This window comes from Scyliorhinus canicula, chromosome 16 (genome assembly GCF_902713615.1).
Source record: "Scyliorhinus canicula chromosome 16, sScyCan1.1, whole genome shotgun sequence".
Classification (NCBI taxonomy): Eukaryota; Metazoa; Chordata; class Chondrichthyes; order Carcharhiniformes; family Scyliorhinidae; genus Scyliorhinus; species Scyliorhinus canicula.
In genome coordinates this window covers 143858753-143930841 of record NC_052161.1, presented here as the reverse complement: position 1 = coordinate 143930841, position 72089 = coordinate 143858753, and positions in this window count along the sequence as shown.

Here is a 72089-nt window from a genome sequence, read left to right as displayed (position 1 = left end):
GCTACTATTGTTCTTTTAGGTCAGAAGGATCCCGGAACAAATGACAGAATTGGCCTCCTCAAGATGCACTCCCACTGCCTTGATAGGTCCTGTGGGACCCTTCACCACAGTCACTAGAGGGTCTCCCACACCCAATGGTGGCGTGCTGTGCCCACAGAATCTGGCTGAGCAGCAGGGCGATGACTTTACTGATGAAGACCTGGAGGAATGCCATGTTTACTTGGATTAGCAGAAAGTCCTGGAGGGAGTAGATAGGAAGAGGCCGATGATGAGGCAGAGGATGGGGGCCAGGTGGCGGTATGAATTTGCATGGGCAGGAATTACGCACACCCTAATTGCTTCCTGCTTCATGCAGCAGGACCAGTATGTTCACCGACAGCTCAACAAGCCAAACCCCACCCTCAGTCTGTCCTCACTCCTCCTCGACCAGGGATGAAGGTGGCAGTCATCAGGGTGCTGGGGCTGGGGAGTGCTGTCAGCCTGCTTACCACTCAACGCAGGAGGGTGGGAGTGACTCTTATTTTCCATGCAATTGATCATTTCCTCCGCTTTAAACTAAAGACAGAAAATAACACAAATCCAGGTGAATGAGAGAGATATAAGAAGCAGTAAAAGATGGGCAGCACGGTAGCATAGTGGTTAGCACTGTTGCTTCACAGCTCCAGGGTCCCAGGTTCGATTCCCTGCTTGGGTCGCTGTCTGTGCGGAGATTGCACGTTCTCCCCGTGTCTGCGTGGGTTTCCTCCGGGTGCTCCGGTTTCCACCCACGGTCCAAAGATGTGCAGGTTAGGTGGATTGGCTTTGCTAAATTGCCCTTAGTGTCCAAAAAAGGTTAGGTGGGGTTACGGGGATAGGGTAGAGGTATGGGGATAGGGTGGAGGTATAGACTTAGGTAGGGTGCTCTTTCCAAGGACCGGTGCTGGCTCAATGGGCCGAATGGCCTCCTTCTGCACTCTGTAAATTCTATGACAAAGCAAATGTAAGAGCTACAAACAGGGATTGTGAAAAGACAATTGCAAAAAATATATACAAGGAACCAACAGAAAATGCTTTACAATTATGCTTGGTACTCACAATCTCACTCCAATCAGGTTCACAGGAGGATAGGGCAATGTACATATCAGGTGCAGACTTCCTTTGAGCCGTCTTCATCTTTGTGAAAATGGAAAATCCAACCTTGCACGTTTAATCCACCAGAAAGGGCAAAGCAACAAAATGCTTGTTTTACTCAGCACTGGATACACCTGGGAGATGCCACTCCAGAATGCTGACAGCCTCATGGGCTTTTGAATGTTTTTAATGTGCTGTCATTGGTCAGGTACAGCAGTGAAGTCTTTTAATTTGGAGTTAGCTGCAAGTTAATAACTGACTCTGGGTTCTCAACCACAAAAATAATTTTTCATTCACCACTTCTCTTTCAAAATGTGAATCTTCTCTCATTTGCCAGTACTTCCCTACATATAACACACATGTGCTTTGCATCCTTATATGCATTGGCATAATTGCCAAAACCATAACTCAAGAAATTATCTTCCTGCTTTGTTTCCGAGTTAACTTTCTTCTTTGTAGGCTGCTAACCAGAAGCCTGGAGCTCTGTCCAGAGCTAACACCAGCACTGCTCTGTCTTTCCATGGACTCTCTTGAGCAGCTGTCTCCAGCAGATCCTGGTCAGTAGCTACACTGCCCCTCTGGCCGTCTCTTACTTGTAAGAAAATTATTCATCTTCATAGTCCTCTTGCTTTGCTTGCTTGCCAGCCGCTAGAAATTGGAAGAAGCTCTCCTGCATGATTTGGTGCCAAAGCACCTACGTACAGGTTGCGTGACGCAGGTGTACGTACAGGCCGCGTGACCTGCTCTCTGCTGCCGCTTCTGGCTGGATGACTTCACACAGCTTCATTTCCTTCTTATTTAAAAGGCCGCAGCAGCCGCCATTCTCAATAAAAATGGCAGTAATGGCCAGTGGGTGTTACTCCCACGATTGGGACCATCCTGAGAACATTGCGTCTGATCGCTCCACGACCCTCCCACCACCGTCGTGACCCACAATTTGAGAAAGTCTATTCTAGACGGTTACTAGGGGGGAGGCTTCATGCTTTACCGACACCCACACCTGGAGTTACTGGGAGCAGCTCTGGGCACCGCATCTTAGGAAGGAGATAGTGACCTTGGAGGAAGTGCGTTGTAGATTTACCAGAATGATATCTGGATTCCAAGAGGTAAATTACAAATATCTATCCAACTAGAGCTCTGTTCTCCGAAATTTAATAGGTTAAGGTTGATTTGATCAAAGCTTGCAAGATATTAAGGAGAGCAGATAGGCGAGACAGAGAATAGACTCCCTACAGCGCAGAAGGAGGCCATTCCGCCCTTCGAGTCTGCACCTATCCTCTGACAGAGCACCTCAACCAAGCCCTCTTCCCCGCCCTATCCCAATAACCCCTTAACCTAATCTGCATGTCCATGGACACTAAGGGGCAATTTATCATGGCCAATCCACCTCACCTGCACATTTTTGGACTGTGGGAGGAAATCGGAGCACCCGGAGGAAACCCACGCAGACATGGGGAGAAAGTGCAGACTCCACACAGACAGTGACCTGAGGTCAGAACTGAACTCGGGTCCCTGGCGCTGTGAGGCAGCAGTGCTAACCACCGTGCCGCATCTATGGAAATTATTTCACTGGGTGCGGAGAAGAGGATTCAGGGGCCTGGGACTAACCATTAGAACAACCGTCTTCGGGAGTGAAATTAGGAAAGACTTTTACAGACAAAGAATGGTGGAAGTTTCAAACTCTCTTCAGCAAATATCAATTGCTGGGAGATTACTGGTCAATTCGCAATCTGAGATTGAACGTATTGGGTGATATGACAGAAAAATAGAGTTAAGTCAAAGATCAACGATGATTTCTGAATGGTGAAATAGATTTGTGGGGGTAAATTGCTTACTTCTGTTGCAATAAGATGGGAGGTTGGCCAGGCAAACATTGGAATAACTGAGTCTAGACTAAGAAAAGCACGTGTCTCACAGCAGGTGAGCTGAGGTAGGGGAGGAGATGAGAAATATTACAGAGGTGGAGGGTACAATAAAGCAAAACAAAAATTATGCATTAGTCAAAGTAATTTTTTTTAAAATCACAATTCTCTACGATCTATAAAGTCTGCTTCAGGATTTTTAAATTGATTTTCGGGATCAAGTTACCCACATTCTATCTTAGTTTGACCCAGGAACAATATTGTGGGAATTTGTCACAGTAAATGATGCATTAAAGGTGTGGAATTGTGCCGCTTCGAGCAGAGGAATCATCGGGATCCTTTTCCACATCTTTATCATCTGTACTTTGTGGTCTAAAAGACAAGTGGCGTATAAGGTCAGTTAATTCATAGAATTTACAGTGCAGAAGGAGGCCATTCGGCCCATCGAGTCTGCACCGGCTCCTGGAAAGAGCATCCTACCCAAGGTCAACACCTCCACCTGATCCCCATAACCCAGTAACCACACCCAACACTAAGGGCAATTTTGGACACTAAGGGCAATTTATCACAGCCAATCCACCTAACCTGCACATCTTTGGACTGTGGGAGGAAACCAGAGCACCCGGAGGAAACCCACGCACACACGGGGAGGATGTGCAGACTCCGCACAGTGACCCAAGCCAGAATCGAACCTGGAACCCTGGAGCTGTGAAGCAATTGTGCTAACCACAATGCTACCGTGCTTCTCAGCTTCTCCAAATGGGTAAAGACAGCAAACACCCTGGTGCTGACCACATGCATCAGACCTTCGTCACTTGAGCGATTTTGGTGATCTCTCTCACAGAAATAGTGGCGAAATCTCCAATTGGCTGTCAAAGCTGAGATTGAGACAGAGGAAACATAACAGTCATCGCTCCCATGAATTAGTGACGCTCAGAAAGAGCATTTATATGAATGACATTTGGGGAGGGGAGGAGGCTTTTTATGTCTCAGAATAAATATTGTCAAGGCTCACAATTTGAAGAATTGTCACATAGGAAGGAGCAGATTGCTGTCAGTGTAAGAAAAGGAGAAGGGTGACAAAATGAAGTAGAAAAGAAACCATTTGTCTTGGCATCATTGACAAAAGTGATACAAATTAGCTCGATACAAAATGAAATGCTGCTGATTATGTTAAGCTGCAGTTTCCTAGTTTGTGGAACCTTGTGGAACCCAATATCCACTAATCTGCCAGAATATTTACAGGGAAAATGTTTGTATGATATGAGGAGGTGGTGATAGGGTGAGAACAGATAGGCTGGGAGGCTCAGGCGGAACATAACCAATGGCACATTGAGCTGAATAGCCTATTTCTGCTGTAAATTCAGTGTAACTAACACTGAACTAACCCCTGTGAGAAACATAAATTCACCACAAAATATGAATTCTATTTACAATATTTATATTACGCTTATCTCAATTTCCTTGACTGGCAAACATGTAAGACCAAAATTTTGGAATTATTGATTACCTATCATTTGACATTTTGTCAGTCAGAAAATTAGGTCCATATATCTTGCTGCATGTTAACGATGGAAAAGCTGTAATATGTGTGTCAATCCTTTAGAACTGATCCAATTGATTCTAGCAAATAGACAGTGAAATTCAAATGAATGCTGTGTGCAAAAAGTTACTAACTTAGTCTGTAGCTAATAGATAGCGTGCATTCAGAAGACTCTGATAGAGGAATGATGAATCACTCATTGGCAGTGAGATGGGGAAACGAAAGCTGTCAAAGAGAATTGATTAATGAGAATTAATAACACTTCAGTGAAGAAACTATCTGAGCACATAAAACGGTTACTGTTCTGCTTCATTATCTTCTATATACATAGCTTTGTTCTTTATGTGGATAAGCCTCATTTGTGAAACAGTTTAATATCCCTCTAAGTGCCGCAGACAAGCATCAGATTGAAATGCATGATGAAGATGTAGTTCTAATGATATTCATAAGTTGGCAAACTTTTTAACATTTCCACACACTGGGTTTTGGATAATGCACAAGATTATAAACATCCACTGCAACAACACAATGCCTACAAAACCTATTGCCATGAATGCACGTGGGAGCTGTGGCTGGGCTGATACCAATCTTGCCCCTGAGTTACCAGATTCTGGGTCAAGTCATTTTCCAGTGTTTGAGGAGAGAAATCAAGGCTGACATGCCAGGAGAGTGCTGTACAGTCAGACGTAGATTATTTCGGATTAAACCCCAGCTGTCTGCTCGGTGAAGGTGAAAGATCCAACAGCAATATTTTGAAGGAAACAGGGGCGTTAACGCTGGTGAATAATTATCTCTCAATCAACAGCCCTAAAAACTAATTCTTTGATCATGAACACAATGCTGTTTGCGGGAATTTACTGCAAACAAATTGGCTACCGTTTTCCCTACAACATAACAGTGAACACACTTCAAAGATTGGGCAGCACAGTGGCTAGCACTGTGGCTTCACAGCACCAGGGTCCCAGGTTAAATTCCCGGCTGGGTCATTGTCTGTGCGGAGTCTGCACATTCTCCCCGTGTGTGTGTGGGTTTTGTTCGGATGCTCCGGTTTCCTCCCACAGTCCAAAGATGTGCAGGTTAGGTGGATTGGCCATAATAAATTGCCCTTAGTGACCAAAAAGGTTAGGAGGGGTTATTGGGTTACAGGGATAGGGTGGAAGTGAGGGTTTAAGTGGGTCGGTGCAGACTCGATGGGCCGAATGGCCTCCTTCTGCACTGTATGTTCTATGTTCATTACTTAATTGGCGATCATGAATAGCACCAATAAAGTACCAATCCTCCTTTCTGTCACACTGCTTCACACACCTGATCAGGATACAAGCTTACACTCAGACAGATAATCAAAGCTTCTTCCATTGCACCTTTCTGTGTCCTTCTCTACCTGATCTCTACAGTGAATCAGAGAATCATACAGTACAGAAGAAGCCCTTCGGCCATCAAACCTGCACCAACAAAAAATGACTATTCTAATCTACACTAATCCCACTTCTGAATTCGGCCCGTGGCCTTGAACATTATAATATTTTAAGCGCTCATCCAGGTAGTTTTTAAAGATTGTGAGGTTTCCTGCCTCAACCCCCCTCCTAGGCCGTGCATCCCAGATTCCCACCACCCTCTGGGTGAAAAAACCTTTCCTCAAATCCCCACCAACCCTCCTGCCTTTCAACATAAAATTATGTCCCATAGTTATTGACCCTTCAACTAAGGGGAACAGCTGCTTTCAATCCACCCTATCCATGCCCCTTAATTTTATACTCTCCAATCAAGTCCCCTCTCAGCCTTCTCTGCTCCAAAAGAAACTACCCGAGCTTATCCAGCCTCTCTTCACAGTCAAAATGCTCCATCCCCAGCAACATCCTGGTGAATCTCCTCTGCACCCTCTCCACATCCATCAATCACATCATAAAGAAATCCCTCCCTACCCGGGATCTTCCCAGTGAACATTCTCTGAACTGCCTCCATTACTGGCATATCTTTTCTTAGATAAGGGGATCAAAACTGTTCCTAGTATTTCAGGTGTGTCTAACTCATACTTTATATCATTTTAACAAGACTTCCCTATCTTTATACTCCAGTCCCTTTGCTTTCTTGCTAATTTTTTGTGATTTATGCCCAAATCCCTCTGAGCTGCAGCTTTCTCCATTTAAGTAATATTCAACTTTTTATCCTTCCTCCCAAAGTGCCTAACCCTTTTCCTACTCTATATTCCATATTTTGCCACTTGAGCCAATTTTTTTCCCATCATTTAGCCTGTATTCATCCCTCCATAGACTCTCTGTGTCACCCTCACCACTTACCTTTCCATCTAGGTTTGTGGCATCAACAACCTTGCCATTGTTACATTCACTTTCCTTGTCCAAGTTATTCATATATATTGTACATAATTGTGGCCCTCTAGCTGATCCCTGTGCCACTCCACTAGTTACAGGTTGTCACCTGAAACTGCTCCTCTTATCCCAACTCTCTGTCCGCTAACCAATCCTCTATTGATGCTAATATACTCCCCCCAACATCATGGGCTTTTACCTTATTAAGTAGCCTTTTGTGTCAGACCTTATTGAACGAATTTTCAAAATCCAAGTATAGAACATAGAACATAGAACAGTACAGCACAGAACAGGCCCTTCGGCCCTCGATGTTGTGCCGAGCAATGATCACCCTACTCAAACCCACGTATCCACCCGATACCCGTAACCCAACAGCCCCCCCCCCCCCCTTAACCTTACTTTTTAGGACACTACGGGCAATTTAGCATGGCCAATCCACCTAACCCGCACATCTTTGGACTGTGGGAGGAAACCGGAGCACCCGGAGGAAATATTATATTTACTGGTTCCCTTTCATCTATCCTGCCTGTTACCACCTCAAAGAATTCTAATAAATTTGTCAGGCATGATTTTCCCTTCATGAAGCCATGCTGACTTTGCTTGATCATATTATGTATTTCTGAATGCTCTGTTATTATCTTGTTTATAATGGTGACGCAATGACATAGTGGTATTGTCAATGGACCAGCAATCCAGAGGCGTAGGCACAGGGTGTTGGGGGGACTTGGGTTCGAATCCCACCAAGGGATAATTGTTGATTATTGTGAAAACCCATCCGGTTCACTAATGTCCTTTAGGGAAGGAAATCTGCCGCCCTTACCCGGTCTGGCCTACAAGTGACTCCAGATCCTCAGCAATGTGCTTCACTCTAAACTGCCTCCAAAATGGCCTCGCAAACCACTCATTACAAGGGCAATTCGGGATTGGCAACAAATGCTGGCTCAACCAGCGGCTGCCACATGCCAAGAATGAATTAAAAAACAGAAAATATGCTCTAACATTTTCCCAATGACAAATGTTCCGCTGACTGGCGTATAGTTACTGTGTTTTGTCTCCCTCACTTTTTGAATAAAAGTGTTACATTGGTAACTTTCTAATCCTCTGGGAATTTTCCAGAGTTTAAAGATTCTTGGAAGATTACTACCAGTGCATCCACTGTCTCTGTAGCTACTTTTTTAATATCCTGGGATGTAATCTCTGAGATCCAGGAGGCCTATCAGCCTTTAGCTCCACTCATTTCCATGGTGCTTTTTCTCCAGTGATTGTTATTGTATATATTTCCTCTCCCACTTTTGCCCTTTTGATTATTTAGTATTTTTGGAATGTGATTAGTACCTACTGCAATGAAATTGGATGCAATGTATTTATTTAACTCCTCTACCGTTGCTGCCTCTTTATTTTCTTTTGGTAACATTTTGTTGGTTTTTAAAACTTTCCCAATCCACTAATTGGCACAGGCTACAAAAATGAGACAGGTGAATAAGACTGGTGTGGAAGAAGAGGGTTTAAGTTTGCGGGTGACTAACATCAGTACTGGAGAAAGTGGGTGCTGCACCGTGCTGGGGTCAGTGTTCTTGCAGACCGTACAACTAGAGAAGGAGAGAGGGATTTAAACTAAATAGAGGAGGGGTTGGTTCTGTAGATGGGATATGTGAACTTGCAAAGCAAAAGGATATGACAGTATTGAAGGCAGCTCTTTAGGTGATGACGCCAGAGTGTGACATGAGGGGATAGAGTTTACAAATATTTTTTAAAAAGCAACAAATAGGATCAAAAGGGAAAAAAATGGTAACAAGACAAAATTAATGGATCTTTACTTAGATGCACTTTGGTAGGAAAAATAAAGGAGCTGAATATTATTTAAATGGAGAAAGATTGCAGAAAGCAGCAGCACAGAGAGATTTAGGGGCCCTCATGCATAAAGCACGAAAAGCTAGCAACAAGTTCAGCAGATAATTGGGAAAGTAAATGGAATGATGACCTTCATTTTAAAGGAATGGAGTATAACATTAAGAAAGTCCTGCTAAAACTATACACGGCTCTAGTTAGACCGCACATGGAACATTGTGAACAGTTTTGGTCCCCTTATCTAAGGGAAGTTATATTAGCATTGCAGGCAGTCCAGAGAAACCTCACTAAGTTGATCCTGGTGTGGAGCGATATTCTTACGAGGAGAGGTTAAGGAGGTTGGGCCTTTACTTGTTGGAGTTTAGAAGAATGAGAGGCGACCTTATTGAGACATATCGGATTCTCAGGGGGTTTGACAGGGTCGATGCTGAGAGGATGTTTCCCCTTGTGGGAGAGTCTAGGGCCAGAGGGCAGAATCTCAGCATGAGGGGGTCACCCATTTCAGACCGAGATGAGGAGGGATTGCTCCTCAGAGGGGAGTGAATCTGTGGAATTCTTTACCACAGAGAGCCGTAGAGGCCGGGTCGTTAAGTATGTTCAAGGCTGAGACAGACAGATTTTCCATCAGTAAGGGAATAATAATAATAATCTTTATTATTGTTACAAGTAGGCTTACATTAACACTGCAATGAAGTTGCTGTGAAAAGCCCCCAGCCGCCACACTCCGGCGCCTGTTCGGGTACACAGAGGGAGAATTCAGAATGTCCAATTCACCTAACAGCACGTCTTTTAGAACTTGTGGGAGGAAACCCACGCGGACACTGGGAGAACGTTCAGACTCTGCCAGGAATCGAACCTGGGACCCTGGCGCTGTAAAGCAGTGCAAACCATTATGCTACCGTGCCGCCCCATAAAACAGTGTCAAAGGCATTGTCCAAGAGAGTTATGGGGATAAGATGGGAAAGTGGTGTTGAGAATTTTTACATCAGATCAGTCATGACCTCATTGAATGGTGGAGCAGACTCGATGGGCCAAATGGCCTACTTCTGCTTCTCTGACTTCTGGGGCGGAATTCTCCAACCCCCCTCAGGGTCGGGGAATCGCCCGGGGCTGGCATAAATCCCGCCCCCGGCATGGCCGGAATTCTATGCCACTTGGGAATCGGCGGGAGCGGGAATCACGCCCCGCCGATTGGCATGCCCCCCGTGCCGATCGGCGTGCCCCCTGCGGCGATTCTCCAGCCTGTGATGGGCAGAAGTCCCGCCGCTGACAGGCCTCTCCCGCCGGTGGGAATTGGAGCACCTCTGGGGCCGGCGGGATTGGCGGCGCGAGCGGGCCCCCGGGGTCCTGGGGGGGGGGAGGGGCGAGGGGGTCGGGGCGATCGGACCCCCCCTGGGGGGGGGGGGGTGCCCACATGGTGGCCTGGAACGCGATCAGGGCCCATGGCGGAGGCGGAAGAGACCCCCCTCCCGTGCATGCGCCTGTGGTGACGTCAGCGGCAGCTGACGCACCGACACATGCGTGAACCGGCGAAGGCCTTTCGGCCAGCCCCGACGCCGGGCGGTGGGTGTCAAAGGCCACTGGCGCCGGTTTTGGCGCCGGCGGGGCGGGGGGTCCCAGTGTCGAGGAGTGTGGCCAACCACTCCGGCACGGTTCGATTCCGCACCTTTGGGGAGGCCCGACGCCGGAGTGGTTGGCCACACTCCGCTACACCAGGACCCCCCGCCCCGCCGGGTAGGGGAGAATCCCGGCCCTGGTCTTAACCACATTGCCGTTGTTTTGGACACCAGACCGGGTAAAGATGGCACCTTTCCTTTCCAAAAGGGGCATTGGTGAGCCAGATGAGGTTTTACAAAATGAATGTTAGTTTCATGGTCACCGTGACTGAGACCAGCTTTCAATTCCAGATTAATGAATTGAATTTAAATTTCACCAGCTGCTGGGGTGGGATTAGTGCATTATCATAGAATCATAGAATCATAGAATTCCTACTGTGCATAAGGAGGCCATTCAGCCCATTGAGTGTGAATCAATCCTCTAAAAGAGCACACTACCTAGGCCCAAATCCTGCCCATTAGCCTGGGCCTCTGGATTACTAGTCCATTGACATCACTCCTGGGCCACCCTCTGATAATATAAGTTAGAAAATGGAGGGTAATTGAAAGTAACAATCTTAGAACTGAGAGGGGTTAGGTCATTTCTAAACTCAGAAAGTTATGTAAATCTATCTCTTAAATGTAATAATTTCTCCAGGCAGGACACTCCGACTTGTACCACAGGTGGCGAATTGGACCAAGTCTTATTTTATTAGCTTCAGGTTTTCCTGGTCAGCTGAACATGCTGAAGATGGTTTAATACTCTCCATGTCACTAAAAACAAAATGACTTGCTTCTCTCCACCAGGTTCAAGATCTCATTAATAGAAATTAAAGCTGTGATTGATGCACGATTACAGCCTCAACCCCCAATGCCATTTAACATCTGGACACAGAGCTGATTGGAATTTCTAGCTTACTGGCTTTTGACAGTAAAATATTAATTGGTGTAATTAATTAGTGTCAACGTGCAAAGCTGATGAAGTCAGTCGGTAGCAGATCCGCATTTCTCACCCACAATTGCTGCTCTTTTGGGGAGTCCAGGCAGCAGCAGCTCACTATGGACTTATTTGAGTTCTAGTTTTCAGTGATTATCAGAAGGCTGAACCCTGCTTTCTACCATTCTGTAATGTACATGTACAGACAAACAAACAAAGAACAAAGAAAAGTACAGCACAGGAACAGGCCCTTCGGCCCTCCAAGCCTGTGCCGACCATGCGGCCCGCCTAAACTACAATCTTCTTCACTTCTTGGGTCCGTATCCCTCTATTCCCATCCTATTCATGTATTTGTCAAGATGCCCCTTAAATGTCACTATCGTCCCTGCTTCCACCACCTCCTCCGGCAGCGAGTTCCAGGCACCCACTACCCTCTGTGTAAAAAACGTGCCTCGTACATCTACACTAAACCTTGCCCCTCGCATCTTAAACCTATGCCCCCTAGTAATTGACCCCTCTACCCTGGGGAAAAGCCTCTGACGATCCACTCTGTCTATGCCCCTCATAATATTGTAGACCTCTATCAGGTCGCCCCTTAACCTGCGTTGTTCCAGTGAGAACAAACCGAGTTTATTCAACTGCTCCTCATAGCTAATGCCCTCCATACCAGGCAACGTCCTGGTAAATCTCTTCTGCACCCTCTCTAAAGCCTCCACATCCTTCTGGTAGTGTGGCGACCAGAATTGAACACTATACTCCAAGTGTGGCCTAACTAAGGTTCTATACAGCTGCAACATGACTTGCCAATTCTTATACAAGCATGCCGTATGCCTTCTTGACTACCTTCTCCACCTGTGTTGCCCCTATCCGTGACTTGTGGACCTGTACACCTAGATCTCTCTGACTGTCAATACTCTTGAGGGTTCTACCATTCACTGTATATTCCCTAGCTGCACTAGACCTTCCAAAATGGATTACCTCACATTTGTCCGGATTAAACTCCATCTGCCATCTCGCTGCCCAAGTCTCCAAACGATCTAAATCCTGCTGTATCCCCTGATATTCCTCATCGCTATCTGCAATTCCACCAACCTTTGTGTCATCTGCAAACTTACTAATCAGACCAATTACATCTTCCTCCAAATCATTTATATATACTATGAACAGCAAAGGTCCCAGCACTGATCCCTGCGGAACACCACTAGTCACAGCCCTCCAATTAGAAAAGCACCCTTCCATTGCTACTCTCTGCCTTCTATGACCTAGCCAGTTCTGTATCCACCATGCCTGCTCACCCCTGATCTCATGTGACTTCACCTTTTGTACCAGTCTACCATGAGGGACCTTGTCAAAGGCCTTACTGAAGTCCATATAGACAACAGCCACTGCCCTACCTGCATCAATCACCTTTGTGACCTCTTTGAAAAACTCTATCAAGTTAGTGAGACACGACCTCCTCTTCACAAAACCGTGCTGCCTCGCGCTAATACGTCCATTTGCTTCCAAATGGGAGTAGATCCTGTCTCGGAGAATTCTCTCCAGTAATTTCCCTATCACTGACGTAAGGCTCACCGGCCTGTAGTTCCCTGGATTATCCTTGCTACCCTTCTTAAACAAAGGAACAACATTGTCTATTCTCCAGTCCTCCGGGACAACACCTGAAGACAGTGAGGATCCAGAGATTTCTGTCAAGGCCTCAGCAATTTCCTCTCTAACCTCCTTCAGTATTCTGGGGTAGATCCCATCAGGCCCTGGGGACTTATCTACCTTAATATTTTTCAAGACGCCCAACACCTCATCTTTTTGGATCTCAATGTGACCCAGGCTATCTACACACCCTTCTCCAGACTCAATATCCACCAATTCCTTCTCTTTGGTGAATACTGATGCAAAGTATTCATTTAGTAACTAGCCCATTTCCTCTGGCTCCACACGTAGATTCCCTCCCCTGTCATTCAGTGGGCCAACCCTTTCCCTGGCTACCCTCTTGGTTTTTTTGTACATGTAAAAAGCCTTGGGATTTTCCTGAACCCTATTTGCCAATGACTTTTCGTGACCCCTTCTAGCCCTCCTGACTCCTTGATTAAGTTCCTTCCTACTTTCCTTATATTCCACACAGGCTTCGTCTGTTCCCCGCCTTCTAGCCCTGACAATTGCCTCCTTTTTCTTTTTGACGAGGCCTACAATATCTCTCGTTATCCAAGGTTCCTGAGATTTGCCATATTTATCCTTCTTCCTCACAGGAACATGCCGGTCCTGAATTCCTTTTAACTGACATTTGAAAGCCTCCCATATGTCAGATGTTGATTTACCCTCAAACATCCGCCCCCAATCTAGGTTCTTCAGTTCCCGCCTAATATTGTTATCATCATAGAATTTACAGTGCAGAAGGAGGCCATTCGGCCCATCGAGTCTGCACCGGCTCTTGGAAAGAGCACTCTACCCAAGGTCAACACCCCTACCCTATCCCCATAACCCAGTAACCCCACCCAACACTAAGGGCAATTTTGGACACTAAGGGCAATTTAGCATGGCCAATCCACCTAACCTGCACATCTTTGGACTGTGGGAGGAAACCGGAGCACCCGGAGGAAACCCACGCACACACGGGGAGGATGTGCAGACTCTGCACAGACAGTGACCCAAGCCGGAATCGAACCTGGGACCCTGGAGCTGTGACAGCCTTCCCCCAATTTAGCACATTCACCCTAGGACCACTCTTATCCTTGTCCACCAGCACTTTAAAACTTACTGAATTGTGGTCACTGTTCCCGAAATGCTCCCCTACTGAAACTTCTACCACCTGGCTGGGCTCATTCCCCAATACCAGGTCCAGTACAGCCCCTTCCCTAGTTGGACTATCTACATATTGTTTTAAGAAGCCCTCCTGGATGCTCCTTACAAACTCTGCTCTGTCTAAGCCCCCAGCACTGAGTGAGTCCCAGTCAATATTGGGGAAGTTGAAGTCTCCCATCACAACAACCCTGTTGTTTTTACTCTTTTCCAAAATCTATCTACCTATCTGCTCCTCTATCTCCCGCTGGCTGTTGGGAGGCCTGTAGTAAACCCCCAACATTGTGACTGCACCCTTCTTATTCCTGATCACTACCTATATAGCCTCGCTGCCCTCTGGGGTGTCCTCCCGCAGTACAGCTGTGATATTCTCCCTAACCAGTAGCGCAACTCCTCCACCCCTTTTACATCCCCCTCTATCCCGCCTGAAACATCTAAATCCTGGACCGTTTAGCTCCCAATCCTGTCCTTCCCTCAACCAGGTCTCTGTAATGGCAACAACATCATAGTTCCAAGTACTAATCCAAGCTCTAAGTTCATCTGCCTTACCCATAATACTTCTTGCATTGAAACATATGCACTTCAGGCCACCAGACCCGCTGTTTGCAGCAACATCTCCCTGTCTGCTCTGCGTCAGAGCCATACTGGCCCTATTCCCTAATTCTCCCTCAATGCTTTCACCTTCTGACCTATTGCTCCGGTACCCACCCCCTGCCATACTAGTTTAAACCCTCCTTGCAGCCGTGTTTCTGGAGTGGTTAAAAAGCCAAACCAAAGTCTAAATTTGATTCTGCTGCTTGGCAAATACCTCCATCATCCACTGTCTAAAACATTGCAGTTTTCAAACATGGGACCAGCAGAATTTTCAGATCTTCCCACCAGTAGAATTGTCTGGTCTCCCAGTCCTGTCAGAGAGTTTCCCAGTCCTGTCAGAGAGTTTCCCAGTCCTGCCAGAGTTTCCCAGTCCTGTCAGAGAGATTCCCAATCCTGTCAGAGAGTTTCCCAGTCCTGCCAGAGAGTTTCCCAGTCCTGTCAGAGAGATTCCCTGTCCTGTCAGAGAGATTCCCAGTCCTGTCAGAGAGATTCCCAGTCCTGTCAGAGAGTTTCCCAGTCCTGCCAGAGTTTCCCAGTCCTGTCAGAGAGATTCCCAGTCCTGTCAGAGAGTTTCCCAGTCCTGTCAGAGAGATTCCCAGTCCTGTCAGAGAGATTCCCAGTCCTGTCAGAGAGATTCCCAGTCCTGTCAGAGAGTTTCCCAGTCCTGTCAGAGAGATTCCCAGTCCTGTCAGAGAGATTCCCAGTCCTGTCAGAGAGTTTCCCAGTCCTGCCAGAGTTTCCCAATCCTGTCAGAGAGTTTCCCAGTCCTGTCAGAGAGTTTTCCTGTCCTGTCAGAGAGATTCCCAGTCCTGTCAGAGAGTTTCCCAGTCCTGTCAGAGAGATTCCCAGTCCTGTTAGAGAGATTCCCAGTCCTGTCAGAGAGTTTCCCTGTTCTGTCACAGAGTTTCCCAATCCTGTCAGAGAGATTCCCAATCCTGTCAGAGAGATTCCCAGTCCTGCCAGAGAGATTCCCAGTCCTGTCAGAGAGATTCCCAGTCCTGTCAGAGAGATTCCCAGTCCTGTCAGAGAGTTTCCCAGTCCTATCAGAGAGATTCCCAGTCCTGTCAGAGAGTTTTCCAGTCCTGTCACAGAGTTTCCCAATCCTGTCAGAGAGATTCCCAATCCTGTCAGAGAGATTCCCAGTCCTGCCAGAGAGATTCCCAGTCCTGTCAGAGAGATTCCCAGTCCTGTCAGAGAGATTCCCAGTCCTGTCAGAGATTCCCAGTCCTGTCAGAGAGTTTTCCTGTCCTGTCAGAGAGATTCCCAGTCCTGTCAGAGAGTTTCCCAGTCCTGTCAGAGAGATTCCCAGTCCTGTCAGAGATTCCCAGTCCTGTCAGAGAGTTTCCCAATCCTGTCAGAGATTCCCAGTCCTGTCAGAGAGTTTTCCTGTCCTGTCAGAGAGATTCCCAGTCCTGTCAGAGAGATTCCCAGTCCTGTCAGAGAGATTCCCAGTCCTGTCAGAGAGTTTCCCAGTCCTGTCAGAGAGTTTCCCAGTCCTGTCAGAGAGATTCCCAGTCCTGTCAGAGAGTTTCCCAGTCCTGTCAGAGAGATTCCCAGTCCTGTCAGAGAGTTTTCCTGTTCTGCCAAATGCCTTTGAGTAGGTCACCCTTTCTTCGGTTTCTGAATGAAATGAAAATCTCTTATTGTCACGAGTAGGCTTCAATGAAGTTACTGCGAAAAGCCCCTAGTCGCCACATTCCGGCGCCTGTTCGGGGAGGCTGACACGGGAATCGAACCGTGATGCTGGCCTGCCTTGGTCTGCTTTCAAAGCCAGCGATTTAGCCCTGTGCTAAACAGCCCCTATGCCGGCCATATGTGGGCTGGACAATTCCGCCCATGATTCCCTGTTGTCATGATAGCAGCCTGGAATCTCACTGTTAATAGCAGTTTAAAATTCATTCTTAAATGGACACAAAACACAACAAAATTCTGCCAGGAGCCAATCTCATCATTGTGAAAAATGATGCCTGATTGTAAAAACAATTTCAACAACTTGTTTCTTTCTGTTCTTGGGGGTTACAGCATTATCACTAATTCATCCTCAAATGGACTTGCCTTCCGGCTGTACCATCGCCTAACGAAAACAGACATGTATCTATTCTATTCTGTACTGTGTACACATCTTAGAGTGGGAGTCTTCTAAAACGGCCAATGATTCTGCCCGATATGGAGCCTTCAAGCACCTTTCAGGAATATATGGGGCAGGAATCTCCATCCTGCCAGATCTGTTTCCTGGTGCAGCGTGCCGTCGCCGGCAGCGGGAATCTCCATCCCGCCAGATCTGTTTCCCGGTGCCATGGCCGGCAGCGGGATTCTCCATCCCGCCAGATCTGTTTCCCAGTGTCGCGTCGCCGGCAACGGGAATCTCCATCCTGCAGCCGACAAATGGGGGGGCCGATTCTCCGCAAATGCGGAGAGTCGTAAAGGCTGCCGTGAAACCGGCCGTGTATCACAGCAGCCTCCGCGCCCCCTCCCGGGACCCGATTCACCCCCCCCCGGTCGGGGCTAGCATCGCGGCCCCGGGAAGAACGGCAGCGCAGGTTTAGCGAATGTTTGCTAAGCCCGACCGCCAAGACTCACGGCGGCTGACGCGCACGATGATGTCAGCTGCGCATGCGCGGGTTGGACGGCTCCAACCCGCGCGTGCGTGGATGACGTCATCACGCAGATGCGTCAAACCCGCGCATGCGCGGGCCGTCATGCCCCTCAGCCGCCCCGCGGACTGATCCTGCGGGGCGGCGGAGGGACAAAGAGTGCGCGGGAATCGGACCCGCACCACGGCCGTGCCAATCGGTGGCATGGTTCTCCAGAACGGCACTTTGCGGCCGTTTTCACGAACGGTGATAACGGCTGTAAAGGCCTGGGAAATCGGCCCATCGGCTAGGGGAGAATCGCTGCTCGCCATAAAAAAATGGCGAGCAGCAATTCGTGTCGTGGGGCGGCCGTGGGGGGGGGGGGGGGGAGAATAGCGAGAGGTCGGGAAAAATGTCGGGAAGGCCCTCCCGCTATTCTCCGACCCGTCATGGGGGGTGGAGAATCGTGCCCGGGGTTTCCCATTGTGAGCACTTCGACGCTGTTGGGAAATCTGCGAGGATGAGTGCGCTGCCGGCAAAGCGGAGGATCCCGCTGACACAGAATCCCACCCATGGTTTGTACCAACTTTGACAACATATATTGTGCCTTTGTCATTATCCTATTAGCATCTTGTGTAAAATAATTCACCAGTCTTAACAAATACCATTGTTCTTGGCCACTTTCCTCAGCTACCTCAGTATTGTGGTTGCTCTATCTGTCAAAACCTAACATTATGGATCAGTCTTGGCCCTTTGTCTGATAAAGCAGCAAAATAGAGGCTTTCATTAGTCTTGTCGACAACCTCTAATTTCCAGCATTTCGAGTAACTTTCACGGTATTGAAATAATGGCTCTTCTGTCTGTGCACAGCAGCAAGGTCATATTCATTAGTTCTCAGTTGCTTCAGTGGAAGTTTAATAAAATAAAAGATGATAATATGTCCACACTCTCAAATTGCTTAATTAAACCTGTAAAAGACATGCTGGCCAAACCTTTGCTCTTACACTCTTAAGGACAAACACAAGAATACTAAATTTCAAAGAGAACAGCAATTTATACTGTGAGAGAAAAGGGGTGCAAGTTGGCAAGTTGGCTCTGATTGGCCGATTTGTTGCATGTGAAATACACCAGGGAGCTGTTGCAACCCCCCCCCCCCCCCCCCCCCCCCCCCCGGCCCCCCGCCGGTGCTTTTCTGTATTCAAAACAGATGCAAAGTCTGGACATATTCCTTTTGCCTGCAGAGGGCAGGTCCCTGTATCTGAATATATGTACTACCAAGCAATTAATATTTATAATAGTTAGATGAATATGAGGTTACTGGGCAGCATGAAACAAGAGAAAGTAAACTGGCTCACTTAATTCACATTGTACACAATTTATACAATTGTTTATTCCACACTATTTGCTAATAGCCTGATGGAAAAACCTACATTTCACCCCGAGGTCCAAAAGATAGCTGATCAAAATTGTCAGGTCATTCTGAAGCCCTCCCTCCCAAGGTAAACCCAGCCAATGGGCAGTTAGAAGTGAACAGGTTACTTATTACTTGAAAACTAATCTCCCAACCCATTTCCCATTTTAACCTACAGGTAGGTAAGAGATCCGTTGAAAACTCGGGGTGAGGAGGGACCTCGAGTCTCTGCAAATAGCGGGACAAGATTGAGGTGGACAGCCTCAAATTCCAGATTTGGATCTTAGTAAATTATTGCTGGACCACATCCTTCCCATCAAACTCTAATCACAACGTCATTGCGTTCAGGAATTTTAAAAATAAGTGAATCATTTTTTTGCAATTGTGTGAATTCCTCTCTCACCAGTCCAGCTCTGCTTTCTCTTACCCTCATTGTTTGTAACCTTTTCTTTTAAAAGTTTGTACTGGGCAAAGAAATGGCAGATGGAATACAATATGGAAAAGTGTGAGGTTAGGCACTTTGGAAGGAGGAATTTAGGCAGAGACTGTTTTCTAAATGGGGAAATGCTTAGGAAATCAGAAGCACGAAGGGACTTGGGAATCCTTGTTCAAGATTCTCTTAAGGTTAATCTGCAGGTTCAGTCGGCAGTTAAGAAGGCAAATGCAATGTTAGCATTCATGTCGAGACGGCGAGACTACAAGACCAGAGATGTACATTTGAGGCTATGTAAGGCTCTGGTCAGACCCCATTTGGAGTATTGTGAGCAGTTTTGGGCCCCATATCTAAGGAAGGATGTGCTGGCCTTCAAAAGGGTCCAGAGCAGGCTCACAAGAATGATCCCTGGAATGAAGAACTTGTCGTATGAGCAACGGTTGAGGACTCTGGGTCTGTACTCGTTGGAGTTTAGAAGGATGGGGGGGGGGGGATCTTATTGAAACTTACAGAATAATGTGAGGCCTGGATAAAGTGGACATGGAGAGGATCCACTTGTAGGAAAAACTAGAAGCAGAGGACACAATCTCAGACTAAAGGGACGATTTCTAAAGCAGAGATGAGGAGGAATTTCTTCAGCCAGAGGGTGGTGAATCTGTGGAACTCTTATAGAACAGTACAGCACAGAACAGGCCCTTCGGCCCTCGATGTTGTGCCGAGCAATGACCACCCCACTCAAGCCCACGCATCCACCCTAACCCAATCCGCGTAACCCAACACCCTTAACCTTACTTTTTAGGACACTACGGGCAATTTAGCATGGCCAATCCACCTAACCCGCACATCTTTGGACTGTGGGAGGAAACTGGAGCAACCGGAGGAAACCCACGCACACACGGGGGGGATGTGCAGACTCCGCACAGACAGTGACCCAGCCGGGAATCGAACCTGGGACCCTGGAGCTGTGAAGCATTGATGCTAACCACCATGCTACCGTGCTGTCCCAGAAGGTTGCCGCAGTAGGTTGTGGAGGGCAATTTACTGAGTGTCTCTAAGACAGAGATAGATAGGGTCTTGATTAATAAGGGGATCAGGGGTTATGGGGAGAAGGCAGGAGAATGGGGATGAGAAAAATATCAGCCATGATTGAATGGCGGAGCAGACTCGATGGGCCGAGTGGCCTAATTCTGCTCCTATATCTAATGGTCTTATGGTTTTCTAGTTCAATATCTAAAAAGACAATTAAAAACTCTAATGTTTAAATGGTGCAACAGTCGCTACATTGATCTTCATTGATAACAGCCCAGGACATGAGGAATGTATTGGGAGCAGATGAGAATTATTTATAATAAGCTTACGTAATTGAATCTGGTAAGATCTAATTTTACTAGGATCACATAATTAACTCTAATTATGCTGTAATTTTTCCTTGAAGAAAAGTCTTGGCTATTTTGGAGAAGTGTATAAATCTTGTGAGAGTACATTACAATGAAGCAGTGTTACAAGCAGCCTGTAATTGCCACTGCAATGTCAGGGTGTTGTTGCACAGAATTCCATTGCATGGCCTGGATTCTCTATTGTTGGGAGTAAGTCCCCACGACGTTGTGAAAACTTTGGCCTTTTACGGCAGGAAATCTGGCATCAAACAGCCACAGATTCCCCGTTTAGCTGGGGGCCAGCAGGGAGCCGGCATAGAGTTTGCAGCTCCAGCTGCCGATACAGCCCTCAGCACTTCTGGGTCAGAGGCCGCGCGTGCGCATAACGGCGGCCTGCAGCGGCCGCACCGTGCTCCATGGCGGACTCAGCCCCCAGACCTGGCCGACAAGCTCTCCCCCGACTGTGGTGGCCCCGGATTGAGTCCGCGGCTGCTATGCGAGGCGAGCATACATAACATTCGCCGTCGGGAATGCGGCCGGGCGGCAATGGAGCATCGCGGGACGGGCCTCAGGCAATGGTGAAGACTAGGGCAGCAAGGTAGCACAGTGGTTAGCACTGCTGCTTCACAGTTCCATGGTCCCAGGTTCGATTCCCGGCTTGGGTCACTGCCTGAGCGGAGTCTGCACGGTCTCCCCGTGTCTGGGTGGGTTTCCTCCGGGTGCTCCGGTTTCCTCCCACAGTCCAAAGATGTGCAGGTTAGGTGCCAGAGTGTGGTGACTGGGGGATTTTCACAGTAACTTCATTGCAGTGTTAATGTAAGGCCACTTGTGACAATAATGATTATTATTATTAATATGTCCTGTTCCCCCGGGGTCACAAGGCAGCCAGTGCTGTCTAGGATGAGATGGCAGCAGCTTTCAGCTCCACAGAGTGACCAGGGGGAATGGCCTTCAGGGCAGGAAGGAAGTCAATGGCCGACACCAGGCAGCACGAGTGAGTAGACACCAACGCCCCCTAACCCCCGCCCCCAAGGGAGCATCTACACCCCAACACTCCAGGTGACTCCCAGCTCTCCCTCCCCCTTTCCCCAAACCCCGCCATCACACCCCCTCTTCCTGCACGCGTGTGGCTAACGATGCCCTCTGTGTGTCTCCTCAGGAAAAGCTCCCCCACAATCACCGGGAGAAGGGCCCAGACTGGGGGACAGTTGTCGGACAAAAGAATCCTCTCCTCCTTCGAGGAGTGGGCCCTGGAGGTGACGGTGTGGCCGAGGACAGAGCAATTACCAATGCAGAGACTGGCGGTGCCACAGAGGTGAGTAGCTACTGGGATACACCTGGAGGAACCTGTCAAACGTTAGAACTGATCATCTTACTGACTGATCCGTCCCTCCCACTGACCATTTGTCCATTCACCCACAGGTCCTCCAGCCGACAGCGCCGGCCTGTCCCGGGCGGCTCCCTCTCCTGATCCCAAGGAGAACATCTCGGAGCAGAACTCCGGGATTACAACTGTTATAGTCACAGCACAGCTGTCACCCCCACCCTCCCCCAGCGCAGGTACACAGACCTCGGTCACCCCCCCCCCCACCAGCGCAGATACACCCACCTCGGTCACCCCCCCCTCCCCCCCCCCCCACCAGCGCAGATACACCCCCCTCGGTCACCCCCCCCCCCCCCCCCCAGGCGCAGATACACCCCCCTCGGTCACCCCCCCCCTCCCCCCCTCCCCCAGCGCAGATACACCCCCCTCGGTCACCCCCCCCCCCCCCTCCACCAGCGCAGATACACCCCCTCGGTCACCCCCCCCCCCCCCAGGCGCAGATACACCCCCCTCGGTCACCCCCCCCCCTCCCCCCCTCCCCCAGCGCAGATACACCCCCCTCGGTCACCCCCCCCCCCCCCCACCAGCGCAGATACACCCACCTCGGTCACCCCCCCCTCCCCCCCCTCCACCAGCGCAGATACACCCCCCTCGGTCACCCCCCCCCCCCCCCAGGCGCAGATACACCCCCCTCGGTCACCCCCCCCCCCCCCCCCTCCCCCAGCGCAGATACACCCCCCTCGGTCACCCCCCCCCCTCCACCAGCGCAGATACACCCCCCTCGTCACCCCCCCCCCCCCCAGCGCAGATACACCCCCCTCGGTCACCCCCCCCCTCCCCCCCTCCCCCAGCGCAGATACACCCCCCTCGTCACCCCCCCCCCCTCCACCAGCGCAGATACACCCCCCTTGGTCACCCCCCCTCCCCCCCTCCCCCAGCGCAGATACACCCCCCTCGGTCACCCCCCCCCCTCCACCAGCGCAGATACACCCCCCTCGGTCACCCCCCCCTCCCCAGGCGCAGATACACCCCCCTCGGTCACCCCCCCCCTCCCCCAGCGCAGATACACCCCCCTTGGTCACCCCCCCCCCCCCCCCCCCACCTCCCCCAGCGCAGATACACCCCCCTTGGTCACCCCTTGCACAACCATTATGATGCCTCTGTCACTTTGTTCCGCAACGCAGGCTGACCCCCGGGACCCTTTGCCTGTCTCTCAATGAGCCAAGTGGCCTAATTCTGCTCCTATGTCTTATAGTCTTACGGTCTCTCTAGGCAACCTCCCTCCCCGTGGCACCCACCCACCCTTGAGGAGTGGACATGTCCTGGGAGCTGTGTCCCATCTCCTGTGTGTTTGGATGTTGGCTGCTGCGTATGTGGTGTTGCCTCCCACACAGTGTCCAGGAATCAGGGTGTGATTGGGATGCTGGGCAATGACTCCCAGATGCTACATGACCCACCCACCCACAGGAATCCACTTGGGTTGTGTGAAGTTCTCAGTTAATCACCATTGCCAATTCCCTATTAGCGATAGCCTTCAGCCACATGGCCTCAGCAGTCGATGGCGGTTATGGGTGATCGGTGGGGCAGTCGAGCAGGGACAACAGTTGCCCCCAGAATAAGGTTGGGATCTAGGGGTTGGCATGATGGTGCCACAAGCGATTGTCCCCCGTTGTTCCCCCCCCACCCTCCCATGGTGACCCACCCCTGCAGAGGGTCCCCCCAGCCGAGGATACCCCCCCCCCCCCCCCCCCCCGCCAGGCACAGGGGCAGCAAGTCCATCACCCCCGGTCTCTCTGCCTGTGAGTAAAGATGGCTGCTCACCTCCTCGGCTCCCCACTGACGCCCTTCCGCCAGGTTCACCTTTTTAAAAAGGAGTACTAATCGGCACCAGTGTGACTACTCGCTGTGTAGGCCGCTGAATGACGGGAGGCTGCTGGATATGGGGTGGCTCCCGTTAATTGTATGGAAATGGTGTTAAGTGGTGATAATTGATTTCTCACCACACCTCAGCGGGATCCTGATTTTGCCTACGGGAGCGGGATGGTTGCATCACAAACTGTTTGGTGCCTGGCGCAGATCTCGTTTTGGACCTCTCCCGCTATTCACCGGCCTTGTTACGTTTGAGTACAAGTGTAACGAGGCCAGAGGATTGTGCCCATTGGGTGTAACAGATTTGGGATTGAGACTGTGAACCACGCTATAGAAATGCACATTTTCCTTTTCAGATCAATGGGCAGGAGATGGTAGCTGGCGTGTTATTGTACAGAACAACTCACCTATTGTCTATGCAAACCTTATAGATTTGCTGATAAGAGATGCAGCTTTGATCAAATATTTATACATTTCATGTTTCCACATTTAAAATTTCTATTGGAAAATACTGAATAAAAAGAAACTGTTGGAATAACAACAGTAACCTGTATTTTATTCTTCAAGTGGGCGTCGCTAGCCAGGGCAGCAATTATTATTTATCCATAATTGCCTTTGAGAAGGTGGTGGTGAGCTGCCTTCTTGAACCTCTGCAGTCCATGAGGTGTAGGTACATCACTATGCTGTTAGGGAGGGAGTTCCACGATTTTGCCCCTGCAATAGTGAAGGAACGGCCGATATATTTCCAACTCAGGGTGGGGAGTGAGTTGGAGGGGAACCTCCAGGCGGTGGGGTTCCCAGGTATCTGCTGCTCTTGTCCTTCTAGATGGTAGAGGTGGTGGGTTTGGAAGGTGCTGCAGACTTCATACATCATTAGGTAAAGTCACAGATGGAAGGTACGTGGAATGAGGGAGCCAGAAAGCAGAGTAGGGAGCGAATGTCAACAGCAGAACCCCAAACTATATTAACGGTTCTTCTTGGCAGAGAGCAATTGGGAGCAGGGAGGTTGCTGGAGGGGTTTTGGGCAAAAGGAGAGTAAAATGTAAGGAAAACGGCAGCAAGGAAAATTTCAACATTGTTTCATATGACCAGTAACAGCGAGAGAACATTAGGTTCATTAACAATGCATCTCAGTTTTAAATAATGGAGTTCTTCAACGAGCATTTCAATTCCAGACAGTCTAACTCCTGATTCTTGCTAATGGGCAGTAAACCAAATGGTGTGCAGACAAACAGTGCCCAGAATGTGTAGTGGGACCACTTTGCACCCATTTAAATCATTGTTGAGTGGTTAATAAGGCCAATACTTGCAAAGAACACTGCCGTAAAACCCGCAAACCTCTGTTTCTCACAGATGGCTGTCAGGTACCACTGATTGTAAAGGTGGTCTGTCTGCTGGATCTGCTGGACTGTGTGTGCCGCTAGTGAAGGTGTGACGCTGAAATCATCCTGGCAATCAACAAGCTCCACATTCTCCAGTCAACATTTTCAAACACATTCAGGATTCTGCAATGCTGTGCTAATCCTGAGCGTCTTCGCGAGAAAGCTGTGGGTTCCAGTTTGTGATCCATGCAGCCTGATCCCCCAGGATTTACTGCCAGATCATTTACTCAGGAATGAGGTGATAGAAAATCCCCAAATTGGAGCAACAACATTTAATGATCTTAATTCATGGCACTGGTTACATAATGATAAAATGAGCTTCCATCATTCTACAGCTGAGATTGTTCTTCGAGTCGAGGAGGTGAAGAGAAGATTTGACAGGTGTTCAATATCATGGCTGATTTCAATATAGTAAATAAGCAGATGGGTCAATAAACAAGGGACACAAAACTAAAGTGATTGGCAAAATGAACCAGAGGTGACAAGAGGGAATATTTGATGTTTACATAATGCTATGTTATCACCTGGAACACGTTGCCTGGAATGATGGTGAAAGCAGATTCAGAAATAACTTTCAAAAGAAACTTTGATAAACACTTGAAGGAAACTATTTGCAAAACTGTGGAGGAAAAGTAAGAGATGTGGAACTAATTGGATAACGCTTGGCACAGTTGGCACTGGTATGATGGGCTGAATGGCCTCCATCAGCACTGTATCATTAAATGATCCTGACATGTCTGAGACACAGAGCGGGATTCTCCACTTTGCCGGCATCGCACTCACGCCCAATAGCTACAATGGAAAACCCCATTGGGCGTGCCTGGACGGAGAATCCTGGCCAAGGTATTTTTTATTATAGATCGACATAGTCATCGCTTCATCATAGAATAAATATTCCGAGTGTGGAATGAGTTATTGTGCAATAGTAATGGTTAAAAGAATTAAAGCATTATGTTGAAATAATTGCATGGTGGTCATTTTAAATTTGTCAGAATAATATGAACATTAGTGGAGATTTAATCAAATATAACATCCAAACACCAAGTTCAACATTCATGCAAATATCTTACTCTACATTTCAATAGTATCTGTAAATTTAGAGAAAAGTGTGAATCAGAGGTGTTTATTTCAGTAGAGCATAAACTATAATTAGTTAGGAACACTCTTAAGTCTTAAAGCAGCGTGTAGGTGGTTTGTTTATCAATAAATAGCTCACACTTATCATTCATAACTTATGACATTAGCTGTGTTTTTATATGGTGTTGATTGGCACAAGGCTAAATGCATTCCAACGGTGCTGAAGTTAAAGAGCCTGTTAATATTGCTGAAGATGGGAATAGTTAAGACAAGCCTCCTACATACAAAAAACAGGCAGGTATTTGACAGAGCCGCCAATGCGAATCAAGTTCTATTCTTTAGGAATGGCAGAAGTTGAAATGTTCCTGCATACATGGAGTTGAATTTCATTGGGCGTTCTGTGCAAAGTGCAAAATCAACACCGGAATCAGCAGCTTCAGGACAGGAGAGAGCTCAAAACGCAAAAACTCTGCAGTGATTGAGCAGAGAAATAAGAATAATAGGCAGAATGATTTGCTTGCTCTATTGAAATGATCCATCTATTTAGACTATGCCAGTTAAGCATTGCGTGCGTGCGTGTGTGTGTGTTGGTTTAACACAGCAGCAAATATGCATCCATTGTGTTGTCCATAAGCTGCTACGTCAGGGTTTATCCATTTCTTCATAATTTGCTTGTTGGATAAACAGAGAGTGAAAGTGATTTTATGAAATTAAGATTCATGGAACTACAAGAGTCAGGCTCCTATTTGATAAATATTACATGTATTTTGGATAAATATTGCATGCTTTGTGGATAAGAAGAATATTTGAGCAGCAGATTTCATTCTGAGTATGTAGGGCATTAAAGAACTATTTCTTTTCTCTCAGCTTCCCTTCAGTAATATCAACTGAAAGATTGAAACCACGTTATGGATTAGCATTTGCAGTGTTCCTGTCAGGGCCACAGGCTTCAATTATTAGAGCTTACTGAAAGCAAAAATAGTGAAAAGCAAGAGTTTGCCTCCAGCCAAGGATGCACTTTCTGTTATTACATCAGAGCCAATAAAACATAACCAAACTACAAATCAGATCAGATTGAAAAGCAGCAGAAAATGTTAAACAGTCCTGGTGGTTTATAACACCCCAAAATAAAACCACCCCTTTCATCCTCACAATTGAAGCTCTGAACTATTGTCATCCTCGAACCTCACTGCTCAATAACTTCCCTTCAAATGCAAATCAGAACATGAAAGGGGAGCGCAGCACGGTGACGTAGTGGGTTAGCACTGCTGCTTCACGGCACCGCGGACCCGGGTTCGATCCCGGCTCTGGGTCACTGTCCGTGTGGAGTTTGCACATTCTCCCCGTGTCTGCATGGTTTCGCCCCCACAACCCAAAAGATGTGCAGGTTAGGTGGATTGGCCACGTTAAATTGCCCCTTAATTGGAAAATAAGAATTGGGTACTCTAAATTTTGGGGGAAAAAAGAACATGAAGGGAGTCTGAACAGTAATTGTTCACCGTGGTGCTAATAATTACACATCCTTTTCAACTAAACTGCTTTCAACATGAAATTGATGGTGTCCTATTTGTCCAAAGGTGTAAAGGTTAGATGGATTGGCCATGCTCAGTGTCTGTCCAAACACGTGCAGCTCGGCGGGGTTACAGGGATAAGAAGGGGGGAGGGGGCCAATGGGGGGTGCTCTTTCGGAGGGTCGGTGCAGACTCGATGGGCTGAATGGCCTCCTTCTATAATGTAGAGATTCTGTGCTCCGGATTTGATTGGGTTATTCCAAGAGTGTTGCTGCTATTGTTATCCATGACGATAATAATAAAGAATCTGTTGGATTGTTGTGAAGAATTCTGCTTAAAATTCCGGAGAAGAGCAACATACTTGGGATGTTGGAAGTCTGCAATAAAGAAGCAAAACACCAGAGACGCTCTGCAGGTTAAGCAGCATCTGTGGAGAGAGAAAGAGAGTTAATGGCCGGGATTCTCCGATCTGAGTTTGCAGTCTCAGCGGGAACAGAGAATTTACCGAAACTCCATTCATTGCAGAAAGGATAGAGAATCCGGCATTAACGGACTGAGAATTCCAGCCAATATCTCAATCCTGGTGAAAAGATACTGACTGAAAATGTTAACTCTTGCTCCACAGATGCTGTCAGACCAGCTAAATATTTACAGCAGATTTTGTTTTTATTTAAAAAAAAGACAATTCTGATTAATTATAGCAGATTTTCTGGTAGATTTTGTGATATTGAAGGAAGTGATAATTAATAGTTTGAAATGAATTGCTGCGATATTAGATCATAGATCATAGAATTTACAGTGCAGAAGGAGGCCATTCGGCCCATTGAGTCTGCACCGGCCCCTGGAAAGAGCACCCCATAGTCCACACTTTCAACCGATCCCCATAACCCAGTAACCCCACCTCACATTTTTGGACACGAAGGACAATTGATCATGGCCAATCCACCTAACCCGCACATCTTTGGACTGTGGGAGGAAACCGGAGCACCCGGAGGAAACCCACACAGACACGGGGAGAACGTGCAGACTCCGCACAGGCAGTGACCCAAGCCGGGAATCGAACCTGGGATCCTGGAACTGTGCTAACCACTGTGCTACCATGCTGCCTCATTAGTTGCAAATGCCTGATCATTCATTTCATTTCATTTCTTTTCATTTCATTCATGTGTGCTATCTCTTGTTTGCTATTTCAACAGAGACTTTAACCCATTTCCAACCATTGGGTTTATATTTGTACAAAATGAATGGACAACAAATACAGTCAACACTTACCTCCCATAGCAACAACTCAGCTCTGGGTTTATGTTAAAGTGTAGACAATACAAATGTAGTTTTAATCCAAGTGGATGGTCAGCATTTATCAATGGTTTAGACAATAATTATAGAAACATTTCTCATTTTCCACATTTTGACATAAGCGTCACAATTCCATTCTGGAGCTTTTTGGATCTCAGGTTGTAACTTTAAACAAAGATCAGTGACAACCTGGGGAAATGGTGCCGCCAGTTAGTTTGGAGTCTTTGGAGTTTTTTTCTGAAGTTAGTCAGTGATTGGTAAACCTGAATGAGAATAATATATGTAGATATCCACCTATCAGCCATGACAGTGACCCAAACCAGGAATCGAATTGGGTCCCTGGTGCTGTGAAGCAACAGTGCTAACCACTGTGTCACCGTGCCTCCTCTCAGGAAACTTTAATATTTTAGAAATTATTACTTATCAAAATAGTACAGCAACTTTACAGGTGTAATAGTTTTGCTTCCCAGTTCAGCTTTGGGCGCAGGTCGACACTCAGGGTGGGATTCTCCCCGTGTCCACCCAGCGACAGGACAGTCCCGTCCAAGGTCAATGGTCTTCTCCATTGTCGGCGTCCCGCCCGTGGCGTTTTTGCGGTGGGAGGGACAGAAGAATCCAGCCCTCAATCTCCGTTCTCTCCCTGTAACTTCTGCTTCCCTGTAGTCTACAAACTTTAGTTTCAAACTTGGTGTATGCCTTGGTCAGAGGAAGCTGCTGCTTATAAACTATTTTCAGGACACAACCCACAGTAAAATAAAGTCCCCATAGCCCCATAGGCTGCTTTCCCCTTTGAGTGGGGTGAGCTGACTGGTGGTGATTTTAACCTGAGGATCAGCACACCTCAGGCAAGGGGCAAGGTCAAGGCGGGGCCTTCATGGGTAACCTCAGCTGGTACGGGAATTGAACCCGGGCTGCTGACCTCGCTCTGCATCACAAACCAGCTGGCCAAGCCAACTGAGCAAAACGGGCCCCATGAACCATAAATAATCAATGATGTTATTGCAACGTGACTCATCTAAATTAGATGAGGCTATATCCTAATTGGCCTGTGATTGGTCTAGTGGCATGGTCAGTTTCAGATTGGTTTCTCAAGGGTGATGGCCATATATTGATGTCATTTCCTGTTGTGCCCTGATTGGTCCTCGTAGGACCGTTCCTCTCGGGAGAATGTTTCTGTCACTTTTATGACTTCTTGCTAAGATAAAAGAATGTTTTATAATACCTTCTTTGCCCATTTGTGTAGGATAGGGGGAAATATACTGTCATTCCCTCAGGAATGATATCTTGATTTCATCATTTCAGACTTTGCTTATTTGGTGCAAGTTCCTCATTAAATCAAACCCTTATCAGTGACTGTTTTTACACATCATTTGCTGGATGATATTTCTCCATCTGTGGTTGCTTGCAATGAATTACTTTACTTTTAAAACAGAGAATAGAGTTGTTAAAATTGCTTAACCTTAAAATAATGGAAAGCTAACAGAGAAGATCACCAAGTGCGTAGTACTTAAAAGTTATCCCGTGTGTATAGAAGGTAAGTGCAGAGCCATAATCAGTGTTTGAAACCTCCTTATATATTCAATTTTATTCCTTTCTTCTCAGATAATGGGACATTAGAATAGTTTCAATGTCTGCTTTATTTGACATAAGACAGCATGTCTAAGCAGTATGTCCTGTAGAACAAACACTTTGTCAATCTGTTTTTGTTGAGAGAACCATTTTGCCAGAGTGTGTTTTTGTTTTATCCATCAGAGCTCAGTATGACAATTAAAATACAGGATAGCATTACAAAAATTACAATGTTACAGGAATTACACAAATCCTGTATAAAATATACATAAAATCAGTGCTTGGCATGTTAAATATAAAACAACATATTCAACTAATACACGTTCCCAAGGAATAAAAGTTAAAAGAACAACAGAGTTACAAATTACAGAACTTAATTCTAAACTTACAAAATCAAAGGTGGTTATGTACTGAATTGCCTCATCTCCTTTTAAACATCACAAGTTAAACTGCACTCACTTAATGCACAAGAGTGATTGCTTCAACCCCTATTTTTCTGTGCATAATAAGGCTTTTTATTTAGGGAATACAATAGGTGAGTTTTGATTTTAGGGAGGTTAATGGTTCCACAACAGATCTATTCAACCGTGACATCTTTCATCACTGACGTGTGCCCTGTGCTTTTTTTTCCCTTATCAGCTGTGATGTGATGTTATCAAAGACCAAGTCATGTGATGGGATAGTGCCCAGAATTCATCACAAATCATTCAAATAAAAGCCAATGTTTGAGGTGAAAGAAAATCTGAAGTTAAAACAGAAAATGCTGGATAAACTCATCAGGCCTGTCAGCATCTGTGAAGAGGGAAACAGAGTTCAAGTTTCAAATCTTGAGATTAACCAGCATTTCCTGTTTTTAGTCCAACAAAAATAATACTTTGATTATTTGACTAACGCCTGTAACTAGATTACAAAACCATTGTAAATAATTATCATTCTTAAACTTTTCTATAAAGTGGACGACCTCACATTTTTCCACATTATAATCCACCTGTCAGTTTTTCAATCTTGCCTGATCTCTCTGTATTCCTCTGCAAGCTTTTTGTAGCAATCTCACACCTCACTTTATATCATCACCAAATTTAGCTATGATACAGTTAGTCCATTCACCCGAGTCACCAATACAGATCGCAAATAGTCCAGCACTGATCCTTGCAGCAGTACACGAGTTAGTTTGCAAACCCAAAAATGACCCATTTATTCCAACGCTTTGTTTAACTTGTCAGACACAATTTCCCTTTCACAAAATTGCATTGAGTCTGCCTGATTTTATTGCGATTTTCAGAACATAGGAGCAGGAGTAGGCCATTCGGCCCATCAAGCCTGCTCCGTCATTCCAACAGATCATGGCTGATTATGTACCTCTTACGCCATTTTTCCCACGATCTCTATACTTTGTTACTATATCCTTAAAAATGGATTCTAGCATTGCCCTCATTACATATATTAGACTAACTGTCCTATAGATTCCTGCTTTCTGTAATGAGAGGTGTTACATTTGAGGTTTTCCAACCAGCTAAAACCTTTCCAGAGTTTGGGATATTCCAACTAATGCATCTGTTATTTCTGCAACAACTTCCAGTTCTGGACCATCATTCTGGGCAACCTATCAGCCGTTAGCCCCAATAGTAATCGTGATTGATAAGTTCCTTGCTCCCTTCTCATTTTCATTTTCTGCTATTTTTGGGATGCGTTCTGTATTTTTTACTATGAAGATGCATACAAAATATTCGATCAAAGTTTCGACCATTTTCTTCTTTCCCATTATTCCCCAGCTGCACCCTCTAAGGGACCAACACTCACTTTGGTCATTCCCTTCCTTTTTATATACTTGCTGAAATATCCAAACTGTTTTTACATTTTTATTTATATTCTCTCGCACTCCAATTTCAAAAACTTGAAGGACATTGTGAGAATACAAAAATATAACGAGAGCTCATCAGTCAGTCATAAATATAAAAGTGTGGTGTCTATTTGTGGCATCTATTGTGATGAGAAAAAGCAGCTGCTGGAAAAAGGTAGTCGACTAAACTAAGGGGAATTAATTGTTCTATTTTTGCACCAATAGACATCTGGCTGAACAGCGTCTCATTGACAGATCACTTGCTGAGAGCTGGCCAGTGTTTTTTGCTGGAAAATGGAGACATAAATATCAAGTGAGAGTAAGATGGGCTTAACTCTGCTGCTGTACATTACTGACAAGGCTAATGACTCTCATTGTGTGGCTTACACCTGGAGAGTGGGCCATTGAAGCAGAGCAGAACATGAGTGGATGGCTTCACAAAATGAGAAAATCTTTGGCAGGGTTTTAAAAATAAAACTGAGCTTGAGAATCGCCATAAAACTGTAAACTAAAGCCCAGACAGGAACTGCAAGCTGGGAAAACTCAGCAGACTGTGATGACTTGGACAGAATATTGTTCATTGTTTAATGATCCCAGACCAGACCCCAACAGTTGCGAGGATACCGGACAGAAACCCCAATACTTTTTTAAATTTGTAAAACTGTGAGGAAACTTCATTATTAACATAGTATTAAACTATCGAAACATCACAGGAATACAATTATCAGTTACACAATGCTTAACAATAAAATTTAACACTTTAACTTCCAACTGATACCATTTTTATCTCCAATCAAGCAACACCCATCACAGGTCAAAATACAATTAGCAAACACAGTATTACTTACCAGCCTGTCGATAAAGAATTCCTATAAAAGACAGGTTGGAGAGAGAGATCCTGTCAGACTAAAGCTCAGTCCCGGACTGCCTTCTGCAGAAGCTATTGTTCAGCTCACAGCTTCCAGCATCGCAACATCACAAACTGACTTAGAGACCGGATACAGACCTGGCTCCTCCCAGCGCTACATTATCCCTATTCCATTCAAATGATCTAATTACTTAAATTTAAATACAATGACTGGAATTCTCCATTTGGGGATAAATGTTCTCACCGGGACTGAAAAGTGTACATTTCATACTTCCATTGGGGGAAGCGAGTCAGGACATATAAATGGGCCAGAACTCTTCCGACGCGAATTGAGCGCAATTCCCAGCCAAATAGCTGTAGCAACTGCTGGAGCCGGAATGAGCGGCAAAGACCAGGGAGGATTCCAGCTACGGAGCAGGTGTCCTCCGGTTGGGGTGAGCTCTGCTGATGTCTGGCTTCCTCTGCAGTGGGGCAGCACTTCGAAGGAGTGCCAACACCTGGTGCGTCTCAGATTGAGCCTGGCCACGCCCATCCCATTGGTGGAAGAGCTGGGATACGAGGGTGTCCAGAGTGGAGGCCTGTGTGGGCTCGCTCATGACCAGAGACTCGCTGACCATTTACAGGATGCAGTGAGCACTCAGTGATGTGAGCAGCCAGGAGCCTGTAAGAAGCACCGAAGGGCTGTGTTTGAATCCACACAGACTGCAGCGATGGTGGTCTGAGCCACGTCAACCAAATCCTTTTTTTAAATAAATTTAGATTACCCAATTATGTTTTCCAATTAAGGGGCAATTTAGCATGGCCAATCCACCTACACTGCACATCTTTGGGTTGTGGGGGTGAAACCCACGCAAACACGGGGAGAATGTGAAAACTCCACACGGACAGTGACCCAGAGCCGGGATCGAACCTGGGACCTCAGCGCCGTGAGGCAGCTATGCTAACCACTAGGCCACCATGCTGCCCTAGGCCAACCCAATCCTGAGATTTGGCACCAAGTTGTTCCCCAATACTTCCCCCGGAAGCGCAGCCACTCTCCAGAAAGCCCGATAGCTAAGGTGTCCAGTCCCCATTGTAAATACTGGCACTAATTCATGTTCATGGGAATCCCGCGTCAGAGGGGCACAGCATCGCGGGAGGGGGGGCAGATCTACACTGTGTTTGGGGGGAGGGTGCATGTTCATAATATGTGTCTCTGTAAATAAACACTTCAAAATAGTTAAAGATTAGGTTTTAATTCATCACCCGGATTTCCAAAGTTGAATAAAGATTACTGAATCACAATCTTGTCTGGGCTCAATCTCCAGTTCTGTACCCGACCATTTGAATTACATTCATTAAAAGAAAGGCAAAAATAATCAGAAATCTAATCTTCACTGTTATATTACGTTTTGTAATATCTCGTTTCTCATTTGCTTTCTGCCAGAATGGTTGTACGCTTGATGTTCAGTAACACTCAAAGTCTTCAAATAAAGCAAATACTGTTTATTGAGTAACGATTATAAATTAACTATGGGTTTGTTCACTCTTTAATAACTATAACTGTAGATTAGATTAATAAGATTAAATATATATAATGATGATTAACCACACCTGCACACTAAGCCATCTCTCTCTCTAACTCTGTACACTAGTCACTCCAAACACGAAGAGGTGGGAGCTCTCTCTGAGGTTACCTTTTATACATATATCTAGTGCTATCCAGTCGTTATTCAGCACTTGCTTCTGGATGTTAACCCTTTACATACTTCCAGATATGCAGATCACCACAACTACCTGTATTATTCACAGAATTGTCACAGTTTGCAACAGATGCTGATCGACTTGTACTTTATGAGATTATATTTCACCATTCAGGACTTTGCACCCCTGCTGTGAGTCAATGAGAGTATAGCAGATTTCCTACACTTTCTATACTGAGCACTGATGGATAAAACTAAAACACTCACTGGCAAAGCAGTTTGCTCAATAAAAACAAATTGACAAGCACGTGTTTTAATGAAGTTCTACAGGACATACTGACACCGATGGATCACTTAGACATGCCGCCTTATGTCAAATAAAGCAGACATTAAAACTATTCTAATGGCCCATTATCTGAGAAGAAAGGAATAAAATTGAATATATAAGGAGGTTTCAAACACTGATTATGGCTCTGCACTTATCTTCTATACACACAGGAAAACTTTTAAGTACTACGCACTTGGTGATCTTCTCTGTTACCTTTCCATTGTTTTAAGGTTAAGCAATTTTAACAACTCTATTCTTTGTTTTAAAAGTAAAGTAATTCATTCCAAGCAACCACAGATGGAGAAATATCACCCAGAAAATGATGTGGAAAAACAGTCACTGATAAGGGTTTGATTTAATGAGGAACTTGCACCAAATAAGCAAAGTCTGAGATGATGACATCAAGATATCATTCCTGAGGGAATGAAAGTATATTTCCCCCTATCCTAAACAAATGCATCCAGCCTGTCACAGAACCTGCTTACCCAGGAGCTGGGTGTACCCAGCCTGTTAGAGAGCCTGCTTACCCAGGAGCTGGGTGTACCCAGCCTGTTAGAGAGCCTGCTTACCCAGGGGCTGGGTGTATCCAGTGTGTCAGAGAGCCTGCTTACCCAGGGGCTGGGTGTACCCAGTGTGTTAGAGAGCCTGCTTACCCAGGAGCTGGGTGTACCCAGTGTGTTAGAGAGCCTGCTTACCGAGGGGCTGGGTGTACCCAGTGTGTCAGAGAGCCTGCTTACCCAGGGGCTGGGTGTACCCAGTGTGTTAGAGAGCCTGCTTACCCAGGGGCTGGGTGTACCCAGCCTGTCAGAGAGCCTGTTTACCCAGGAGCTGGGTGTACCCAGTGTGTCAGAGAGCCTGCTTACCCAGGAGCTGGGTGTACCCAGCCTGTTAGAGAGCCTGCTTACCCAGGGGCTGGGTGTACCCAGTGTGTTAGAGAGCCTGCTTACCCAGGAGCTGGGTGTACCCAGCCTGTTAGTGAACCTGCTTACCCAGGGGCTGGGTGTACCCAGTGTGTCAGAGAGCCTGCTTACCCAGGAGCTGGGTGTACCCAGTGTGTCAGAGAGCCTGCTTACCCAGCAGCTGGGTGTATCCAGTGATGAGACCATCAATTCACAAGACACATGATTGGAAGTGAACACTGGTTTTAATAATCTTACAACTGAGCCTGCCTGCGACGAGATGAACTGGCAGCAGGCTCACAACTGCAGATCTTTATACTTCTGGTTAGTGGGAGGAGCCATGGGCAGAGCCATGGGCGGAGCCAAGGTTGGAGCCCAGTACAAACTCCTCATCTCCCACTATGGGCAGAGCTGCGCAACGGCTCACATACAGAGCCCACAAGGACAAAATACATATAATACAACACAGTGTGAATTACTAGGTTTATAATTCACCACATTCAGCCTGTCAGAGAGCCTGCTTACCCAGGAGCTGGGTGTACCCAGTGTGTCAGAGAGCCTGCTTACCCAGGAGCTGGGTGTGCCCAGTGTGTTAGAGAGCCTGCTTACCCAGGGGCTGGGTGTACCCAGTGTGTCAGAGAGCCTGCTTACCCAGGAGCTGGGTGTACCCAGTGTGTCAGAGAGCCTGCTTACCCAGCAGCTGGGTGTACCCAGCCTGTTAGAGAGCCTGCTTACCCAGGAGCTGGGTGTACCCAGTGTGTTAGAGAACCTGCTTACCGAGGGGCTGGGTGTATCCAGCCTGTTAGAGAGCCTGCTTACCCAGGGGCTGGGTGTACCCAGTGTGTCACAGAGCCTGCTTACCCAGGGGCTGGGTGTACCCAGTGTGTCACAGAGCCTGCTTACCGAGGGGCTGGGTGTATCCAGCCTGTTAGAGAGCCTGCTTACCCAGGGGCTGTGTGTACCCAGTGTGTCACAGAACCTGCTTACCCAGGGGCTGGGTGTACCCAGTGTGTCACAGAACCTGCTTACCCAGGGGCTGGGTGTACCCAGTGTGTCACAGAACCTGCTTACCCAGGAGCTGGGTGTATCCAGCCTGTTAGAGAGCCTGCTTACCCAGGGGCTGGGTGTACCCAGTGTGTCAGAGAGCCTGCTTACCCAGGAGCTGGGTGTACCCAGCCTGTTAGAGAGCCTGCTTACCCAGGGGCTGGGTGTACCCAGCTTGTCACAGAGCCTGCTTACCCAGGGGCTGGGTGTACCCAGCCTGTCAGAGAGCCTGCTTACCGAGGGGCTGGGTGTACCCAGCCTGTTAGAGAGCCTGCTTACCCAGGAGCTGGGTGTATCCAGCCTGTCAGAGAGCCTGCTTACCTAGGAGCTGGGTGTACCCAGTGTGTTAGAGAGCCTGCTTACCGAGGGGCTGGGTGTACCCAGCCTGTCACAGAACCTGCTTACCCAGGGGCTGGGTGTACCCAGCCTGTTAGAGAGCCTGCTTACCCAGGAGCTGGGTGTATCCAGCCTGTTAGAGAGCCTGCTTACCGAGGGGCTGGGTGTATCCAGCCTGTTAGAGAGCCTGCTTACCCAGGGGCTGGGTGTACCCAGCCTGTTAGAGAACCTGCTTACCCAGGAGCTGGGTGTATCCAGCCTGTTAGAGAGCCTGCTTACCCAGGAGCTGGGTGTACCCAGTCTGTTAGAGAGCCTGCTTACCCAGGAGCTGGGTGTATCCAGCCTGTTAGAGAGCCTGCTTACTCAGGGGCTGGGTGTACCCAGTGTGTCAGAGAGCCTGCTTACCGAGGGGCTGGGTGTACCCAGCCTGTTAGAGAGCCTGCTTACCCAGGGGCTGGGTGTACCCAGCCTGTCACAGAGCCTGCTTACCCAGGGGCTGGGTGTACCCAGCCTGTTAGAGAACCTGCTTACCCAGGAGCTGGGTGTATCCAGCCTGTTGGAGAACCTGCTTACCCAGGGGCTGGGTGTATCCAGCCTGTTAGAGAGCCTGCTTACCGAGGGGCTGGGTGTACCCAGTGTGTCAGAGAGCCTGCTTACCGAGGGGCTGGGTGTACCCAGTGTGTCAGAGAGCCTGCTTACCCAGGGGCTGGGTGTATCCAGTGTGTCAGAGAGCCTGCTTACCCAGGGGCTGGGTGTATCCAGTGTGTCAGAGAGCCTGCTTACCCAGGGGCTGGGTGTATCCAGTGTGTCAGAGAGCCTGCTTACCGAGGGGCTGGGTGTACCCAGTGTGTCAGAGAGCCTGCTTACCCAGGAGCTGGGTGTACCCAGTGTGTTAGAGGGCCTGCTTACCCAGGGGCTGGGTGTACCCAGCCTGTCAGAGAGCCTGCTTACCCAGGGGCTGGGTGTACCCAGTGTGTCAGAGAGCCTGCTTACCCAGGGGCTGGGTGTACCCAGCCTGTCAGAGAGCCTGCTTACCGAGGGGCTGGGTGTACCCAGTGTGTCAGAGAGCCTGCTTACCCAGGGGCTGGGTGTACCCAGCCTGTCAGAGAGCCTGCTTACCGAGGGGCTGGGTGTACCCAGTGTGTCAGAGAGCCTGCTTACCGAGGGGCTGGGTGTACCCAGTGTGTCAGAGAGCCTGCTTACCCAGGGGCTGGGTGTATCCAGTGTGTCAGAGAGCCTGCTTACCCAGGGGCTGGGTGTATCCAGTGTGTCAGAGAGCCTGCTTACCCAGGGGCTGGGTGTACCCAGTGTGTCAGAGCTGCTTCTGTGACTATCAGGCACTGAGTGAAACGAGCAGTACATCCCCAGGTCACCCGTTCTGTGCCATTGACTGAGACACATTTATACCCCCATCCTTTCAGAATAACAACATCATTAATCTTTCCCCCTAACTGACAGCTAACTGTTGATGGTATACCTAAACTTTAGGATGTACAATCTCCATCATGGCAATTAACTGGGGCGCAATTCTCCGCTCTCACGAAAATTCGGAGAATAGCGGGCGGCGTAAATTTTTACGGACACGCTGGTCCGACGCCCTCCCGCTATTCTCCCCCCCCCCCCCCACGCCCCCCACGCCCGCCTCCCGACACGAATCACTGCCCGCCGTTTTTTTACGGCGAGCAGTGATTCTCTCCTGGCCGATGGGCCGATTTCCAAGGCCTTTACGGCCGTTTTTACAAGCGTAAGACACACCTGCTCTGATCGTTCGTAAAAACGGGCGTAAAATCCCGTTCTCGGGAACCATGGCACCGATTGGCACTGCCGTACCACGGTACTTACCCCGCGCACTCTTTCTCCCTCCGCCGCCCCGATGGATCCATCTGCGGGGCTTCTGCAGGGCATACCGGCCCACGCATGCGCGGGTTTCACGCACAAGCGCGATGAAGTCATCCGCGCATACGCGGGTTGGAGTCGTCCAATCCGCGCATGCGCGGCTGACATCATCTGACGCGTCAGCCGTCGCTAACTCTGGCTAGCGGGCTTAACGAAATTCGTTAATCCCGCGATGCCGGAGTTCACGGCCGCGCCATGCTAGCCCCGACCGGGGAGATGAATCGGTTCCCGGTCGGGGGGGGCGGAGGCTGGCGTCAAACGCGCCTCTTTTTGACGCCAGCTTCCCGAGTTTTCGTAACTCGGGAGAATCGCGCCCCTGGTTTCTCAAACCCAAATGACTGTTTTAGATTCCAGCCAAGTGAATGTTTCTTTACACAGGGGAATGGATTTCAGCTCCAAGGATCTTCCCCAACTTGATAATTTCATGAATCAAATTGTTTCAGTCTGACCTATATCGAATTATTGTAATGTTAATAAAACTGACCTATCTGTAGAACCATTCATAATCAGACTACTAATTCAATCAGTTGCCCTCAAACATGTTTACAAATGCATTTTGAATATGCAATGACTGGTGAAGAAGTGAAAAGAACAGCATATTTTGGAGTTGATCGGATCGGTTGTTTCTGCAGTGAGAGCTGGCTCTGCAGTGAGAGCTGGCTCAGCAGTGAGAGCTGGCCCTGCAGTGAGAGCTGGCCCTGCAGTGAGAGCTGGCCCTGCAGTGAGAGCTGGCTCTGCAGTGAGAGCTGGCTCTGCAGTGAGAGCTGGCTCTGCAGTGAGAGCTGGCTCTGCAGTGAGAGCTGGCTCTGCAGTGAGAGGTGGCTCAGCAGTGAGAGCTGGCTCTGCAGTGAGAGCTGGCTCAGCAGTGAGAGCTGGCTCTGCAGTGAGAGCTGGCTCAGCAGTGAGAGCTGGCTCTGCAGTGAGAGCTGGCTCTGCAGTGAGAGCTGGCTCTGCAGTGAGAGCTGGCTCTGCAGTGAGAGCTGGCTCTGCAGTGAGAGCTGGCCCTGCAGTGAGAGCTGGCCCTGCAGTGAGAGCTGGCTCTGCAGTGAGAGCTGGCTCAGCAGTGAGAGCTGGCTCTGCAGTGAGAGCTGGCTCAGCAGTGAGAGCTGGCTCTGCAGTGAGAGCTGGCTCTGCAGTGAGAGCTGGCTCAGCAGTGAGAGCTGGCTCAGCAGTGAGAGCTGGCTCTGCAGTGAGAGCTGGCTCTGCAGTGAGAGCTGGTTCTGCAGTGAGAGCTGGCCCTGCAGTGAGAGGTGGCCCTGCAGTGAGAGCTGGCTCAGCAGTGAGAGCTGGCTCTGCAGTGAGAGCTGGCTCTGCAGTGAGAGCTGGCTCAGCAGTGAGAGCTGGCCCTGCAGTGAGAGCTGGCCCTGCAGTGAGAGCTGGCTCAGCAGTGAGAGCTGGCTCAGCAGTGAGAGCTGGCTCTGCAGTGAGAGCTGGCTCAGCAGTGAGAGCTGGCTCTGCAGTGAGAGCTGGCTCAGCAATGAGAGCTGGCTCTGCAGTGAGAGCTGGCTCTGCAGTGAGAGCTCTCTCAGCAGTGAGAGCTGGCCCAGCAGTGAGAGCTGGCTCAGCAGGGAGAGCTGGCTCTGCAGTGAGAGCTGGCCCAGCAGTGAGAGCTGGCTCTGCAGTGAGAGCTGGCTCTGCAGTGAGAGGTGGCTCAGCAGAGCAGTGAGAGCTGGCTCTGCAGTGAGAGCTGGCTCTGCAGTGAGAGCTGGCTCAGCAGTGAGAGCTGGCTCTGCAGTGAGAGCTGGCCCTGCAGTGAGAGCTGGCTCTGCAGTGAGAGCTGGCCCTGCAGTGAGAGCTGGCCCTGCAGTGAGAGCTGGCTCTGCAGTGAGAGCTGGCTCAGCAGTGAGAGCTGGCTCAGCAGTGAGAGGTGGCTCAGCAGTGAGAGCTGGCCCTGCAGTGAGAGCTGGCTCTGCAGTGAGAGCTGGCTCAGCAGTGAGAGCTGGCTCAGCAGTGAGAGGTGGCTCAGCAGTGAGAGCTGGCTCTGCAGTGAGAGCTCTCTCAGCAGTGAGAGCTGGCTCTGCAGTGAGAGGTGGCTCAGCAGTGAGAGCTGGCTCTGCAGTGAGAGCTCTCTCAGCAGTGAGCGCTGGCTCTGCAGTGAGAGCTGGCTCTGCAGAGCAGTGAGAGCTGGCTCTGCAGTGAGAGCTGGCTCAGCAGTGAGAGCTGGCTCTGCAGTGAGAGCTGGCTCTGCAGTGAGAACTGGCTCAGCAGTGAGAGCTGGCCCAGCAGTGAGAGCTGGCTCTGCAGTGAGAGCTGGCTCTGCAGTGAGAGGTGGCTCAGCAGTGAGAACTGGCTCTGCAGTGAGAGTTGGCTCTGCAGTGAGAGCTGGCTCAGCAGTGAGAGCTGGCTCTGCAGTGAGAGCTGGCTCTGCAGTGAGAGCTGGCTCTGCAGTGAGAGCTGGCTCTGCAGTGAGAGCTGGCTCTGCAGTGAGAGGTGGCTCAGCAGTGAGAGCTGGCTCTGCAGTGAGAGCTCTCTCAGCAGTGAGAGCTGGCTCTGCAGTGAGAGGTGGCTCAGCAGTGAGAGCTGGCTCTGCAGTGAGAGCTCTCTCAGCAGTGAGAGCTGGCTCTGCAGTGAGAGCTGGCTCAGCAGTGAGAGCTGGCTCTGCAGTGAGAGCTGGCTCTGCAGTGAGAGCTGGCTCAGCACTGAGAGCTGGCTCTGCAGTGAGAGCTGGCCCTGCAGTGAGAGCTGGCCCTGCAGTGAGAGCTGGCTCTGCAGTGAGAGCTGGCTCAGCAGTGAGAGCTGGCTCAGCAGTGAGAGGTGGCTCAGCAGTGAGAGCTGGCCCTGCAGTGAGAGCTGGCTCTGCAGTGAGAGCTGGCTCAGCAGTGAGAGCTGGCTCAGCAGTGAGAGGTGGCCCAGCAGTGAGAGCTGGCTCTGCAGTGAGAGCTCTCTCAGCAGTGAGAGCTGGCTCTGCAGTGAGAGGTGGCTCAGCAGTGAGAGCTGGCTCTGCAGTGAGAGCTCTCTCAGCAGTGAGCGCTGGCTCTGCAGTGAGAGCTGGCTCTGCAGAGCAGTGAGAGCTGGCTCAGCAGTGAGAGCTGGCTCAGCAGTGAGAGCTGGCTCTGCAGTGAGAGCTGGCTCTGCAGTGAGAACTGGCTCAGCAGTGAGAGCTGGCCCTGCAGTGAGAACTGGCTCAGCAGTGAGAGCTGGCCCAGCAGTGAGAGCTGGCTCTGCAGTGAGAGCTGGCTCTGCAGTGAGAGGTGGCTCAGCAGTGAGAACTGGCTCTGCAGTGAGAGCTGGCTCAGCAGTGAGAGCTGGCTCAGCAGTGAGAGGTGGCTCAGCAGTGAGAGCTGGCTCTGCAGTGAGAGCTCTCTCAGCAGTGAGAGCTGGCTCTGCAGTGAGAGGTGGCTCAGCAGTGAGAGCTGGCTCTGCAGTGAGAGCTCTCTCAGCAGTGAGCGCTGGCTCTGCAGTGAGAGCTGGCTCTGCAGAGCAGTGAGAGCTGGCTCTGCAGTGAGAGCTGGCTCAGCAGTGAGAGCTGGCTCTGCAGTGAGAGCTGGCTCTGCAGTGAGAACTGGCTCAGCAGTGAGAGCTGGCCCAGCAGTGAGAGCTGGCTCTGCAGTGAGAGCTGGCTCTGCAGTGAGAGGTGGCTCAGCAGTGAGAACTGGCTCTGCAGTGAGAGCTGGCTCTGCAGTGATAGCTGGCTCAGCAGTGAGAGCTGGCTCTGCAGTGAGAGCTGGCTCTGCAGTGAGAGCTGGCTCTGCTGTGAGAGCTGGCTCTGCAGTGAGAGGTGGCTCAGCAGTGAGAGCTGGCTCTGCAGTGAGAGCTCTCTCAGCAGTGAGAGGTGGCTCAGCAGTGAGAGCTGGCTCTGCAGTGAGAGCTCTCTCAGCAGTGAGAGCTGGCTCTGCAGTGAGAGCTGGCTCAGCAGTGAGAGCTGGCTCTGCAGTGAGAGCTGGCTCTGCAGTGAGAGCTGGCTCAGCAGTGAGAGCTGGCTCTGCAGTGAGAGCTGGCCCTGCAGTGAGAGCTGGCTCTGCAGTGAGAGCTGGCCCTGCAGTGAGAGCTGGCCCTGCAGTGAGAGCTGGCTCTGCAGTGAGAGCTGGCTCAGCAGTGAGAGCTGGCTCAGCAGTGAGAGGTGGCTCAGCAGTGAGAGCTGGCCCTGCAGTGAGAGCTGGCTCTGCAGTGAGAGCTGGCTCAGCAGTGAGAGCTGGCTCAGCAGTGAGAGGTGGCTCAGCAGTGAGAGCTGGCTCTGCAGTGAGAGCTCTCTCAGCAGTGAGAGCTGGCTCTGCAGTGAGAGGTGGCTCAGCAGTGAGAGCTGGCTCTGCAGTGAGAGCTCTCTCAGCAGTGAGCGCTGGCTCTGCAGTGAGAGCTGGCTCTGCAGAGCAGTGAGAGCTGGCTCAGCAGTGAGAGCTGGCTCAGCAGTGAGAGCTGGCTCTGCAGTGAGAGCTGACTCTGCAGTGAGAACTGGCTCAGCAGTGAGAGCTGGCCCAGCAGTGAGAGCTGGCTCTGCAGTGAGAGCTGGCTCTGCAGTGAGAGGTGGCTCAGCAGTGAGAACTGGCTCTGCAGTGAGAGCTGGCTCTGCAGTGAGAGCTGGCTCAGCAGTGAGAGCTGGCTCTGCAGTGAGAGCTGGCTCTGCAGTGAGAGCTGGCTCTGCAGTGAGAGGTGGCTCAGCAGTGAGAGCTGGCTCTGCAGTGAGAGCTCTCTCAGCAGTGAGAGCTGGCTCTGCAGTGAGAGGTGGCTCAGCAGTGAGAGCTGGCTCTGCAGTGAGAGCTCTCTCAGCAGTGAGAGCTGGCTCTGCAGTGAGAGCTGGCTCAGCAGTGAGAGCTGGCTCTGCAGTGAGAGCTGGCTCAGCAGTGAGCGCTGGCTCTGCAGTGAGAGCTGGCTCTGCAGGTGAGAGCTGGCTCTGCAGTGAGAGCTGGCTCTGCAGTGAGAGCTGGCTCTGCAGTGAGAGCTGGCTCAGCAGTGAGAGCTGGCTCAGCAGTGAGAGCTGGCTCTGCAGTGAGAGCTGGCTCAGCAGTGAGAGCTGGCTCTGCAGTGAGAGCTGGCTCTGCAGGTGAGAGCTGGCTCTGCAGTGAGAGGTGGCTCAGCAGTGAGAGCTGGCCCTGCAGTGAGAGGTGGCTCAGCAGTGAGAGCTGGCTCTGCAGTGAGAGCTGGCTCAGCAGTGAGAGCTGGCTCTGCAGTGAGAGCTGGCTCAGCAGTGAGAGCTGGCTCTGCAGTGAGAGCTGGCTCTGCAGTGAGAGCTGGCTCTGCAGTGAGAGGTGGCTCAGCAGTGAGAACTGGCTCTGCAGTGAGAGGTGGCTCAGCAGTGAGAACTGGCTCTGCAGTGAGAGTTGGCTCTGCAGTGAGAGCTGGCTCTGCAGTGAGAGCTGGCTCAGCAGTGAGAGCTGGCTCTGACATGCAAGTAATTCACTTGTGGAAGATTTTCCTTTCCCTCTGAGGGACACAGACAAACAGCTCACAAAACGTCACTGCCCCCGTGAAGCAGAAAACCAAATATCTGATCATTTGAAGAAACATTCCTGGGTAACGGTATTTATTCTACAGAAAATAATGCTCTCGTTAAATTAAGCTCTTGTTAAACTTTCAATTTCTGCCTTAGTATTTATCAAAATGTTATAGGTATCTACACTAAAGTCATATGGAGAGCACATGAATCATGTGATGTACATCGAGTTGACAAGAGAAGATCATAACGAACTGGTTCAAGCTATAAATAGCAACACAGAAACTGCTATTGTGCAGATGTAGCTTCAGGGCTTGGAAAGGAGATGTTTAAAATAAATATGTTCCAGCAGGAACTGGTCATTATTGCTACTGGATTGTCAACCACAGTGAAGGAGACTAACTCCAGACTGAGTCCCAGATGAGATTGCTGCTGTCATTTGCATTATGTATTGGGAGGAAGGAGTAATTGAAACTTGCTGCTTGTAACACAAATCTATTAGATCTAATCAGCTGTTAGTTTATTAAGAGATATCAATGCTATTAACCACGTTAAATGGCAGATACACATTTGCTATTAAATTGATCCTGTTGCAGTAAGTTGGGTTGCTGGGGTGTGGATGGTTTGTTTTTATTACAGCTAGAAAAATAAACTGCAATTTCTCTCTCTTCAAATTAAGATGTGGAGATGCCGGCGTTGGACTGGGGTGAGCACAGTAAGATGTGGAGATGTGGAGATGCCGGCGTTGGACTGGGGTGAGCACAGTAAGATGTGGAGATGTGTAGATGCCGGCGTTGGACTGGGGTGAGCACAGTAAGATGTGTAGATGCCGGCGTTGGACTGGGGTGAGCACAGTAAGATGTGGATATGTGGAGATGCCGGCGTTGGACTGGGGTGAGCACAGTAAGATGTGGATATGTGGAGATGCCGGCGTTGGACTGGGGTGAGCACAGTAAGATGTGTAGATGCCGGCGTTGGACTGGGGTGAGCACAGTAAGATGTGTAGATGCCGGCGTTGGACTGGGGTGAGCACAGTAAGATGTGGAGATGTGGAGATGCCGGCGTTGGACTGGGGTGAGCACAGTAAGATGTTTACAACACCAGGTTTACAGCCAATAGGCTTGTACAAAATCTGCTGCTTTTGCAAGGCTCCACACCCCCCCCAAAAAAACCCAACGTACTCGAGGAATACGCCACACGCCGTATGGACGGCCTCAGGACATCGCCTGAGGCCCTCCTCCGATGCTCTGCCCCTGATGGGTAGGCGTCCCGACGCCGTGGGTCTCTCATGCTATTTATTTTCGGGAACCCGGCGTGGCGGCTGTTGGGGGGGGGGGGATCCGATCCACGGGCAGCGGGGGCTTTGGTAGGGACTGGGGGCACTGGTGGGGGGTGGTCCATAGGTGGCGAGCCTGGTCAGAGGGGGGCCACTATTTGGCAGGCCAGTTCCACACACGGTCATCGCCATGTTGCACGGCATGTCCGCTGCAGGCTGCCGGCATGCGCAGTCACGGACCCGGCAGTTCTCCGGCCGTATCCGCAGCTAAAGGCGGTGGGGGGGGGGGGGGGGGGGGGGGGGGGGGGGGGGGGGGGGGGGGGGGGGGGGGGGCTTTACGCTGCATGCCTGCTAGCCCCACCAGAGAGACGATCAGTGCAGCTTTTGCTGTTCCCACGCCAGCGTCAGCTCTTAGTCCCAAAATCGGAGAATCTAGCCCAGGGTTGTCTGTGACATGCTGAGGGAATCTGCAGTGACAGGTACATGACTGAGGGAGGCACAGATGAGTTTAATGCCTCAGAACAATGCCACATTTATCTCCACCCTTTCATCACCCTGTTAAAATTGCAATGGGTGTGCCAGAAAGTGGCCAGACCTTAGTCAGTTCCCCAATCGGCAGGGATATTAGAAAGAGTTTCAGAGCCACCTCGTGATGCAGACACTGGATCAACTGGATGCCAGTCAGTTTTCCACTGAAATCCAGCAGCAAACCATCTCATTCACTCTCCCATCCCGTGCCTTCAGCTCCCTGGGTCCAAACTCCGGGATTCCTTCCCGAAATCTCTTTCTCCTTCTTAATGAAAGGCCTTCAAACTGATCTCTTTAACCAGTTTTTGATCATCTGCTGCACTTTGTCTTGAGGTTCAATATCAAAGCTTATTTGATAATGTTCCTGTGAAGATTCTTTGGAAGGTTATGTCAAAGGCACCATATAAAAGCTGTTGTACACAATACACTGTTGTCAAAGGAGACTATCAGGGTAAACATTCTCACACGTTCTCAGATAGAGAAGTTCAACTTTGCAAATTACCTGTGCATTTTATTTCAAATTTATTCTTACAGCCCACTTCAAATATTTCAGATCAAAGTGGTGGCAGATGAATAGAAAGGCTTTGATAATAGCCGGAGAATTGCCGGGTCCATGGCCGTGCATGTGCATGGCAACGACCTGCAGCAGACATGCCGTACAACGTTCCAGATAGACCCCTCCTGGACAGCCTCTTGCCACCCCCACCAGCAACCCCCCCCCCCCCCCCCCCCCCCCCGGTCAGCGTGGCGGTGCTGGACGCAGTCCACAGCCGCCACGTTGAGTTCACGACCGCTGGGACCACACATCCCCCACACGGCCAGGAACTCGGCCCATCAGGGTGGAGCATCAGGGGAGGGCCTTCAGGTGACATCCTGAGGCCGGCCCAACGGCGTGCGGCGCACTCCTCAATAAACCTGTTTTGGAGGGGTGAACCACGCGAAAACAGGCGTCCCCCCCCCTCCCGATTCCTTCGTAAAAAAGATTTTTGCCACCTGATCACTGATTATGAAATCGGTGTCAGGGAATGGAGAATCTCACCCCGGATGTTCTATCACCCTGACATTTGCAAAGGCCTTCAATCTATGTTTAGATTCCACTTTGTAAAAGGTTATTCATTAGGGCCACAGAGGCCAGTCTATTTTCCCAGGCGGATTACTGAGTGAGAATAATTCAGGTGGCTAGATGGTCTATATCAATGTCATTCAGAGAGTCGTGAACACAGCCCAGTCCATCACACCTCCCATCCATTGACTCCATCTACACCTCCCACTGCCTGGGGAAAGTGGGCAGCATAATGAAAGACCCCTCCCACCCGGGTTATTCACTCTGCCAACTTCTTCCAACGGGCAGGAGATACAAAAGTCTGAGAACACAGATTCCCCGCTATTAACAGACTCCTGAATGACACTCTTATGGACTGAACTGATCTCTCCACACAGCTTCTGTACTGTGTAGTACCACACTCCTGTATGCTTTGCTGCCTGTTTCTATGTATTTACATTGTGTATTTATGTATGCCCTATGTTTTTCAGGTATGGAATGATGTGTCTTAACTGTACGCAGAACAATACTTTTCACTGTACCTTGGTACACATGACAATAAATTCAAATCCAAATCATCATTTCAAGCCTTCAAGGAGCCTGCATTCAGGAGGGATTGCTCTCTCCAGTCAATCTTCTGTTGGGTAAACTGAACAAGGTCAGAGAGACACCTGTACAATGCATATTTACTGATGCTGAGAAAAGCCTCAGCAGTATTGGGAAGGAGACAGGCAGTGGCACCTTGACTGTTATTTCTAATGACATCCTTGTGGTTAAGGTCAAAAGGATCAATATTACCTTTTCAGCGAATTGGAGGCTCCAGTGCTTGGTCTATTCAGGCAGCTACAATGATGGCCATAATAACAAATAAATTGCATTTCTGCACAGGACAGGATATGTCCCATCAAATGGTTTTTTTTGGTTTTCTTTTTTTTATAAATTTAGAGTACCCAATTATTTTTTCCAATTAAGGGGCAATTTAGCCTGTCCAATCCACCTACTCTGCACATCTTTGGGTTGTGGGGGTGAAACCCGCACAGACACGGGGAGAATGTGCAAACTCCACACAGACAGTGACCCAGGGCCAGGATTCAAACCCAGGTCCTCAGCGCCGTAGGCAGCAATGCCGCCTGCTGCCCTGCCCAACAAATGTTTTTTGTTGAAAAGTGAATGGAGAATGGCTGGGTCACGTGGAAATTGGAGTGAGATTGTTATTCCGAGTCAATGCCCCTTTTACCGCTCATTGGAATTTACATAGTGATTGGCGCGGACAAATAACACATCCGCAAAGTCAGATGCAACATGGTTTCATGAAAATTAAGAGAATAAATTATGGAGCATTATCCCCTCCATATTCATCCTCACACTGCTGAGTATAAGGAATGTCAGTCGTGGCATTCAGCATTAGCACCTCAGGGATATTTAAAATTTAAAGTAATAAAAACAGAAAATATTGGAAATGCTCAGGGGGTCCGGCAGCATCTATGGAGAGAGAAACAGAGTTAACATTTCCAGTCCAGTATCACCCATCTTTGGAACTGACCATTAAAATGTATTGGTTAGTTACCCTATTGCAACTGGGTGCAGTGCTGAATCTATTCGATAATAGGACAGAGTGAAAACTGACGATTGCACTAAGGCTGTGTTTCCTTTTAAACAAACTACGATGTTAGACTGAAAATGCATCCAATGTTTTGCTATTGTCAAGTTACACACGTATATCTTCCGAATCCCATGAGAATGTACTCGAACTTAAAATGGTCTGAATCAATATAACTGTGGTTCCAATCTGTTACAAATAATCACACTTTAGACACACTTAGACTGAAGCTTTATTCTGAATATTTCTTTTAGTTTTCCTTGTGCTTGGTAGGTTGATTCAATCCCAGAACTTCCCTTTTCCATGATGTGGAGATGCCGGTGTTGGACTGGGGTGAGCACAGTAAGAAGTCGTACAACACCTGAAGGAGCAGTGCTCCGAAAGCTAGTGATTAGAAACAAACCAGTTGGACTTTAACCTGGTGTAAGTCTTCCTTTTTCCAGTGTAGGGAGTGGACTGTCACATCTCAGGGGAACCCCAGATGTTCCCCAGTCCACACAAGGACTACATGGAAGTTGCCCAAGAAGCATAAACTCCTGAAGGATAATTATCCTAAACCCAGAACCAACTGATACACGGACTTAAATCGGAGATTTTGGATAGTTCCGACTTACTTCGCAGAATAGTTAGCCAGGAAAAGTTAGAACTATTTAACCCACATCTGGGTAACTATGGTACTGCACACTGGAAAGTTAATTTCTCTTCCTTATTGCAAATGCTCATGCATTCAGATACAGTGCCTGTAGGATTGTCTTGACATTGTTAGAAATTATTTTTTGTAGTTCGGTCACATTTGCTGCTAGCCCCGATTTCCACAACTGGTTCCCACTTTTCTGTTTTTCATTTCTATCTTTGCTTCCCTCGCTGGTACCTTCCTGCTCAACCTCCGCGCTCCCCCCCCCCCCCCCCCCCCCCCCACCCCACCACTCTAGTTTAACCCCACCCCACCAGCACTACCAAATACCAGTGTGAGGATATTGGTCCCGGTCCTACTGCCCAGCTTGAACAGGTCCCATTTTCCCCAGAATTAGCCCCTCGTGCCTCAGGAATCCAAATCGCTCCCCCCTACACAATCTCTTCAGCCACGCATTCATCTAGCCTATTCTCCTGATCCAGATCTCGCTGGCATGTGGGACTGGGAGTAATCCTGACATTACTACCTTTAAGCTCCTGCTTTTCAATTTTTTTTCCTAGCTCCCTATATTCTGCTTTCAGGTCCACATCTCTCTTTTTATCTGTATCGTTGCTACCAAAATGGACCACAACCCTGTCTCTTCACCCTTGCCCTTCAGAATGTGCTGCAACCGTTCAGTGACATCCTTGACCCTGGCATCAGGAGTCACATCTGCAGCCACAGAAACAGCTATCTGTTCCCTTTACAATAGAACCCCTACCACCACGACAGACGCAACTAGAAGAGCTACTGGACGCAGACATCCTAAGCAGAGGGAACTGTCGTGACATGTTGTACGAATGACTGCCAGAGAGGGCCGACACCGAACTGGACACGACAAGGAGGAAATGGGAGGAAGACTTGGGGTTTGTAATAGGGTGGGGATTCTGGAGCGGAGCACTGCACGGGGTCAACTCTACCTCCACATGCGCGAGGCTCAACCGAACGCAGGAAAAAGTGGCACATCGAGCCCACTTGATCAGAATCCGAATGAGCAGGTTCTTCCCGGAGGTGGAGGATAGATGTGAACGGTGCCAAGGAGGCCCGTCCAACCACACCCAGATGTTCTAGTCTTGCCCCAGACTTGCTGAGTACTGGACAGCCTTCTTCGAGGCTATGTCCAAAGTGGTGGGGATGAGGGTGGAGCCATGCCTGAAAGTGGCGGTCTTCAGGATATCAAACCAGCCAGATCTATTCCTAGGGAGGAGGGCGAATGCCATTGGTTTGCCTCCCTGATCGCCCGCCGTAGAATCCTGTTTGGCTGGCGGTCAGCAGCACCGCCCAGAGCTGCAGACTGGCTGTCCGACCTCTCAGAATCTCTCCAAATGGAGAAAATCAAATTCGCCATCCGAGGGGTCGGGAGACGGCTTCCACAGAATGTGGGAGCCATTCACCCGATTGTTCCCAGACCTGTTTGTGGCCAACATAGAAATAAATAAATAGCCAGTAGCCAGGGAGAAATAGCCAGGACAAGATAGAACGAAGAAAGCGAGGGAGGACTGGGGAGTGGGGGGGGGGGGGGGGGGGGGGGGCAAGGCGTGGCAGCAAAACCCAGCAAGAAAAACTGGGGAACAGCAGTGAAAGAGAAGGGAAGGGAGTGGGGGGTGGGGGAGACAAGGAGAGAGGAGCTGGGGGGGTTAGGGAGGATTGTGTGCTGAGCCAGCCAGATGCGACAAACTGTAAATAGAGAAACCTAAGAAGGAACCTTTGTGACTGTACAATAAATTAAGACGAACAGCAATGTATATAATTTTGAAAATGCCAATAAAAAGATTTTTAAAACCCCGATCACTATTACTCCCCACTTTGTTCTACATTAAACTAACCCTTAAACTCGCTCACTCACCAAACTCCAACTCAAGCCCTCTAATGCAGTCCCAATCAGCACTCCAGTCCAATCCTGGCATCATGCCTTTGGCAATGCTGTAATCTCACTCGTTCTGATTTTAATTAATTGCTGTTGGCCAGAGTTATTTTCAGAAAATAAAAGTTATGCAGCAAAGATTTGTTTGAGTCTCTTTGGGGATTATGTGACTTGAATTTCAGAATGAAAGAAGGAAAGTTTAGCAGCATTACCATCTGTTCTTTATAATAAGCAGCCAATTAATTAGCATGTTTCCATTTCTCATAAAGGCACAAACTCATGGTTGGGTATAGCTGCCATTATTCCCTTCTGACTCTGACACTGGGTGGCAGTTGGGGGATGGATCCAATACTGTTTCCCCAAATTCTGCACAGTAACTTTAAGCTGGGGTATTGAATAACAATCAGCATCCCCATGGCTGATTTTCACCCTTCACAACACAGAAGCTCTGAAGCTAACTGTTCGTTACCAAGTGAAAATCAGTTAATGCAATACAGATTACTAATTTGACTAGTGATTCAACTTGGGACTTTCTTGATCTGCGTCAGGTCATAGGTCAGGCCTCCGCACCTTTCACATAATAATAATCGCTTATTGTCACAAGTAGGCTTCAATGAAGTTACTGTGAAAAACCCCCAGTCGCCACATTCTGGCGCCTGTTTGGGGAGGCTGGAACGGGAATTGAACCCGCGCTGCTGGTCCTGTTCTGCATTACAAACCAGCTGCCTTAGCCCACTGTGCTAAACCAGCCCCTGGTTTATTTCACGTGCAGTTCCAAAACATCCTGAGAGAATGGATGTAACAGTGTACTGGAATGACAGGGAAGTGATATCAGTATATTTCCTGTATTCTTTTCATGGGTATTTATTTGGTAGAGATTGGAAGGGGTTGGAGACGGGCCACTCACAACCTCCAAACAGGTGAATAGTTTCCTTCACAAGGTCAACCATGAAAACCAGTGGTGTTGGAGGCTGTCTGACTCCGGTGTAGTACACCAGCCAGCAGAAAGCTAAACCAGCTGTCATTGTTCCTGCTGTAGAGCTGTGCCTGTGGCCCACTTCCCTCCTCTGCCTTTGATGTATTTCTATTCCATTCAGCAAGCTTGTGCAAAGAGAACTTCAATGTCATTCTGCTGGGCTAACCCTGGATATCTCGATGGGTTCAGGATTATCCAGGCACAGCTCATTTTCAACTCCACTGAACACTTGCTCAGGTCGAGAGGAGAATGTTCATGACTGTAATATCTCCAGCGAATAAAACTGTTCCTACCTGATAGTCTGAAGCAACATCGCTCCCTGTTCTCAGTGACGTGCTTGTGTACGGTTTGGTTGCCAAGTCACACTCACCACCATTTTATCTCTTCCTCCACAAACAGGTATCACCTGCTAATTGTCATCTGTTACTATAGTTACATTGACAATGGTAAGATTATTTTGCAATATTCAAAATTTACTGAACAAAAGACACAAAAGGTTGTGTAATCGGAGGGGGGGGGGGGGGAGGTGGTGATGAGAATTCAATTTACAATTTGTGTGGTTCTGATGATCTGTCCTATTAGTGTGGGCAACTCTGAATATGTTGCTGATTTATCTAGTGTGGGCTTTTAATGAAATAGTCTCTGGAGCTGTTATTGGAGGGCGTCTGATCTTTGCTATTCTCTGTCAAAACCCCGGTGGCGGCTTCCACTTGCAGTTAATCTATTACTCACTTCCTGGTTGTAAAGAGGGAAGTTATATCCACAACCATCAGCTTCACACATAGATTCCTGAGCAGCCTTCATTAACCAATATAATGCTTCAATTTCAACACTTGACATCTCGACCTGGATTTCCCTGGGCTTGTGAATTGAGAATGTCGAGTGTAAATTCTTTCTGCCTCCATAGAAAAGCAGTAAGAAGTCTTACAACACCAGGTTAAAGTCCAACATGTGATTCACCTGAGGAAGGAGCAGTGCTCCTAGTGATTTGAAACAAACCTGTTGGACTTTAACCTGGTGTAAGACTTCGTACTGTGCCCACCCCAGTCCAACGCCGGCATCTCCACTCCATAGAAAAACAATGAGGCTGTGTGGATTCCCACCAGAATTCCGACTTCTTTCAGGTATTTCATCCCAAGGAGAGAGGGGAAATCCAGCAGTAATTCAAAAGCTGTTGTCGGTTACATTTGTGGAAGAATGGAATTAGAACAACTGGAAAGAAGAGAGAGAGACAGAGAGAGACAGAGAGAGGGCTGGAGGGAACTAAATTCAGAATCACAATGGTAGACATGCACTGAACATCGGGAGGTTTGAGGTACCCAAGGATCCCTGGTTTGCTGAAGCTACAGCCAAGCTCACGTTGGCAGTGATAAAGAATAAGTACCCTTTCAGAGATAAGTGCTAACTTGGCACAAAAGAAAAAGGGGCTCAGGTAGGTTTGCTCAGATAAGTAATCCACTCTGTGAGTGGCCGTTCACTACAGGAAAGGACCCAGGGTAATTGAAGATTATGTGTCTTGATGTAAGTGCTGAAATCAAGATTTATGTAGACACATTCTGTCTATGCTGCACAATTTAATTGAAGAGATAAGTGAGGCAGTTATTCAACAGAACAATGAGATTTCCCTGAGGAGGGAGTGCTGCAAAGTTGGCAATATAACTCAAAGCAATTAACTTTCAAACAGGTACCCATCTGAAACCAATCTCTCGAATATAAGAACATAAGAATATAAGAACATAAGACATCACGGTAGCATGGTGGTTAGCATCAATGCTTCACAGCTCCAGGGTCCTAGGTTCGATTCCCGGCTTGGGTCACTGTCTGTGTGGAGTCTGCACGTCCTCCCCGTGTGTGCGTGGGTTTCCTCCGGGTGCTCCGGTTTCCTCCCACAGTCCAAAGATGCGCGGGTTAGGTAGATTGGCCATGCTAAATTGCCCTTAGTGAAAGGTTAATGGGGGGGATTGTTGGGTTACGGGTATACGGGTTACGTGGGTTTAAGTAGGGTGATCATTGCTCGGCACAACATCGAGGGCCGAAGGGCCTGTTCTGTGCTGTACTGTTCTAAGTCTAAGTCTAACTAGGAGCAGGAGTAGGCCATCTGGCCCCTCGAGCCTGCTCCGCCATTCAATTAGATCACGGCTGATCTTTTGTGGACTCAGCTCCACTTTCCGGCCCGAATACCATAACCCTTAATCCCTTTGGGCGAAATTCTCCGCACCCGCGGAAAGTCGGCAAACGGTCGTAAAAATCGGGACCGTTTTACGACGGTCGCGAAGGCTTCATTTCCCGACCGATTCACTTCCTGGAAATGGGCTAGCAGCGCGGCCGCGTCAATTACGTGCGTGATGACGACGGAACGCGACGACGACACGAACCCGCCCATCTGACGCCGCCCGACGCCGTAAAAAGGCGCGGGCGACCACAGAATCTGTCGGGCAGGATGTCGGAGCCTAGGCGAGCTGCACCTCGCTTTATTGATGCAGACGTCGAGGCGCTGCTCGATGCCGTGGAGCAGAGGAGGGGCATCATCCGCCCGCGGAGAGGGCATCGCCAACCTGCCAGCACGGTACGCCAGGCCTGGCGTGACGTGGCTGCTGCCGTCAGTGCTGTGGGGCAGACCCCTCGCTCAGCAGAGCAGTGCCGAAAGAAGCTACATGACCTCACCAGGTCTGCCAGGGTAAGTGCCATGAGGGTGCCCCCTAGTCACAACCATCCCTCCCCCTTAACTGCCCGGGGGGGGGGGGGGGAGAGGGATTGGGGCAGAGTTATTTGAGGGTGGTTCACAAAGTTGTCACAGACCCAGCGCTCTGGCCCCGAGGAGAGATGCAATCATCTGATGACAACTTGCCCCCCCCCCAAACTGTGCCAGTATCAGAACGGACTGCTGATACCTACCGTTTTGTAATGATCTACCTATGTTTCCTCCCCCAACAGGCCAAGGCCGGTCATAACCACCGTGAGCGGCACAAGACTGGAGGGGGTTCGCCCAACATGCACCCCCTCAGCACCTTTGAACAGAGGGCACTGGACCTTGTTGGGGGGTCTGCCACCCGCGATATCGCGCAATGCGAGGTTGGCGGAACTGCAGCAAGTGAGACAACCCTCCCTGACAAACACCCTCCCCCCCCCCCCCCATCCTCTGTCCCTTCACACACCCTGCCCACTGGGACACCTCCCCATCCTCTGTCCCTTCACACACCCTGCCCACTGGGACCGTCCAGCGGCCTGCCGAGCAAATCGAAATAACCCGTCTCATTCTCTTCCCTAGGACGTGATGCCGAACGACCAGGGCCGTCTGGCTGCAGACGGAGACACGAATCTGCCGCCACCTCACCCGGGGCCTCACAACAGAGGGTGCCCGATCAGCGGGCAGCCCTATCCGCCCCAACCCAATCTGCGGACCAGGACGCACAGAGGGTTCGAGGTCCACCACCACCACCAGAAATGGCCAGGGACAACCCTCCTGTCGCTGAGCGGCCCCACACCCTGGACGAGGACCTAACCATTGAGAGCGTCGGGCTTGCGGCACTGCTTTCTCCCACCACTTCCATCATCCCAGAGATACACACCCCGGCGGGCCTATTTAGTGATGAGTCTCCTGGGGCACAGTCTGGTTGGCACATCACAGATGAGCAGGTACAGCAGGTGGAGGTCGGAGCAACAGAGGGCCCGGACTCGCGGAGGCCAGACCAGGCCCAGGATGCAGCTGGCTCCCAGACGTTTTCGGAGTTCCTGGAGTTTCTCAACCCACCCGCACAGCCGATGCCTCAGGAAACCCAGGGAAACAATGACGGGATGAGGGCTTCCTTCCAGACTCTGCAGACGCTGTTAGAGGAGTCGATCCGCGTCCAAGAGCAGGGAGTGGTGCCGCTCATGGCAGAGACCCAGTCCGACACCGCACGGGTGGCATCCGCGGTGGAGGCAATGGGTCAGGTTATGCAAGACGTTGGGATTAATGTGCACGCGTCATCCTCGGCCCTGGACAGGGTTGCCCTCTCACAGGCAGCAATGTGCCAGAGCCAACACGACATTGCCGGCGCCCTGCGGGCCATGGCCGAGTCTCAGCAGGTCATTGGCCAGTCGCAGCAGTCAGTCGCCGAGAGCATCAACCGCCTGACACATGTGCTGGATGGCGTCGTGCACACACAGGTTGAGATCGCACAGTCCCTGGTGGGAATGTCTAACTCCCTGGACTCCGTCTCTGCAAACCTTCGGATCCTGGTGGATACCGTTGCAGGCCTCCAGGACTGGCAGCGCCAGGTGTCGGTGGTGCGACGGGGAACCTCCCCGCTCGCACCTCTGTCCCAAAGTGAGGCCCGGGGGCCACCGGGCTCCCCGAGGGAGGAGGAGGTTTCGGGGCCCGTCCCATTAACTCCATCACGGGACGTCCCGGAATTCTCGGCCTCCCCCCGTCCCATCCCTGGTGCATCGGGTGGGCAGCAGGCAGAGCAGGGTGGCACAATGTCACCCGAGACGCCCGCAGAGCAGCCTGGCCCATCAAGGCCGGGTCGCCCCAGGAAATGCTTGGCCAAGGAGAAACGAGTCGAGGGGGGCGATTCGCAGCAATCCTCCTCCACTCCTGCTGTATCATCTGGGGATTCACTTAGACGTAGTGGTAGGGCCCGTAAGGCAACTAAGATAGACACTGAGTAAGTTGGCACGGGTGAAGGGCACAGTTTAGTTGTAGGGGTAGGGCACCTGTAAATAATTGTTAATATTAAACACACTGTTCCACCTTACTTGTAATACCGTGTGATTGTTCCACAGCCACAGGAATCGTGATGGTGACCGAGTGTCGCTGGGGGTGACGGGTGGTGAAACCTCGGTGCCGGGTGTGCAGTCCCTGCCCCTACCCCCCTCCCACAGCTAGCCCACGCGGGCACGTGATGGAGTGTCAGTGACGAACTCAGCGGCCACCAAGGTGGATGGTTCAGCTATTGCCATGGGTCAGACTCTCTCTAACGATTCTGAGCTCACAGCTCTTCGCAGAGCGGGCTGTCATCATTCCACATGGCACTGATCACACCCGCTGACACAGCCATCAATGTTGTGCCATTCCGTCTGGACCCAGTGATAAGCGTCATGTCGAAGTGGAGCAGTGTACACTGAGGGGGGGGGGGGGGTTTGGTGGTGGCAGTTGTGTGGTGACCCTCTGCATGACTAGCGATGCAGGTGGTGGTTTGGTGTTCATCGGGGACGTCACATGCGATGCGTGAACCGTGCTGCCACCATGGCGTCGCGTGCCCGCCGTCCTTGCCGGGTCCGTCGTGCCGCCTCCTGGACATCACCAGCACCTGGGTCGTGTCTGCGTGCTGCGCCCGCCACTCCGCCAGCGTCCTCCTCCTCCTCCTCCTCCTCCTCCTCCTCCTCCTCCTCCTCCTCTGTGCTGGCACCACTGCCACTAGCTTCTCCCTCCGCCTCCTGCAACAGGTCATCTCCCCTCTGCATCGCGATGTTGTGCAGCGCACAGCAGACCACTACAATGCGAGCGACCCTGTCGGCCTGGTACTGCAGGGCCCCTCCGGAGCGGTCCAGGCACCTGAATCTCATCTTCAGGAGGCCAAGGCAGCGCTCCACCACACCCCTGGTTGCTGCATGGGCCTCGTTGTATCGTGTTTCCGCATTGGTCTGAGGCCTCCGTATCGGCGTCATCAGCCAAGACCTCAGCGGATAACCCCTGTCGCCTAGCAACCAGCCCCTCAGCCGGGGGGGACGCCCCTCAAACATCGCAGGTATGAACGACTGCGCCAGTATGTAGGAGTCATGCACACTCCCTGGGAACCTTGCACAAACGTTCATGAACCTCATGTGGGGGTCGCATACCACCTGGACATTAATGGAGTATGTCCCCCTCCTGTTTGTGAACACGTCCCTGTCCCCTGCAGGCGGGCGCATGGGGACGTGAACACAGTCGATTGACCCCTGAACCCTCGGTATCCCGGCCACACTGGCAAATCCACGGGCTCGTGAGTCTTGACTTGCTCGGTCCTCGGGAAAGGTGATGTAGCGATCGGCGATGGCATAGAGGGCGTCGGTCACATCCCGGATGCACCTGTGCACCGATGACTGGGAGATCCCAGAGACGTCCCCGCTCGGAGACTGGAAGGAGCCGGTAGCATAGAAGTTCAGAGCGACCGTCACCTTGATGGCTACCGGGATCGCGTGTCCTCCCCCCGTTCCACGTGGGGCGAGGTGCGACAGGAGTTCGCAGATATGTATCACCGTCCGCCTACTCAGCCGGAGTCTCCTCCTGCAGGTGATGTCCGGCATTGTTAGGAAAGAGACCCGGACACGGTACACCCTCGGCCTTGGTCGTCGCCTCTGGCACCGTGGCTGCACCCTCACTCTCTCCTCTTCCTCCTCTTCCTCCTCCTCCCCCCCCCCATGCTGCTCGACGACTGGCAACTCCTCGGCCCTTCCCTCTGCTGCTGCAGCTGGCCCTGCAGCCACTGCGGGTTGTGGGTGTGGATGCTGCTGCATCTCCAAATCCAGTAGAGCTGCCCCAACCACTGCGCAGAACATAGCCGTTCTGTTCACAGACATTGTGCTAACCTACAGAAGTGTGGTGGGGGGCAGAGAAACGGGACATGTTAGACGGACGTTAGTCGACACCTCGGCAGCCGCCAGCCATGGGATACCAGTGTGTCCCGGTGGCCTGGTCGCGCTGCTGACACGCGGTCAGCCTAACCCCTGGTCACTTCCTGCATCCAACGGCCAGTAAACTATGTCCTCCTCACGGGTGCGTCAGTGGCCTGTGGCCGGAAGCCACAGGGGAACCAGCGGCCGTGTCCTCGTCACCTGCACACCATGGCATGGTGGCAGACATTTTGTTACGGGGTTGGACGGCTCACTCTCTACCTAAACCCCCCCCCCTCCGTCGCCCCCCACTGCCTCCCCCGTCTCCCCCACTGCCCCCCTCCGTCTCCCCCACTGCCTCCTCCGTCTCCCCCACTGCCCCCTCCATCTCCCCCACTGCATCCTCCGTCTCCCCCACTGCCCCCTCCGTCTCCCCCACTGCCCCCTCCGTCTCCCCCACTGCCCCCTCCGTCTCCCCCACTGCCCCCTCCGTCTCCCCCACTGCCCCCTCCGTCTCCCCCACTGCCCCCTCCGTCCCCCCCACCGCCCCCGTTCTGGACCCCCTCCCGTTCCCAGGGATGCCTTCCCCGTTGTGGCCAGACTCGAGCGGTGCGCTGAGCGGTGCGCTGAGCGGTGCGCAGAGTGGTGCCCTGACCTCCTCCAAGCAGTCGTCAGCCAGGTCGACTGGTTGACGAATTTAAAAAGCAGGTGTGTTTCACGACGTCCAAACAGGGCGCCATGACGTCGGGACTTCGGCCCATCCGGGCCGGTGAATAGCGGGGGGGCTCTCAGTGGCGATTCTGGTCGTGTCAGGGGCGGGAAGGAGGCGTTTGTCGGGAAACGCGACTCCGACAATTTGCGGGGTTCGGAGAATAGCGGGAGGGCGTCGGAACAGCGTCGCCGTAAAAATTTCCGACGCCCGCTATTCTCCGACCCGTCGTGAGTCCGGAGAATCTCGCCCTTTATTCTTCAAAAAACTATCTATCTTAACCTTAAAAACGTGCTTCACTGGGCAAGGAATTCCATAGATTCACAACCCTTTGGGTGAAGAAGTTCTTCCTAAACTCAGTCCTAAATCTACTTCCCCTTATTTTGAGGCTATGCCCCCTAGTTCTGCTTTCACCCGCCAGTGGAAACAACCTGCCCGCATCTATCCTATCTATTCCCTTCATAATTTTAAATGTTTCTATAAGATCCCCCCTCATCCTTCTAAATTCCAACGAGTACAGTCCAGTTAATGTTAATGTGATAAAATATCATATTTTTCAATATTTTCCCAATATTACTGTTGTATACTGTCTGTTTGTGTGTGTGTGTGTATGTGTCTGCATGGATGTGACTAATTTAATTAGACTGAAAACAGACAGCAAAGTTAAAAACATCAAAAGGGGTTACTCGTGAAAACAAGTATTTTGAGGTGGAGATGAGCATGGCTAAATGGGAACAGGAAACAACATGAATAAAAATTTGTATTAGGAAGATAAGGAGGGTGACTTGAAGTTTAACTTTTGGACTTCAAAAGGAAACTGTACAATTGGCAAAGATCACAACTTAATGAAGCAAAGTATTAAGTTTAATTTTTACCCCAAAGTAGTCACTATCGTCAACATCGGCAATCCTTCAATATCAAGGATGATGTCCGTCAGGGTTGGTGAGTGGCCGAGGACCTGATTTTAGATTCTCAGGTGCTTCCGCAGTGGAGAGGCATGTTGTTGCATAGGAGGAGTGAATCTTCAGATATGGATTGACTTTCCGTTCCTTCCTCCAATGCCATTGTTCTGCCTTGGTGTTGAGTTGTTGGACCAGGTGGAGCCAGGCCGAGCATTGCACAGCTGTCACCTCCCAGTCAGTGGTATTACTGCCTCTGTGCTTCAGCACAGCCTTGAACATAACCTTATACCTTTTCCTTGAGCTGCCCTTCGAGTCTTCGCCATAAAAATAATATGAAAGATCTGTATGTTCTGGGAAAGAGAACTTCCAAAGAAATGTTCAAACAATAGATTAAAAGATGAAAGGGGGAAACATATTTAAAGAGAGATTGAAGACTTTCTCGGCTTCTGGCTATGACACCATGGAGAGCATGTGTGCTGCAACAGACTTGTGAAGATAGCTGCCTCCAGCCATCCTCAGAGAAGAGAAACATCTGCGTGTTTTTGATTCAGGTTTTGGCTGGCCAGTATTAAATTAGAGAGGGAGATGCCCTTGTAATACTTCTCCTGTAGCAACAGTGGATGTTTGTGGTAATCTCACCGGAAATTTTAGAAATTAAAATCTATGAGGACTGTTGCCTAAAAGAGATGTTTATCTCCTCTTCCCCTGATGGGATGGCAGATTTGATGCAGCTGTGTCCTCTTCACTATAGTCTTCACTCTCCAAGGCAACATTCCTCCTACCTTCCACTCTGTCCATGTTGAAACTTTGAGGTGGGGCTATTGTGTTCTGCCAATCTCTTTAACAGCTCACAGTGAGATGATTGGCTTGCTGTTGCTTCCAGAGCAATGAGGTCTCTCTCCATTGTAATCGTGCATGTTCTCTCTTATTGTGATGAAATGTCGAGCTTCTTACTTGTAAATCCTGGGAAACACAAAAGCAGTCTGGAACTGCCTGCTAAACTGAACATTGGTGGCTGTGGTCTTTGAAACTCAAAGTGAACAATATTGGTGTGAAGTGGTGTTTGTATTTCCACTGTGAGGAAAGCGGGTTCCCTCAATCCCATTATTCATTTGTGAATTGTAAATTCTGTGCAGATTTGTATTCAGTATGAGTTTGCAGAATTGGTCAATTAAAAACTGGAAATTAATCTGATCTGATCTGATCTGATTTTGCAATTTTCTATTCAGAATTGCCGGCTTTATGATTCCTATCAGGCATTTATTTTGACCTCAAGTCTAAGCATATGTCAGGCAGATAATTAAATCCCTCTTGGCGCATGCTCTGTGGGTAAACCAACTGAATAGCTTTTAGCTCGTGTCATTCTGACCCACACAGATAATAATCCCTGCAAGGTTGAAAATATCAGCAGAGCTTTTTAGGCAGTCAGGACAAACCTCTTGTCAAGGAACATTACTGACCTTTACTGAGAAACGTTGCCAGGAATCTCGACTTTCCAAGTCGACAGAAAAACTGTGTAACCTCCGCCATGCATCGTCACACGCATTAAGATAAATAATTTATTTGAAAAAACAGAAGAATTAAAAAAAGCACAAGTTTAGACACCCACGTTTCCTGGATGTGATGGTGTTAACTCCCACACATTGTTTGCAATCTACAAAGGTAACTGATGACGGATCAAACCACCGATTGCTCAGAGAGTTTGCCTCAAAGAATATCGTGGGTTTTCTTTCTTCAAAATGAGTCTGTTTATTAAGTTGAACCCTTATTTTAATAAATATGTAAGCCTAAATTTTCCAAAAATCAATGGATGGAGAGGAACCTTTAGAAAATCCAGGCAAGGTGCCAGGATTATGAGGACAGAATGGATTGGTTCAATTAGAATCAGACAGGAAAGTGATATTATTTTCTCTGGAACTTACATATATATTATTTCCTGGAACCTTTACAAACATAGATACATAGAATTTACAGTCCAGAAGGAGGCTATTCAGCCCATCGGGTCTGCATTGGCCCTTGAAAAGCGCACCCTACCTAAGCCCACACCTCCACCCTATCGCCGTAACCCAGTAACCCCATCCAACCTTTTTGGGCACTAAGGGCAATTTATCATGGCCAATCCACCTAACCCGCACATCTTTGGACTGTGGGAGGAAACCGGAGCACCCGGAGGAAAGCCACGCAGACACGGGGAGAGAATGCAGACTCCGCACAGACAGTGACCCAAGCCGGGAATCGCATCCGGGTCCCTGGAGCTGTGAAACAACAGTGCTAACCACTGCCCTACCGTGACGCCCACAGGAATCGACCGGAAAACTGTGTAACCTAAAAACCTAAAAAATGGTTAACAGCATACTCACTCTTGTTAATAGAGGCCAAATATTTTCTGAATTATAATGTGATATAGACTACAACGCCCACTTTAATATCTAGAATAAAACGCAATGTAAGGGTCCTGAAAACATATCCTGTAATAACTACACTATATTGCACAAAGTTATATTGTGTATTTCAATGTCAACAAAAGGAACAATGGACTTTACAGAGGAAGCAAGGACTGGATATTACATTTTTGAGGGTAGTTAGGAGAGGTGACGAGATGATTTCAAAGACAAAGAATGAGTGATGTGAGGTTTAGAGAATGTTCCACAGAATAAAGCTAAAGGGCAGGATTGTCTGTCCCACTGCACCCGTTTTCTGGTGTAGCGCGACCCCCCCCCCCCCCCACCCCCTCCTGCACCAGCTCCCGGCGAAGGCCAACCACTTGGGTTTCGTTATAGGCTAACATAAAAGCAGGCCCAAAACAGGGCGTAGTGTGGTTAATCCTCCCAGCGAGGATTGCACTGGGAGCAATACACTGTGTTACGCAGACCATTGTAAATAATGCAAATAAATCTACGTTTGTTTACTGCCAGCATCCTCTGAGTCATTAAACCAGCGACGAGGATTAAAGGAAACTCCGAACTTGTTGAGAGATTTGCCTAGTGATGCGCTATCAATTGTACTAAAGACTTGAATGGGTACAATAGAGGCTTTATTACAGTGAGATGTTTATCCTCTGACTGCAGCTGGTAGAATGGCTGCACAGGAGAAGTTATGCATATTTATACGGCTCCTTGTGTGCGGAGCTAGCCGGAAGGGGCTACCGGCGAACCTGTAGCACAGGTACTACTGTACATCCCCTAATACAGGCACACACACAATTACACAGTGGATCACCACATTCACCCCCTGTTAAAAATAAGTCCGGCGGGGGTGGCGTGGAACTATATACAGAATTGTGAATTATTTACAGAGGAGAGGGAAAAAAATATGTGTCCATCTTGTAGCCCGGTGCCCGTCAGAGGTTAAGTCTGTCCGGTGGTCTGACGGTTCGCTGGGAGCGACGTAACAGAGGTGGCAATGTCTGGACAGGCAGTGTTGGCATCGACGGCGCCAGTGCTGGTGGTGTTGGTGCTGGCGGTGTTGGTGCTGGCGGTGTTGGTGCTGGCGGTGTTGGTGCTGGCGGTGTTGGTGCTGGCGGTGTTGGTGCTGGCGGTGTTGGTGCTGGCAGTGTCGGTGCTGGCGGTGTCGGTGCTGGCGGTGTTGGTGCTGGCGGTGTTGGGGCTGGCGGTGTTGGTGTTGGCGGTGTTGGTGCTGGCGGTGTTGGTGCTGGCGGTGTTGGTGCTGGCGGTGTTGGTGCTGGCAGTGTCGGTGCTGGCGGTGTTGGTGCTGGCGGTGTTGGTGCTGGCGGGGTTGGTGCTGGCGGTGTTGGTGCCGGCGGTGTCGGTGCTGGCGGTGTCGGGGCTGGCGGTGTTGGTGCTGGCGGTGTTGGGGCTGGCGGTGTCGGTGCTGGTGGTGTTGGTGCTGGCAGTGCTGGTGCTGGCGGTGTCGGTGCTGGCGGTGTTGGTGCTGGCAGTGTTGGTGCTGGTGGTGTTGGTGCTGGCGGTGTTGGGGCTGGCGGTGTTGGTGCTGCCGGTGCTGGTGCTGGCGGTGTCGGTGCTGGCGGTGTTGGGGCTGGCGGTGTTGGTGCTGGCGGTGTCGGTGCTGGCGGTGTTGGCGGTGTTGGTGCTGGCGGTGTCGGTGCTGGCGGTGTTGGGGCTGGCGGTGTTGGGGCTGGCGGTGCTGGCGGTGTTGGTGCTGGCGGTGTTGGTGCTGGCGGTGTTGGTGCTGGCGGTGTTGGTGCTGGCCGTGTTGGTGCTGGCGGTGTCGGTGCTGGCGGTGTCGGTGCTGGCGGTGTTGGTGCTGGCGGTGTTGGTGCTGGCGGTGTTGGTGCTGGCGGTGTTGGTGCTGGCGGTGTTGGTGCTGGCGGGGTTGGTGCTGGTGGTGTTGGTGCTGGCGGTGTTGGTGCTGGCGGTGCTGGCCGTGTTGGTGCTGGCGGTGTTGGTGCTGGCGGTGTTGGTGCTGGCGGTGTTGGTGCTGGCGGTGTTGGTGCTGGCGGTGTTGGTGCTGGCGGTGTTGGGGCTGGCGGTGTTGGGGCTGGCGGTGTTGGTGCTGGCGGTGTTGGTGCTGGCGGTGTTGGTGCTGGCAGTGTTGGTGCTGGCAGTGTTGGGGCTGGCGGTGTTGGGGCTGGCAGTGTTGGTGCTGGCAGTGTTGGGGCTGTCGGTGTTGGTGTTGGCGGTGTTGGTGCTGGCGGTGTTGGTGCTGGCGGTGTTGGTGCTGGCGGTGTTGGTGCTGGCGGTGTTGGTGCTGGCGGTGTTGGTGCTGGCGGTGTTGGTGCTGGCAGTGTTGGTGCTGGCAGTGTTGGGGCTGGCGGTGTTGGGGCTGGCAGTGTTGGTGCTGGCAGTGTTGGGGCTGTCGGTGTTGGTGCTGGCGGTGTTGGCGGTGTCGGTGCTGGCGGTGTTGGTGCTGGCGGTGTTGGTGCTGGCGGGGTTGGTGCTGGCGGTGTTGGTGCTGGCCAGTAGCTGGATGACTCCGGGAGCGTGCCGAAACCTTCCTCGTCCTCTAGCGTGGGCAAGGGAAGGAGGGATGGACCTGGTGGGGCTGGTGCTGGGAGCGCGGGTGGCGCGTGGGTGGGGAGGTGTGTGGGAGTGGGATTGGCACCCGAGGGAGCCAGGTCCCTGAGCGAGACCGTATCCTGGCGGCCGTCGGGGAACTCCGCGTAGGCAGACTGGGGGTTGGCGTGGAGCAGGCATACCCTGTCCACCAAAGGGTCCGCCTTGTGGAGTCGGACATGCCTACGCAGTAGGACTGGCCCTGGAGCTGCGAGCCAAGCCGGGAGCGACACCCCGGATGTGGACTTCCTGGGAAAGGCAAAGACACGTTCATGGGGTGTGTTATTCGTGGCAGTGCACAGTAGTGACCGGATGGAGTGTAGTGCATCCGGGAGGACCTGCTGCCAGCGAGCGGCTGGGAGGTTCCTGGACCGTAGGGCCAGTTGGACGGCCCTCCAAACCGTCCCGTTCTCCCTCTCTACCTGCCCGTTTCCCCGGGGGTTGTAGCTGGTCATCCTGCTGGAGGCGATACCCCTGCTGAGCAGGAACTGACGCAGCTCATCGCTCATGAATGAGGGTCCCCTGTCACTGTGGGTGTAGTCAGGGACACTGATAGAGCGAATGTGGAGTCAAGTAGCAGACGTCATATCCGGGCATGGGATGGCGAATGGGAACCTGGAGAATTCATAGACCACACTAAGGATGTAGGTGTTGCGGTCGGTGGAGGGGAGGGGCCCTTTGAAATCCACACTGAGACGTTCAAAGGGGCGGGATGCTTTCACCAGGCGCGCGCGGTCTGGCCGGTAGAAGTGCGGCTAGCACTCCGCACAGACCTGGCAGTCCCTGGTGACTGTCCGTACTTCCTCGACGGAGTAGGGCAGATTGCGGGCTTTGACGAGGTGGTACAACCGAGTGACCCTCGGATGGCAAAGGCTCTCGTGCAAGGCATGGAGCTGGTTCACTTGTGCACTGGCACATGTACCTCGGGAGAGGGCGTCTGGGGGCTCGTTGAGCTTGCCGGGGCGATACAAGATCTCGTAATTATTGGTGGAGAGCTCGATTCTCCACCTCAAGATTTTATCATTTTTGATCTTGCCCCGCTGCGTGTTGTTGAACATGAAGGCTACCGACCGTTGGTCAGTGAGGAGAGTGAATCTCCTGCCGGCCACGTAATGCCTCCAGTGCCGCACAGCTTCAACGATTGCCTGGGCCTCCTTTTGAACAGACGAATGTCGAATTTCGGAGGCATGGAGGGTGCGGGAAAAGAATGCCACGGGTCTGCCTGCCTGGTTTAGAGTGACGGCAAGGGCGACATCTGAAGCGTCGCTCTCTACTTGGAAGGGCAGTGTCCCATCTACTGCGTGCATCCCAGCCTTGGCTATGTCTGAGCAAATACGGACGAAGGCCTGTTGTGCCTCGGCCGTGAGGGTAAATTGCGTGGACTGGATCAGTGGGCGGGCCTTGTCCGCGTGTTGTGGGACCCACTGGACGTAGTAGGAGAAGAACCCCAGGCAGCGTTTAAGGGCCTTGGGAAGGGGGAGCTCCATGAGGGGCCGCATGCGGTCGGGATCAGGCCACAGGTGTCCGTTTTGGACTATGTAGCCGAGGATGGCTAAGCGGTCTGTGCTGAACACGCACTTCTCCTTCTGGTAAGTGAGGTTAAGGAGAGATGCGGTGTGGAGAAATTTGGCAAGTTTGGCGTCGTGGTCCTGCTGGTCATGGCCGCAGATGGTGACATTATCTCAGTATGGCCCGCAGTCCGTACCGGTCAACCATTCGGTCCATTTCTCTTTGGAATACCGAGACCCCATTAGTGACGCCAAAGGGAACCATAAGAAATTGATAGAGGCGACCGTCTGCCTCGAAGGCAGTATATGGACGGTCCGATTTACGGATGGGGAGCTGGTGGTAGGTGGATTTAAGGTCAATCGTTGAGACGACCCGGTACTGTGCAATCTGATTGACCATATCAGATATGCGAGGGAGGGGGTACGCATCGAGCTGCGTGTACCGGTTGATGGTCTGGCTGTAGTCCACGACCATCCTGTGTTTCTCCCCAGTTTTAACCACCACCATTTGGTCTATCCAGGGGCTATTGCTGGCCTCGATAATACCCTCCTGAAGCAGCCACTGGACCTCGGACCTGATGAAGGCCTTGTCCTGGGCGCTGTACCGTCTGCTCCTGGTGGCGACGGGCTTGCAATCCGCAGTCAGATTGGCAAAGAGGGAGGGGGGTCAACCTTGAGGGTCGTGAGGCCGCAAACGGTGAGTGGGGGTAGGGGTCCTCTGAATTTGAGGGTCAGCCTCTGGAGGTTACATTGGAAATCCAGGCCCAGTAATAGTGTAGCACAGAGGTTGGGGAGAACGGACAGGCGGAAACTGCTGAATTCAACGGCTTGCACGGTGAGGTTGACCACACAGGAACCTCGGATCGGGACAGAGTGGGATCCGGAGGCCAGGGAGATCCGCTGGTTGGCGGGATGGACCGCGAGGGAGCAGCGCCTTACCGTGTCCGGGTGGATGATGCTATCGGTGCTCCCGGAGTCTAGTAGGCAGGAGGTCGCCAGGCCGTTGATTAGCACCGTCGTCGAAGCGGAAGCCAGGTTGTGAGGACGGGACTGGTCCAGCGTCATGGAGGCGAACAGCGGGCGTTCGTCCGAGGAGTCCGATGAGGAGCATCAAGGACCCGGGTCCAGCGGTCCAGTCCCGAGGGGGAGACAAGATAGCGGCGATGGCGACGTCCGAAGGACCTGTGGGGGAGAAGATGGCGGCGCACATTGCGGGCGCGGGGCAAGATGGTGGCGCCCACTGGCCGCACGTGGACCTGGGGGGAGAAGACGGCGGCGCCCACTGGTCGCACGTGGCCCTGGGAGCAGAGGATGGCGGTGCCCATTGTGCAATCGGCTGGGGGAAGGGAGCGAAATCGACCAGCTGGTAGAATGGCTGCTCAGGAGAAGTCATGCATATTTATACGGCTCCTTGTGGGCGGAGCTAGCTGGCAGGGGCGACCGGCGAACCTGTAGTATAGGTACTACCGTACATCCCCTAATATAGGCACACACACAATTACACAGTGGATCACCACAGCTAGACGTCGGAGGTAGTTTGGGGATGTCATGCCAATTAAGGTGTTGTTATATGGAATGTTGGAAGCCTTTGACACAGGTCTGGAAGATTGGAAACAGTTTGCGGAGCGTTTAAGGTGCTTTTTCCAGCTGAACGGGATTTTGGGGGAAGACTGACAGGAAGTTCTCTTCCTGGCCGCCTCTGGGCCCAGACGTTTGGGGCCATGGAGAGTTTGACGTACTCAGCTGTACCGGACTCCAGGCCTTGTGATGAGCTGCTCACTCTGGGTTTTGAACACTATGAACCAATACCTTCTGGATTTATTGTTTTAATACGGGGGTGCGTTCTCCTGGTGAATCAATCACAGACATCTTCACCCATCTGTGGCGTCTCGCTGAACATTGCCATCCCTCTGCGAGCTGTTGAGGGGCCAGCTCATGTTTGGCATTAATAATACGGCCTTGAATGGAAGCTCTTGGCGAAATCCACCATAGATTTGAAATGGGTCATGGAGGTTTTCCTCTCTTGTGAACACGCAGAGGAAGGTGTGCAGGAGCTGCAGGGTTTCTTGGGCTATGGTGTTCATAGTTTGGGCTTCTCATCATTTTGACCTCCCTCTAGGCCCCGGGACGGTGCTGGTCCGGCCAGACTTTCTCCGAAAGATCAGCCCCCAAGGCAATTCCGTGGTGGGGTTCAGATCTGGGGCGCTGCCGCTAATCAGTGGGGTGCTTCACCCGAGGGTGGAGAGAGCTGGGCTGCATTATCAGTGGGGTGCTTCACCCGAGGGTGGAGAGAGCTGGGCTGCATTATCAGTGGGGTGCTTCACCCGAGGGTGGAGAGAGCTGGGCTGCATTATCAGTGGGGTGCTTCACCCGAGGGTGGAGAGAGCTGGGCTGCATTATCAGTGGGGTGCTTCACCCGAGGGTGGAGAGAGCTGGGCTGCATTGTCAACTGTGAGGTTGACGGGCTCACAAAGGTCAGGGTCACCCAGTTTAGAACATAGAACATATAGTGCAGAAGGAGGCCATTCGGCCCATCGAGTCTGCACCAACCCACATTAAGCCCTCACTTCCATCCTATCCCCGTAACCCAATAATCCCTCCAAACCTTTTTGGACACTAAGGGCAATTTAACACGGCCAATCCACCTAACCTGCACATCTTTGGTCTGTGGGAGGAAACCGGAGCACCCGGAGGAAACCCACGCACACACGGGGAGGATGTGCAGACTCCGCACAGACAGTGACCCAGCGGGGAATCGAACCTGGGACCCTGGAGCTATGAGGCCACAGTGCTATTCACTTGTGCTCCCGTGCTGCCCTATGTTTGGTGCTAGGAAAGTCAACCAGAACAGCCATCGAGGTTGCTGCAAACCAGGGTCTTGCCAGGGCGCCCCGGGTCAGGACAACTGTTTAATGCAATTAAACTGTGTCTGGGCTCGGAGAGTTGCACCGATCCAGATCGCCAATTAGGTCAATGGCCATCCGGTGACAATGGAAATGGACACTGGGGCCGCCATCTCCACTGTCGACCTCCGCACAAGAATCAGACCAAAGGCATTGCGGGACACCAAAGCGAGGTTGGCAATCTACATAGGGGAACCTTTGAAGACCATGGGGACACCATGACTCTGGTAACGTACGGACAGCAATCGGTCCGCTTTCCTTAGGTTGTGGAGCAGGGTCCAGGTTCACATTTGTTGGGATGAGTCTGGTTTAGAGTCGTCCATTTCAACTGGCAACCGGTCTTCCGGATGGGCACCGGGAACATCTCTGATGTAAATATCCCGAGTTGTTCCAGGAGGGTCTGGGCAGGATAAAGAGGGCCAAGGCCCACATCTACATGGATCCTTCTGCTCAGCCTGTGCTTCAGGGCAAGGCTCATCTCTTATGGCCTGCTTCCAAAGTCAAATTGGAACGATGGCGTCTGCAGGATCTGGGGGCCATGCGCCCTGTTCAATTTTCAGAATGGGTGGCACCTGTGTTGGTGATGAAACCTGATAAACCCGTCTGGCTCACCGTGAACTGGACTTTTCGTTTGGACCAGCTCCCAATGTCCCGGTCAAGGATTTGTCTGCCAAATTGGCTGGGGGTTGCTCATTCATGAAGCTGGACATGAGCCATGCTTATTTGCAGATTGAGCTCGACCCAGAACTAAGAACAAGAACAAAGGAAAGTACAGCACAGGAACAGACCCTTCGGCCCTCCAAGCCTGCGCTGATCTAACTAAAAACAAAACCTTCTGCCCTTATTCAGTCCGTATCCCTCTATTTCCTCCCTATTCATGGACCCATCCAGATACCTCTTAAATGTTGCTAATGTGCTGCTTCCACCTCATCCTCTGGCAGTGCGTTCCAGGCACCCACCACTCTCTGTGTGAAAAACTTACCCCACACATCTCCCTTAAACATTCCCCCTCTCATCTTGTAATTGACATTCCACCCTTGGAAAAAGCCTCTAGCTATCCACCCTGTCTATGCCTCTCATAATTTTGTAGACTCTATCAGGTCTCCTCTCAGCCTCCGTCTTTCCAGTGAAAACAATCCTAGTTTATTCAACCTCCTCGTAGCCAACACCCTCGAGTCCAGGCAACATCCCGGTGAACCTTCTTTGCCCTCTCTCCAAAGCTGCCACTTCCTTCTGATAATGTGGTGACCAGAACTGCTCGCAATACTCCAAATGCGGCCTAACCAAGGTTTTATACAGCTGCAACATGATTTCCCAACTCCTGTACTCAATGCCCCGGCTGATGAAGGCAAGCGTGCCATATACCTTCTCGATCACCTTGGCCACCTGTGTTGCCACTTTTAGGGAACTGTGGACCTGCACTCCCTGATCCCTCTGTGGAATGTTCCTGTACGTGCTATCATTTACAGTATAATTCATACCTAGATTCGATCCTCCAAAATGCATCACCTCGCATTTGTCCGGATTAAACTCCATCTGTCATTTCTTTGCCCAAATCTCCAATCTATCTATATCCTGTTGTATCCTCTGACAATCCTCGGCATTATCAACAACTCTGCCAATCTTGGTGTCATCCGCAAACTTGCTAATTAGACCACCCACATTTTCCTCCCGACCATTTATATACACAGCAAACAACAGAAGTCCCAGCACTGATCCCTGCGGAACACCACTAGCTACAGATCTCCATTCAAAAACACCCTTCCACCGCTACTCTCTGTCTTCTGTAACCAAGCCAGTTCTGTATCCATCTCGCCAGCCCACCCCGAATCCCATGTAATTTTAGTTTTTGTACCAGCCTGCCACGT